Genomic DNA, 53227 nt, shown 5'->3' with positions numbered 1-53227 from the left:
TGGCCTAGGAATATGAGACTCTGCTCTCTCCAGAGGAGAGCATTGTTACTAATACCCAGGCTCTAAGACTAATCCCTGAAAGAATTGCTTCTCTAAAGAGCACAGTGAAGTATAATGAAAGACAGATGTTAAAGCTGTTTGAAATCAGTGACTTCTTCAGCAGAAGGTCCCTGTGTTAGAGGCAGGATCTATTGGAAGGGACAAAGCAAAGCCCTGTCCTTCACCTTCCAGGAGTGACAGTGTCACACCAGAAAACACATGATTTCATGTCTAGTACGTGGGCTGTGGAGTCCTGGAATTCAGCAGAAATTCTTGAGAAGCAGGTGATTTAGTTCTAGAGTTGAATCTAACTGTTCATTTATTTTCATGACCTAGAAAATATGCTCCCTCAAGCTGCAGATGACCAAGATTAACATCTCTGAAAGACAGCTCCTCCCTCTCCACAGACATCTGACAAGGCCTCCAAGGTAGAGACGCTGGATATGTAGCTGGAGACAGAGAACTAGTGCTTCACATCTGCCAGCCATAAACTCCGTGAGCCCAATTTGACCACTGTGTTTTCTGTGTCTCAATATCCCAGTGATAGAACACATGGTAAATGATTGTTGCCATGGCAATAAGGTAGGCTAAATATGATCAGGAATCTGATATTGGGACAGGACAGCTGTCCACATCAGTCATGTCTGTTACTATTTACCTACAGAAGAGTGTTCAATAGACTTAATCCCTGAGGATATATAGTCATCAGGAGCACCTGGGTCTTCTATTCCCCCTTGCATACCATGACATTCCTGTGAAGCCTCTAAGACCATCAGAACAGTTGGCTACAGGCATGGACACCTGTGTAGATGTGCTCTTCATGCCAAGACTCAGAAGGACATGCCCATATGACCTAGCCTAACTGTGGCTCTCATGGAACACTGGCTGGATCCATGAGCTAGAAGACTCAGACAACTGGTAAATCATTCTTCTCTGTTAGCTCTAACATGTCAGGTTACAAACCCTGCCCACTCTCCATCAACTTACCTGGAGTAAGGATTCTAGGACAATGATCTGGAGGCAGAACTTTCTGGTATTTAGTCTTCCCTCTAGTTAGATTTCATAGTTCCATCAGCCAGACCCTCCCTGAGTACCAGTTTTCTTGGGGCTACATTTATGGTGAGACACATACAATCTGGGCTTGTTTTGATCCTTTGGCTGCATTGCTTCACCACAATCCTGCTCTTGGCACGGTAAATTCAGATAAAAGATCCTAACATAGCCTATAATTTGTGATCCTAGATAAGCTAAATACGAAGGTGAACCCAAAGAAAAACATACAGTTATCCTCCTGGACATTGGAAGTAGGCAAGATTGCCGGGCAAAAATTGGGAACTTGGGAGTGGGGTGGGATGGGAGTAAGGGGAAATGGGGAGAGAAGAGTGAGAAGGGGAGGATGGGGGAGCTTGAGGGAATGGGATGGTTGGGATAAAGGAAGGGTGGATATGGGAGCAGGGAAGTATATATCTTAATTAAGGGAGCCATCTTAGGGTTGGCAAGAGACTTGACTCTAGAGGAGCTCCCAGGTGTCCAGGGAGATGTCCCCAGTTAGTTCCTTGGGCAGCTGAGGAAAGGGAACCTGAAATGGCCCTATCCTATAGCCATACTGATGAATATCTTGCATATCACCATAGAACTTCATCTAGCGATGGATGGAGATTGAGACAGAGACCCACATTGGAGCACCGGACTGATCTCCCAAGGTCCAAATGAGGAGCAGAAGGAGGGAGAACATGAGCAAGGAAGTCAGGACCATGAGGGGTGCACCCACCCACTGAGACAGTGGGGCTGATCTAAATGAAAATTATTATTGTAAGTTAAAATGCAAGAGTGAAAGCTGGGGATATAGCTCATTAGCAGCATGCTCACCTAACATTCACAAAGCCCCAAGTGGATTCAATCCCCAGCACTAGATAAACCAGACATGATGGCACACACCTGTAATCTGAGCACTTAATAGGCAGAGGCAGGAGGATCAGTAGTTCAAGGTCATCCTTGGCTTAGGTGAGCTCCAGATTTAGGAGAGACCCTGTCTGAAAAAAAAAATGGTGGGTGGGTGTCCTGTAACTTTTCTATTGCTGTAAAGAGACACTATGATCAAGGCAAACTATAAAAGCCATTAAATGGGGGCTTGCTTACAGCGTCAGAGTTAGTCCGTGGTCATCATGGCAGGCAGCATGGAGGCAGGCAAGCATGCACTGGAGCAGTAGCTGAGAGCTGTCTGATCCACAGGCATGCTGTAGGAGGCCGCTTGTTTGTTTCCTGGCCACCCAGACTCCCAAAATAATCACACAGAAACTATATTATTTAAATCACTGTTTGGCCAATCACTTAAGTGTTGTGGGGAGCTGTGGGTTGCATTCCGCCACCCAGCTCCCGCCACCGGCTAGCTTTACCCAAAATAACAACACACAAACTGTATTCTTTTAAACACTGCTTGGCCCATTAACTCTAGCCCTTACAGGCTAATTCTCATATCCCGATCAACCCATCTCTAATAATCTGTAGCATCAATCTTACTGGGAAAGATTCAGCATGCTTCATGGCGTCTTCCCCGGAGAGGGGAGCATGGCCTCTGAGCTCACTTACTCTTCCTCCCAGCATTCTGTTCTGTTTACTCCTCCCACCTATGTTTTAACCTATGAGGGCCAAGCAGTTTCTTTATTTTTTAACCAATGACCTTCCTCCATCACTTAAGCATATTGCTATCTAGCTCTTGCATCTAGAATTAATCCATTTTCATTAATTTATATTTTCTCATAAGGCTTGTGGCCTACTGGCAAGGTTCTAGCTGTCAGCTTGCGTCTTTCTCCTCTGGCAGCTCCATGGCATCTCTCTGACTCCGCCTTCTTTCTCCCAGCATTCAGTTCAGCTTTCCCCACCTACTTCTGTTCTGCACTATATAGGTCCAAAGAAGTTTCTTTATTCATTAACCAATAAAAGCAACACTTAGACAGAAGGACTTCCCACACCACAGAAACACAGAAGAGAGAGCTGGACAGGGCCTGGTGTGGACTTTTGGAAGCTCCTCCAACAAGGTCATACCTCTTAATCCTTCTCAAACTGCAGAACCAAACATTCAAATATATGAGCCTATGGGGACCATGCTCTTTCAAACCAATGCAGTGGAGGATGGAGAGATGGCTCAGTGGTTAATAGCACCTGCTGCTCTTGCAGAGGACGAGTGTTCCACTTGAAACACCCACAAGTGACTCACAACTACCTGTAACTCCAGTTCCACAAATTCTATGTCCTCTTCTGGCCTCCAAGGGCACCTGCATACACACATAGACATAAAACAAAATACATTATTTTTTTCAAAAACAGGGCAGGTGTCTACAGAGGAAAGACACCCACATGATTACAAACAAAGTTGACACCTCTACTGGGATAATTCACACATAATCAAGTAAACAGCTCATTCTGTAGGTCTGAAGTTTGAAAGCACTGAGGATGATTAATGAACATTAATGCTGATGGCCCAGCACCTCATTGGATCACCCACCCAAAGCCACAGGATCCTAGGTGGGAAATGAACATTGTCAGTAAGCACAATTAAAATCCAGAGAAAATATATCCTGATTGCTCGACACTTGGGAATAGGGGAGGTAGGGGAGATGATTCAACATTCCTCCAAGGTCACAACCTCTTTAACGTCCCCTCTGCCTGTTACTTTATCTCCTGCTTCAGACTTTGACCTTGGCCTACTGGGATTGCTGGTCCTGTGTTCCTCCTGGTGCTAGCTCACAACTTCCACTTACAGCTTCTCCTATAGCCTTACCTCACCTTTCACCAGGTGCCCCAGTCCAGTGTTGCCATGACTCCCTGCCTCTTTCATATCCCTCTTGTTGCCATGGCAAACTGCTTTAAGGTGTCTGGGACACATTTTGCAGAGACATTAAATCTCCTAGACTGCAACAAAACCTCAACCCTCAACACCAGCTCAGTCCCAGTGCCCTGTCATCCATAACACCTCAGTTCTTTGTGGTAGTCAAGTCTACTATCGCCTACCTGCTAATTGGTCAAGAGTTTGTGTGTTCGTATTTCTCTTCCCAAGTTGGGAATGATACATAGAGAAGAGCCCCTACTAATTCTGGCCGTGCACTCAGTAGCTGCCCAACATAATAAAAGGTGGTTCAAATCTGGCCCCTTCTGGCTGTTGCAAGAATAACTGCAGGTGTTGCCACTGGGACAGTTGAAGAAACCACAAGGAAAAAAGAAACCCACCCCAAGCCTGCTCAGGAGGCAGTTTTCTCCAAGCAAGTAGAACTGTCTCAGCACGTCTAGACTTCTTGTTCTCAGGATACCTGAAGAAAAACAAACGAGTCCAACTGAGATGTCTGGTCAATTCACATCCAGGAGGAAGAAGAGACTCTATCCCTGGACATCTGGTTGACCTGCTGCATCCATGAGAAAGAGAGGCTCACCTCCCGGGGTAGTACTGGTATACCCCATATGTTCCTACTTCCTGGTCCTGCCTCTGAGATAGTGATAAGAACTCTGTCGCCCCCCTGTGGTTGGAGTTGAACAGACTCACTTTCAAAGCTCTGCCTCTCTGTTCTTTCTTGCTTGGTTTTTGTTTTGTTTTTATTATTTATTTGATTTTTAATTATGTGTATATGGGGGAGTTGTGTACACATGTCGGGGAAGGTGGCTGCAGAGTCCAGAAGAGGCTTTGGAGCCCCTGCAACTGGAGTTACAAGTGGCTTTAGGCTCTCAATGTAGTTGCTGGGAATCAAACTCAGGTCCTCTGTGAGAGCAACGCATGCTCTTAGTCCAGCATTTCTCAGCCTGAGGGTCACTATCCCTTTGGGAGGGTCAAACAACCCTCTCACAGGGGTCACTTAAAGCCATCCACATATCAGATATTTACATTATAATTCATAGCAGTACCAAAATTACAGTTATGAAGTAGCAATAAAATGATTTTATAGTTGGGGGTCACCCTAGCATGAGGAGCTGTATTAAAACCGATGTCACAGCATTAGGGAGGTTGAGAACCTCTGTCTTAGCCACTGAACCATCTCTCCAGCCTCAGGATAAGCACATTTATTGGCAGTGTTTTTCCCCTGTACCAATAACACTGGGGCTTCATCCCTAAAGAATCAGGACTTAGACCTACCTGTCTCGTGTGGGTCCACGCAGATAGGCTGGAAGCCAGCCAGGCTGACCCACCTGCCACTACAAGGAACGAAGATGTGGTGAGAGGTGAGAAAGATGGAAGAGCGAGTGGGGTGTGTGCTATGGAGAAAGGTGGGACTGGAGATGTGAAGACAGTGGTGACAGGTGTGAGAGAGCTGAGGTCAATGGTGGAACATGTCTGTGCCCAGTGGGGTTAACAGGGTCGTGTGCATAAGCCTGGAGCTTATGAGGATGCAGACTCAGCCCCCAAACAGACCTCCAGGCCATGGGAGTGCCCTGGATCTGGGCAATGATGGAGGCCCAAGATAAGGAATGGTTCACTTTCCAGGGTTGGACCTCCTCAAAGGATCACTGTGGTTCATGATGCCACTGAGGCCCATGTGTGATTAGTGGTCCTGATGCAGCCAGGGACTGAATTAATGGGCTTGGCCCATGTTACCAGCTAACATCATTCAGATGTAGATGATCTATGCCTCAGCTTGGAGCCATGTTGATATCCAGGGGCTATGTTGATGTGAGTGTCTTATGCTGTCACCTGAGGCCATGTCTGAATCTGTGCTGCCACCAAGGGCCATGTCTATGTCCAAGGTCCTGCTGCATCTGGGGTCTGTGTTGATGTCTAGGACCATGTTAACCACCAAAGGTCATACAGATGTCCGTGGTCTATGTTGCAGGCTGAAGCCATGTGATGGCCACCACATGAGTGACCTGCACTGCCACTTGAGGCCATGACTGTGGTCCAGGCTTTCTCTGGGTCTGTGGCCCCATTATAGCTGAGAACCTTGTTTGTAGTCTGTGCTGTCCCCATAAACCATGTGGAAGCTTGTGATCCACGCTCCCATCTACTGTAAAGAGCAAGGAAGCTGCCTTTGCAGTGATATTGATGGCTGCAACGTTGAGAAAGAGGGACATGGAGGGATTCAGCGACAACCCTTACTCTCTCCCCAACCCCCACCCAAAAAAATAAGTTACAGCCTAAAAAGGAAGCCATCAAAAGAGAACTCTCAAGAAGTGTATTAAGGATGCTAAAGTGTAGCTCTCCACAATTGATGACTTCCAGTGGGGGAGCAGGAGGGGAAAGACTCCATTCTATTTAAGGGGGTGCCACTGATAATTTGACCACACTCTGGTGAATTTATAGATAACACAAATTGGACTCTCTTCATTTTATTCGGAGAAGGTGACAAGGGTAGGGGGAGCAGATATTAAAGAACTGGGCAATGAGTGTAATCAAGATATATGATATGAAATTCCCAAAGAATCAATAAAAATATTATATTAAAAAGAAACATGCATTGAACTAACCACCAATGAGTGCAGAAGGTGGTATCAGGATTAACGAGGTTTTTTTTTTTTTGGTTTTTTCGAGACAGGGTTTCTCTGTGGCTTTGGAGCTTGTCCTGGAACTAGCTGTGTAGACCAGGCTGGTCTCGAACTTACAGAGATCCGCCTGCCTCTGCCTCCCGAGTGCTGGGATTGATTAACGAGGTTTTAATGGGAGTTTAAGGTGACTGTTTCAATGTGTGACCAAATATAAGCTGCAGTTTGCAGATGACGAGCCAAATAAACAGCCACTCTAGCTGCAGCAAAGCCCACGTGCTTCCTTACTTACAGCCTCCCATTATCCAACCCAAAGCATTAGCCATCCACGCTGTATACACACCCACCACCTAGTCACTTGCTAGGATCTCAGTCATCAGATGATTGTGGCCAGAGAATCACCGAGCCCTGCTTTTCTTAATTTCTCTGTGTTTAAAACAGGGAGGTCAGGCAGAACCAATGAACACTTCCTGATCCCTAGAAATGACCAGGGACAGCACAGGTGAGACTGGCTTCACACTGGTCACCCTGTCCACCCCCTCTCATAATGACACTGCAAGTGCCAAAAGTCCAATCTGTCCTCTACCATACACATGGCTCAGCTGCCAGAATGAACTTGCCTCCGAGTGGACACTCTGGGCTATGGCTTTTATTTATGCAAATAAAAGATAAGGGCAATAGCCTGACCAGGCTGTGGACTTGAGCACCTTAAAATGGTACATCAGGCGGCACCCAAATTAAGATGGGAAGGGAGGGATATTTTAGTAATAAACAATGTCCCCAGTACTTATGTGAAGTTGATTTAGGCGCTGGAGAGATGGCTCAATGGTAAAGAGAACCTATTACTCTTACAGAGAACCCTAGTTAAGCTCCCAATATTTACATGGTAGCCCATAAACATCCATAGCCCCAGCAAAGGATCTGATGTCCTCTTCTGTTGTCTTCCAGCAGGGCAGATATGTAGTTCACAGACACACACGCAAGCAAAACAGTCATACACATAAAACCAAAATAAATCTTCAAAAAGGAAAAGAGTAGAATTAAAATTCCATCATCACTTAGCTAGGCATCAGCTTTAAGAATGAGCAAGATCACATCCGGTTCTGCCACCGCCCCCGCGGCGGGTCGCAGCAGTCCGTGCGGCGGCGGCTCCGTGACAGGTTCGGCCTCTCACGCGCCTCCCATCCAGCGCCGCCAAGATGCCCAAGAGGAAGGTTAGCGCTAATGGAGCGGCGAAGACGGAGCCCAAGCCAAGCCCGCCCCTGCCAAGGTGGACGCGAAGCCGCAAAAGGCCACGGGAAAGGATAAGTCATCGGATAAAAAAGTGCAAGCAAAAGGGAAGCGGGGAGCAAAGGGCAAACAAGCTGAAGTGGCCGACCAGCAAACCACGGATCTGCCCGCAGAGAAAGGAGAGACCGAGAACCAGAGTCCAGCCTCTGAAGGAGAAGAGAAAGAAGCCAAGTCCGACTAACCATCCATCATGTCTGTCAGTGTCCCCGCCTCCCTTCTTGTACAATCCAGAGGAATATTTTTATCAACTATTTTGTAAATGCGAGTTTTTTAGTAGCTCTAGAAACATTTTTAAAAGGTGGGGAGAAATCCTGCCTCATCCCATTTTTTAAGTGTAAATGATTTTTTTAAGAGGTTAAATCACTTGCTGGTTGTTTATTTTTTGGTACAACCAGAAAATAGCAGGATACTGAATCAGGAGAGGCTGTGACTGTCTCGGCGGTCACCATAACATTCCGTAGAGGGGGCTAGTTTTATATCCTACAACACAAAGCATATACTAAGTGGTAATTTGGAGTGTCGGTCGTGCGTTTGTGTCTGGAATATTTTCCGTTATATCCGGTGTCGTGTTTCGTAGAACTGTTGGCTAAAAACCCACTCCTTGGTCCTTACCCTGTCAGGACTGTCTGTCTATGGCAGTCCATTTTCCTAACAAGTGTAACAATGTGCTGTGAAACATTGAACTTGAGATTGTGTCCTGTGCGTGGCATACAATGGTGAGTCAGTGGAGTTGAGGATTGTGAGCAGCTTATTATTATGTGAGGTCTTGGGGAAGACTTGGGGTGGAACATCACTTGGAATAAGTTCAAAGAGAAACAACACATGGCTCTTTTGGGTACGTGAACACAATGTATGAATCCTCAGAGTTTGGGTACATGTTTTAAGAATTGAAATGTCTGTGTACTTTACTCCTCAACCAATAAAATCTCCGTTGTGAAAGAAAAAAAAAAGAATGAGCAAGATCAGAGCTGGGGACGTGGCTCAGTTGATAACGCACTCACCCAGCATACAAGAGGCCCTGGATTGCATCAGTGAAGAATAAAAACTTGGCACAGTGATACATGCCTGTAATCTCAGCACTTTGGTAGGTGAAGGCAGGAGGATTGGGGATTCAACATCCTTCTTATGTGTACAGTGAGTTAGAGGCCAGTCAGAGCTACTTGAGACCCTCTGTCAAAAATAATAGTGATTCTGAGTGAACTAACACAGAACCATAAAGACACATGCTGTCTCTCATATGTGGGTGTTAGCTTTGAATCTTCAGATATGTGTGTTTAAATTGGGGTACCCAGAGAGGTCAGGAAAATAGTTAAGAGGTGGGCAGAGATAGATAATCTTCAGACACTTCAAAGAACTGTATAATATGGCATTTAAATAACTTAGGATTCTGTTAATTTAAGACACAATTACTTCTGGCAGCACTGATCTATTCCAGAGAAAATTTTGGACACCAAAGACACTCCACTTGGAGCTTGTTTTCTTCTTGGCAAAACTGTCCTTTGGGCAAAGAACTTCCCCTGCCTTAATCACTAACAAAATGCACAGTGTCCAGACTGAACAAGCAGGATACAAGCAAAAAGGCTGTCAAACCTTGCCAAGACGGTGTAAGATGGTTTTTCAAGTTTTCCTGCCTCTGAAAATAGTCTGTCTGTCAGATACTCTATCTAGGCCTTAGCCAAAGTTGGTTGCCCCAACATTGCAAATGAGATTTTGGGTGATTGGTTAGATAGCCAGTTGTCACTGTCATCTCTTGCACCTTTTGGAAGTTGCTTGGTTACACTTTACTCAAGTTTACTCAAGTAATATTATTTCCCTTTTCAGATATTTGTTGTTCAGGTATTTGGGGTTGAAGACTAGATAGTCATATTTACTTTCCTCTCATGACTTAGCCAAGCCATTTTTAATATAAGACTTTTATTTTTTAGGATAAGATAATTACTGAAACATTTAGCATATGTTTCTTGTTTGATATTGTTCAAGCTGGTTGTCATTCTAATTTTTATGTATGTTTTTCCTCTTCTTTTCCCTGGACAATACTTGATATTTATTCTTATTGTATATAGTTTTGTATTAGGCTTAGAACTCTCTTATTTAGACAAAGGAGGGGTGCTTTGGAAACTCCTTCAGGGAATAGCCTTTAAGATACCAGCCCACTTTGTGTATGGTCTCATATACTATAAATGCAGATGAAAAGCATGCATGGGTCTCTTGAGTGCTGAATTCGGTTCCGGTCCCAGAGGACTGTGAATTGCTACCCTTTCTGTGAGTTTATCCCTAAATAAACAAACCTTTGTTGTACTTCATTCTGGACTATTGTAGAATCCTTTTGCATGCCAAAAGATGAGGTTTGCTTTTTTTAAGACACAAATTTGGAAGAGATAAGGAAGTACAGATGCATCTGTGAGAGAGTAGGGAGAAATGTAGGGGTAAACACCATCAAAATATACTGTATAGCTGGGCGGTGGTGGTGTGTGTCTTTAATTCCAGCACTCAGGAGACAAAGGCAGGCAGACTTCCGAGTTTGAGGGCAGCCTGGTCTACAGAGTGAGTTCTAGAACAATCAGGACTACATAGAGGAAATGTGTCTCAAAGAACCAAATATATGTGTGTATTACATATACTTAAATATGTATATATATGTAAATACATTATAAAATTCTCAAAAATATTTTTAAAGGTTTAGAACAAATGAGGGCTGGAGAGGTGGCTCAGTGGTTGAGAGCACTGACTGCTCTTCCAGAGGACCTGGGTTCAATTCCCAGCACCCACAATAGTTGATGCATGGCTGTCTGTAACTCCAGCTCCAAGGGCTCCAATGGTCTCTTCTAGACTCCTGTAAACTCAAGTGTGTATCACACACATATACACATAATTTTAAAATGAGGGTTTTTTTTTTTTTTGATGTGTAGAAGACAGAGTTTATTGCAGAGTAAAGTGAGACATTGTCAAGGGTGGGATTGGAAGACATCCGAAGGTGCCACTGTCTGGGTCTCCAGCTCAAGTGGGTCATGTGACTTTTCTGTGGTGTATTTTTCTGTCCAGCTAACTGACATGCCCATCTAAATCAGTTCCTAGGAAGGGAACAATGTACATTCCTGTTCTTTACCAGAACAACTACAGTAGCTAGTTACTAATCACATGATAGTCTGGCAAGTTCAGAAGGTCACGTCTCCACCCAGAGCCTGAGATAAAGATGCAGACCCCAGGTTTCTGACCAGCCAACCGAGTCCTGCTGTTTCAGTTCCTGGTTTCACAAACTTCTGATTGTGAGGGAGGGGTTCCATCCAGATGAACTCCATGCCTGATAATATTTAATTAGCCATCTCATGCAAGGAGGAAGTAAAATGAGTTTTTTTAATGAACAAAATTTCATCATACATTATGAATTTCTACTGTAATCCTAGCACTTAGAAAGCAAGACAGAAGATTCAGGAATTCAAAGCCAGCATGGACTACCTGAGACCTTTCTCACAAAAATCTAAATGAAGCTAAGGATGTAGTCCAGCTGATAGCATGCTTGCCTAGCGTCCACAAAACCCTGGGTTTGACCTTCCCATTCTGGCGTAAAATCTGAAATGGTTGTATCAGACTGTGACCCCAGCGCTTGGGAGGTGGAGACAGGAGGAAGAAGAACTCGGGGTCATCCTCAGCTGCATAGCAAGTTTGAGGCCAGCCTGGACTATATGAAGCTCTTCTTTGTTTTTTGTTCTTTGAGGATTTCATACAATGTATTCTCCTATCTGGTGAGGGCATGTTCTCAATGGAGGTTCCCTCTTCCCAGATGACACTAGCTTGTATCAGGTTGACAAAAGCCACAGTGGGTTAGACACAAACACTGCATCATAACTTTCTGATCTTGGGCATCAGTGGATTTTGGCCTTCAGGGCTTGTTGAAGTGAATCCCCTGCAGTTTCACCTGTGACAAACATCTCCTGGACTCACCTGTGAGTCTGCGTCTATGTGGGACCACCCTGGCTACAGCACTCTGGCCTGATGTGAACTTTCTGATGCCAATGGTGAGAAAACAAAAGAAAAGAAAGTTCCAGAATGTAAGAAGCTGGCGACTGAGAGCAGGAAACCACGAACATCAAAGGGCGTTTGAATAAACAAACATCATCCACAGTTCTCTTAGGGTGAACAGCAGCTGGACAGTGGAGCAAAATGTGTGGTTAACGTGTTTTATTAGTTATCTCTCTGATGCTTTCATGTGTGTGTAGGACGCATTCTGGTCATCCTCTCCCTCACCCCCATCTTCCCATCCTTCTCCAGCCCCTACATTTTCTCAGATTCACAACTTTGAGTTTTGTTGTGTGGCCCATTTCATGTAACCAGGACCACCTGTGTGACCACTGGGTTGAGATCATCCACTAGTGCCTGGTGGGACCACCAATAGTATATCACCGCCCTCCTCTGTCTGTCCTATACCTCTTTATTCATTCGCGTGGCATCTGAAGCTGTGGTGTGTCACACAATATACCTTTTTGTCCAATCAGCCCCACTCATAAAATATTCATTGCTGTGAGTCGTTGGTCTGGTTCATGGCCTCTGGCACCCCATCATCACACAGAAACTGTATTAATCAAATCACTGCTTGTCCCATCAGCTCTAGCATCTTATCGGCTACCTCTTACATATTAATTTAACCCATTTCTATTAATCTGTGTATCGCCACAAGGCTGTGGCTTACCAGGAAAAATTCTGGTGTCTATCTCTGGTGGGGCTACATGGCTTTTCCTTGACTCTGCCTCCTTTCTCCCAGCATTCCATTTAGTTTTCCCAGCCTAGCTCTCTGAGCTATAGGCCCAAAGCAGTTCCTTTATTAACCAATGATATTCAATTCCCCACATCAGTGTGGGGAATTTCTTAGAAGGACATCTCCATCTGAAGGAGTCCCACGGGGGCAAGGGCCTGCCTTGCCTCTCCTGGTCGGGTCAGACACCTCCTGGCACAGGCCCATGACTTCAACAGACAGCCTAACAAACGAATGAGGCCCTAGGCCCTAATGGCAGTGACTTGGGAATGGGGACTCACCCAGACAAAGTCAATCTTAGAGCAGGTATTAATTGGAGAGCAGGTGCAGGCTAGAAGGGTGGTTTCCAACACATAGCCCTGGGCCAGTAGGAAAAAGCAGCCCTCTCGGTAGAACCTCCAGATGAAAAGTTTTTATGGTGGGGCTGGAGAGATGGCTCAGTGGTTAAAAGCATTGCCTGCTCTTCTAAAGGTCCTGAGTTCAGTTCCCAGCAACCACATGGTGGCTCACAACCATCTGTAATGGGGTCTGGTGCCCTCTTCTGGCCTGCAGGCATACAGACAGAACATTGTATACATAATAAATATTTTTAAAAAACAAAAGAAAAAGAAAAGTTTTTATGGCCCAAAAAACCTCTCTGCATATGCAGTAATCCAAATCAGACCAAATCAACCCAAATTAGAAAAAGCCCAGGTTTAATGGATGCCAGCGCTCCCAGGTGGCCTTCCTGCCCTCCCCCCCCCCCCCCCCCGAATGAAAATGGGAAGGAAGACCAGGAAAACCATGAAGAGGGAAAAGGAAGACTGGGAAGATCATGTGTTCGTTCTCTGGGGGGCAGTTTAAATGCCCTGTGGGGGTGGCCTTGAGTCTCTCTGGGGAGGGGTTACCATTTGGTAGGCTTTCTCAGAGGTGGAGTCTGGACTGAGGCAACTCCCAGAGGAGAGAGCCTGGAAAGGAGCCCTCCGCCCAAACATTTCAAACTCCCAGACACATGAATGCCTGACACTGGGGTGACGCCCCAACCCAAACATTTCAGACTCTTTGACAGAAAGATGTCTGCAGCTGGGGTGAAGCTTCCAACCAAACAGTTAGGATGGGCCAACCCAAGGCCCAGGATGTGGGTCTGGGTGATGGGTAACTGAGCTGATCACTCTAGGTCTAGGTCCAGGTCACTGGGACCACCCTCCTCAAGCAAGGGGCTGAGCCAGCTCTCATAGGCCCATGCTAAAGGGCATTTTCTTAAATAGTGATTGATGGGGGAGGGCCCATTGTGAATAGAGCCATCCCTAGGCTGGTGGTCCGAGACTCTATAAGAAGCTCCTGCCTCCAGGTTCCTTCCCTGCTTGAGTTCCTGTCCTGATTTCCCTCAGTGACGGATTGTTACCTAGACGTGTAAGCCAAATAAACTGTTTCCTCCCCAACTTGCTTTGGTCATGGTGTTTCATCACAGCAATAATAATCCTAACTAGGATAAGCGTTTACTAGGAAAGAAGGCTCACAAAATCAATTTTTTTGTTTTTTTTTTTTTTGTTTGTTTGTTTGTTTTGTTTTGAGACAGGGTTTTGCTGTAGTTCTAGAGCATGTCCTGGAACAGAAAAAAAAAAAAAGCACCCAGCAATTGGATGGCAGTGATGTGAACTGTTGGCTTCTGGTTACCTTGGGGAGAGTGTCCTTCTGTTGGACTCTAGCGTCCAAACACCGAGAAGGAGTCGCCCCCAGACACCATCTCACACACCACAGCCGATGCAAAAGCATGAGGATTTTATTAATTCTGTCATGACAGGGTCTCCCAGCATTCGGGAAGCCGAGGGACCTCGAATAGCGGGTACAGTCTACTTTTAAAGGGGCCACAGAAGCAAGGGGGGTTGTTCTTTGACTATTCTGATTGGCTTATTTGAAAGGGCTATTACCAACAATTGACTGGAGAGCTGTTGTCAGATCAGATGAGGTAAGAGGTCATTTTGACCCCGTTTCCCAGGGGACCGAACCAAAGCATACGTATATGGGTAATTGTTCAGGAACTGAGTACGTGCATGTGTAGCTGTTAGGTCCTTGGTTCCCAGGGGAGGAGGGGAAGAACTATGGCACAGAGGCTGAGAGGATTCAGAATTGTCAAAATGGCTTCAGGATTGTCTTAAAGTCTTACACTTCTTCACAAGAATTGCATATGGGAACTGTTGTTTCTGGTTACCTTGGGGAGGGTGTCCTTCTTCATAAGAATTGCATTTGGAATTATTCAGGGACTAGTGAACTGTTTCAACCATGGTAGGGGCAAAGGGATCAGAAAAATAGTAAAGAAGATGAAGACATGAGTGAAAATAATAAAACAGAAAACATAGGAGAGTAACAGGAGGGAGTTCCAGTGAATATTGACGCCCACGTTTAATTTCCGATTGCTTAAAATACCCGACCCCAAAAGGTAGGAGTAAGATAAAAAAAAAAAAAGCTGCATTAACACGACACGAGGAAATGAACAGCTCAGTTGAAGGTCATGGGGCTACACCTGTAGTTAAATATTCTGTAGCTAGAACAAAACAAGTCACATTCACACCCTAGACCAAAACACTGTGAGCAAACCACTCCCAGGGCAGAATCCAAAGTTATCTCCATAAAGGGAACTGGAACTTAGTTGGATCCTTAGACTTGTTTGTTTGTTTGTGTTTGTTTGTTTATTTTTGTTATTCCAAGACAGGGTTTCTCTGTGGCTTTGGAGCTTGTCCTGGAACTAGCTCTTGTAGACCAGGCTGGCCTTGAACTCACAGAGATCCACCTGCCTCTGCCTCCCAAGTGCTGGGATTAAAGGCGTGCGCCACCACCTCCCAGTAGATCCTTAGATCTTTTGTTTGGGGTGGAAACAGAACTACTCTAGGCCTGAAATACAAGGCCAGGATATAAGCCGCACTTGTTGACAATAACCTTGAGAGAATAGAAGTAAGTTTCAACTCTGAAATAGCCTCATATTTCTGGGCCTCCATAGTCATAACACTCAGTGTCAAGAATCTTTATCAGCTGAGACATCTCCCCGAGTCCCCCGCAAAAAAAAAAAATCTTTTTATAATGTTTTTATTTTATGTGCATTGGTGTTTTACCTATGTAAACTCTGCGTGGGGATGTCAGGTGTCCTAAAACTGGAGTTACAGATGGTTGTGGGCTGCCATATGGAAGCTGGGAATTGGACCCAGGTCCTCTGGAAGAGCAGCCAGTGTTCTTAACCGCTAAACCATCTCTCCAGCCTCCCCCTCCAAAAAATGTTTTTTTTTCGAAAAAATCTTAAAATGTAAAATAAATTCTCTAAAAATGTGAAGTATGTATATAAATATTTAAAACCGAACAGAACAGGGCACAGGCATTGGCAGTCATACCAACTCTCACCACCAGAGGGCACACCAGGCTTAGTTTAGGGCTCCATTGCGACTGAGTTTGGCTCCACCAGTTCCTGGACATCCTTTCAAAGTATTGAGGACTCCTAAACTGGGTCGTGAAAAGGAGCTGAGCGTGGGGGCACACTCCCAGCCCTTGAGGGTCAACGGCAAGAGAACCAGGAGTTTGCCGGGTGGTGGTGGCGCATGCCTTTAATCCCAGCACTCGGGAGGCAGAGGCAGGCGGATCTCTGTGAGTTCGAGACCAGCCTGGTCTACAGAGCTAGTTCCAGGACAGGCTCCAAAGCCACAGAGAAACCCTGTCTCGAAGAAAAAAAAAAGAGAACCAGGAGTTCGAGGTCATTTTCTACAACTGCAGTTCCCGACCTGTGAGGAAAAAAAAAAAAAAAGTCGCAACCACTTTGTTGAATGACCCTTTCACAGGGATCACAACAGTGACAAAATTACAGTTATGGAGTAGCAACCATAATTTTATGGTTGGGGTCACCACAACACGAGGAATTGTGTTTAAAGGGTCACAATAGGATTGTTGAGAACTAGTGCGCTACAGCTTAATTCACGGCCAGCCTGGGCAAAAGTGACAACAAACACACCCACCGCCAAAAAGAAGTTAGGACAGAGATGCCCCAAATGGTGGACCATGCTGCTCCAAGAAGTCATGGTTTTTAAATAAAAACCCCAGGACCAGGTCCGGGATACCTCCATAGGTGTACTGGAGGCTGATCTTGGAGCCTCAAAAAGCTTCCAAAATGATATAGATGTATCATTGCTCTTAGCACCCATGAGAACTAGAGTAAGAACCTGCTGCAGACGACACAAAGAAGTCAAGCTGAAAGCGATCCGAAGCTTCCTTCCTGCTGGTGCTCCAGAGGCTGTTCAGGGGAAAAGTCGCCAACGACCTCATCCAGCTGTGGGCCCTGCAGCCTACAGCCCCGGCCTGCAAGACAAGGTCTACGCACTGCGCACTGCGTTTGTAGCGGGGCCACAAATGCTCAGGGGTGACCAAGAGGCCCGATCCACACAGGGAGTTCCATGGTACTGTAAACCTGGCCACAAATCCACAGCTATGGGTGTCATAGTCTCCAGGGGGAGCCTACTGCTGATGGTTCCCTGGATAAGCATGGAGTCAAACTGCCCTCTAAACAAACATTTCTGTTTATAGCCACGCACAGCTCTCAGCCTTGGCCAGATAAGCCTCTTCTGGAAGCAGGTGACAGTTAGAACAGAGACTTATATATGGCCAAATCGCTGAGAGTACGTGAGTACTTAGTACTCAACACTAAACAAGACATCTCTATCACCTCCCCTCCAAGACCAAGGCAACATCAAAGAAAAGTGGTGAAGAAAAGGCTGTAAGGACCAGAAGACAAGGAAGAATCCCAAAATTCTGTCTTCTGTCTACATGGCTATTACATAATGAACACTCAGCAACCATGGCTACCTGCACAGGGCCTGCCCCTTTCTCCCTCTTAAAAGAAGACATGAAAGCAGGAATGGGGGCTAGCTGGGAAAGTGATGGGAGTCGGCAAGAGCAGGAATGGATAAGAAAAGTTAAAAGTGAGCCAGGCAGTGGCTGCGTACACCTTTAATCCCAGCACTCAGGAGGCAGAGACAGGGGGATCTCTGTGAGTTCGAGGCCAGCCTGGTGTACAGAGTGAGTTACCGGGTAGGCTCCAAAGCTACAGAGAAACCCTGTCTCAAAGAAACAAACAAAAAAGAATAGGTCGCTGGTTTGAGGTGGGGAGCCACGTGGATCTCTAGAGGAAAACCATTTATTTTAAACTTTATTAAACTTTATTACATTTGTGTGTGTGTCTGTGTGTGTGTGTGTGTGTGTGTGTAGGTCAAAGGACAACTTTCTGGAGTTGGTTCTCTCCTTCCACGATGTGGGTCCTGGGTGTTGAACGCTGGTCATCAGGCTTGGCAGCAAGCGCTTTTAACTACTAAATAAACCCTCTAACTGAGAGGAAAAGCACTCTAAAGTGAGCTGCAGCATGTGCAAAGGTCCTAAAATGGAGCTTGTCCAATAATTCAGACACGGTAAAGTCATTTCTGCCACTGTATGGAGTGCGCTCAAGCCTGCACACGGAAGGAACACTGCTCCTGCACCATGTCCACTAGAGCCCCACCCCCTCTCCAGCCTACACAGGAACGTCCTTCCTTACCCAGCTGTACCACCTTCCACCTGTCCGTGGTCACTGCGCACGTCTCTCTCGTTTGTTTCTCTGTTCCCTTTACAAGTGGGTGTGATGGTGCTAAAGCATATTTACTTGACAGAAGCTTAATTATTCATCCGCGGGAACCTGAACAGGGAGTTAAAAGAGGCCACGGGGTCAGGGTGGGGTGGAAAGAGGTGGACGAAGAAGGACGGGGCATGGCGGGGGGCGGGCAGAGTGGGGTCACACAGTGGAGTGACAAGGGTTATGGCAAAGCAAGGGTTTGTGGGACACGGGTGGAGATGAGTTAAGGGTAGAGAGGAGAGGTGGGGACTTGGTACATTAAGAAAAGGACAGGGGAAAATAGGATGGGGGGTGGTGGGGGAGTGGAGAGACCCGACTGTGGGTGGCAATAGAGGGAGAGACAGCGGTGGGAGGTGGGACGCGGAGAACAGAGTGAATCGAATGGGTGGTTCAGAAGTGCACGGAAGGGAGTTCAGAAACTGGAGGGAAATCACACCCGGTGGGCTCCGGACTGCCAAGGAAGTCTGCGGCCGGGGCGTGGCTGGGGGTGTTCATTACACAGGATTCCTCCACCCCCTTGGAGTTCCTAGTCTTCTCCTTTAGTGCCGCCTCCTCCTTGGGAGTAACAAGCCCACCTTCCAATCAGAGTCACGGGTTGGGCAAGGAGTAGCCAATGGCACGGCAGGGGCGGAGCTGGGGAGGGGGCTCACACGGCCAGGGGAGGGGGCGCGGGGCGTCGAGGGCTCAGGATCCGCGAAAGGCGAGCCATGGCGTTGGGGCTGCAGCGCATGAGGTACAGGACTTTGGGGATAAAATGATGGGGACTGGGGGCTCTCCTTCATGGGGGTGTGGGGGAACCCCTCATCTGTGGGGTGTGGCTCAAGTTGAGGACACTCTGGAGCGCGCAACTGGGGACACATCCACGACGCACCCTCCACCGTAGAGGATTGCAGAGGTTCTGGGATTTACCCCCAGAGCTCCAGCTGTCCCGCCCCCCTCCCCAGGAGCAGCTTTGGGGTTGTGAGCTGCGATTTCCTGATACACCGGGTTCAATCCTCCTTTTGGGCTGGGAGTGAAACTCTAAATTCCTATGGATTGGAGGTGGTTGTGTTTGATCAGTGGCCTCTCTTCCGAAAGAGACTTTCCTCGAAGCTACTGAATTGAGTCTTTCTTGGCTGTCAGACGCCACTTGTGACTTCCAGAAGAGAGATTACCTTTATCCTGCCCATTATAACAATCTCCCAAATTTCAAGTTGCCCAAGAAATGACCGGAAAGAATGACTCGTTAGGGGCTGTGTGGGACCCAGCACTTGGGAAATCAAAGTCAGCCTGGCCTACATGGCGAGTTCCAGACCAGCGCTTTGGTCTACACAGAGAATTTGTCTCAACAAAACGGCAACTTAGGGGGAAAAAAAGTAGGGTCACGCCTTTTCAATGCCAAAGGAACAAGCCTGACCCACTTCCCAAAGCCTGGTTCTGTGTCTCATTCATCTGCCCCCACCCAATCTGTAATTGAGGGAGAAGGGTCCCACCCAAACCCTATTTAAGGGACATCCTTCGGGAGAGATGCCAGGTCTGATCAAGCGAGGGAAGTAGCGCCCTCCTGTGACTGGGAACAGCTGGGGTCATCCTGGGAAGAAGTGGATTCTGTGTTCATCTGTGTTCACCTTGCAACAGGTGCAAAGGCGTAGGGACCATAACCAGGTTGCCACAGGGGACCCCAGAAAACTACCCTAGACCCTTGACAGTCCCTGTCTAAACTGAGGCACCCCTCAACTCTCGCCACAGTTCCTTCTCTCTGGCTTCTTAGGTCTGATTGGTTTTCTCTACACCCTGATTTTACCCCCACCTCAACCCACCCAGACTCTCTTTTTCCCGTTCTCCTGTTTCAGTTTCTGGCTGTGAACCCACCAGGGAACTCCATCCCCATCCCTTCTTGGCTAGTCCTTGCCTTGCCCATGATAGTGCCCGCTATGGTTGTGTGAGGAGGCCCCTCTGAACAGAAGTAGATGCCCCCCCCCCCCCGTACCTAAGGCCAGCCCTTTCCTGTGGTGTCGTCTCGTGCTGCCGCACACCCAGTAGTAACTCGCACCCGCCTCCCGGTCGAGGTCCGGGCCCCTCCTGCGCCCCTAGGATGGCACTTGGCATTGGAGGGGACTTAGGTGATGGTAAGTGGTTCCCTCTGGACCATGCACCTTCTTCCTTCTAGCTTTCGGCTTCCAGCCATCTCACCCTTTTTGGGGGGGGGGGTGTTCTTGGAAAATTCACAATGAGCACATTGCCCTGAGTACCCACCTAAAAGCAGGGTTCCCCATAAAAACAGGACTGGTGACTGGCATCCCACCAAATAACCAAATGACCATACTGTTGAGAACAAGTTAGATCAAGGTGAGAGAGGCTCCTCTCTGACCCCTACCCCAAGTCCTTTCTCCCACCCGAACTTTGGCCCCTGGCCTGCCAGCTCACCTCCAAGCAATATCAGAAGGGTTCTCTCCCCAGATATAAAGCTAAGTCTCCACCACACCTCAAATCCTCTACAGTTTTTGCCAGCCCGTGAATACCGAGCTGAGAGTCAGAAGAGAAGCCCAGAATGTGAGAAAGGGGCTCCCTTAATTTCCTAAGCTTTTCGGGTGGGGAAAGAAATGGGGACTTTTCTCCCTTGGCGAAGGGGCCACTGGGCCCCAAGTCCCCCTTCCCAGGCCTCACCCTGGGCCTCTTGGCCACACCCTCTGTTCTCAGCTAGAACACGGAGTAAGGGTGGCAAAGTTCCAGGCGCACGTCCCAGGCTGGGCACACTGCCAAGGGGTTGGACCAGTGCTGGGCCAGCTAGGAAAATCTGCAGCAATGCTGGGACAGGGAAAAGACTTAGACCACCGGGCAGAAAGGAGCAGGCAGGGGTCCCTTGGCTGGTGGGCAGACCCTCCTGAAGAATTAGCGTTTTAGAACGTGGGCCATAAGTCAGGGTTCAAATCCCACTTCTGTGCTGTGTGATCTTGGCCCAGAGATTTCCTTTCCTGAGCGCCCACTTCAAAGGTCTTGGATAATGGGGGTCAAATCTCTCCCAGCGAGAAAACATGTGCCTCTACACACACACACACACACACACACACACACACACACACACACTCACACATCCAGTGAGGTGCCAGAAGTCAACAGACCTGATTCCCTAGGGATTATTGTGTGGCCTCAGGCAGGGCAATTTCTATCACCTCTCTGAGATGTAGGCAGAAGGTGACAATGGGTGCAGGGTAGAGGTGGGACTTCACTGAAGCTGCTGAGCAGGGAAGACAGGAAGGAATGGGGAGGACAGTCTAGGAATTACCACCTGAGTGACACAGGATGGGTGTCCTTGCTCTGAACCTCTGTATCTGAGGCAGGCTGACCTCGAGCTCACTACATCCAGGGGTGACCATGAACTCCTGACCCTCCTGTCCCCACCTCAGTGCCAGAGTGGCAAGCCGGTGCCACCCTGGAGGCAAACGCTCCACCCGCTCACTGAGCTACATACATCTCAGGCCCCATTTCTACCTTTTAAAAAAACATCACACTCGTTTATTTCTGTGTATGGGCATGCGTGCTTGCCTTTGGGGGTGTGTGAAAGTCCGGGACACCTGGCAGGAGTCCGTTCTCTCCTTCCACCAGGTGGGTTCAGGGTCCGAACTCTAGTGATCAATCAGACCTGGCACTGTTTCTACATTTTTAAAGGGAGATCGTCACTTCTGCTGCCTGTCATAGTTGTAAGACTGGACTGGGGGGAGGGTGTCTCCACTCTGCTTCTGAGTGTGCAACACACTGTCACTGTCATTTCATCACGATGAGGCGTCCGTGTAAGAACCGGGTGTGTGATTACACACTCACAGGCATACACATACTTGCATGCATGCACATTCAGAGGCCCATAGGTTACTCCAGGGTACAAGAGACTCATAAACTACACTAGCCAATCGCCACGCCTCACTTCCTAAACCTCTGACATATATTAACTCATTCAATCTTCAGACCGCTGTAGGAACCTGTCATGGTGATGCAGTCCTATGACCGTAGCACTCAGGGAAGAGGTTGAGACAGGGGGATCATAAATTTCAGGCCTGTCTGAACTACACAATGAGACTTTGTCTCCCAGACCCACCTCACATGCCCCCAAACCCAAACAAACAAAAACCACCCCTTGGGGAGGAGTGGGGGCTATTACTGTGCCCAGGGAGGTTAAGCAACCTGCCCAAAGTCACACAGCAAGGGCAATAATGGTGTCTGAACTGGAACCCTGACCCAGAAGAGGCAGCCCCTCCACTCTGTTTCACAGCAAGGCCAGAAAGTCAGCGAGAGGCCCTTACTTCCCCTCAGAACATCCGGAGAACAGACTGAGAGGGGAAGGAGGGTCCCTCTACAGCCACCAGCTGGCTCCTTCTATGGAGGAAGAAACCCTGCCACCCTGGCCCTGGAGAGTAGGGTTACAGAGCTCAGCTGCCTGGGAGGCGGGACGCCGGCCCCACCCCCACCCCATTCCCCCCTCTCTCTCCCAGTTCCCTCTGTCCAAGGGCCCCCAGCTCAGTGAGGCCCGCCCACCCCCACCCTCTGGGCAGGAAGACAAACAGGGCTGGAACAGTACAGTACAGGACGGAATGTCCTCTGGGCAGACAGGACTGAGGCCCCTGCCCCCACGAGCCAAGAGGGAGTTCATGGGAGCGCCCCCTTGGCTCCTCCAGTACTAGGACAGCCTGCCCCCTTGAGGGCCTTACACAGCCTTGCACTAATGGGCTTCCCCACCCCACTCCCGCCCCCATAAGTAGCCTCTGCTCCCCGAATTGATGATGATTAAGAAAAGGCAGTCTCCTGTCCCAGAGTCGGCTTCCCGGAGTAGGAGGCCAGCATCACACGGAGTTGACTGGGCTTAGTCAGGTACAGGTTGTGTGATCTCTTGGGCAAAGGACTTCAACTTTCAGAGCCTCAGTTTCCCCCTCTGCAAGGTGGGTTTTAAATTCTCCCTCTCCCCTGTCAAAACCAGGCATAGTGACAGGACTATAGATGTATAATCCCAGAACTCAAGAGGTGGAGTCATAATCAAAAGCCTAGGGTCATCGGGGGCTTAGGCTACATGAGACCCTGTCTTGAATATTAACTGGGTGCAGAAGGTACACAGTTTTAATCCCAGCTCTTGGGAGGAAGAGACAGGCAGATCTCTGTGAGTTTGAAGCCAGCCTGGTCTACAGAGAGAGTCTAGAACATCCAGAGATGCACAGAGAAACCCTGTCTCGAAAAACCAAATAAAATAAATACATAAAAATAAATAATAAGCCGGGCAGTGGTGGCGCACACCTTTAATCCCAGCACTCGGGAGGCAGAGGCAGGCGGATCTCTGGGAGTTCGAGGCCAGCCTGGTCTACAAGAGCTAGTTCCGGGACCGGCACCAAAACTACAGAGAAACCCTGTCTCGAAAAACCAAAAATAAATAAATAAATAAATAAAAAACTGGGAGGTGGTGGGGTTTCACTGAGTTCAAGGCCAGCCTGGTCTACAAAGTGAGTTTCAGAACAGCCAGACGGTTACACAGAAAAACCCTGGGTGGATAGATAGATAGGTAGGTAGATAGATAGATAGATAGATAGATAGACAAATAAATAATAAAGTTCCCTTGGGCTCCCATGAGGGTCAGCTGAGTACATGTGACAAACACATAGACTGATCAACTGCTAGTTTGTGGGTTAGAAATCTTGTAAGCATCAATAATACTGAATGTAAGACTAGATACAATATACCTTTTGTAAAAGAAGAAAAAAAAGAGACATATGAGTCAGGTGTGAAGCACGAACCTATAATCCCTGCACTTGGGTGGTAGAGGCACAGGATCAGGTGTTCAAGGCCAGCCTGAGCAACGTAGGGAGCTCCTATCAAATAGACTATAGTGTCAGATAAAGTTTGGGATTCTGTTTGGTTGGTTGCTTGTTTGTTATTGAGACAGGCTCTCACTATGTAGCTCTGACTGGCCTGGACATGCAGACTAGGCAGGCCTCGAATTCAAAGATCTACCTTCCAAGTGCTGGGATTAAAGGCATGCACCACTACTCCCAGGTTTTCTGGGGGGTTTTTTTGTTTGTTTGTTTGTTTGTTTGTTTGTTTTAAACAAGTGTTGGTTTGGTTTGGTTTTTCGAGACAGGGTTTCGCTGTAGCTTTGGACCTTCCCCTGGAACTAGCTCTTGTAGACCAGGCTGGCCTCGAACTCACAGAGATCCTCCTGCGTCTGCCTCCCGAGTGCTGGTATTAAAGGAGTGTGCTACCACTGCCCGGTTTACACCCGGAGTTTTAAGTGGGTTTGGCACTTGACAGGGAAAATGATCTAATAGTGAAAATGAGTAATTGATAGATATTAATATTACTCATGAAAGATGGAGATCTGTTTCTCTCTCTCTCTCTCTCTCTCTCTCTCTCACACACACACACACACACACACACACACACACACACACACGGAAGTCAGGCATTTGAAGTGTATTAAAGGGTAGAGGTGCTGGGCAGAATACAGGGGTTGGTTTGCTGTGTCACCCTTGGTGGGGCCCTGCCCCTCTTAAGGCCCCTTTGGTGTGTCGTTAGACTTTGAGATATCTCTGTGAGATTCAGCTTGTCAGAGGAGAGGAAACCGGGAGGGAAGGAAGCCTGGAAGGCTGCGGGCTCTTCGTGCTCCAACTCTCCTTTGGACTCAGGCCAGCTCTACCACCCCCTCCCACCGGGAGGCCTCCCTGTCCCCCAGGCGGCGCGTCTCTAGCTCAGGGAAACGAGCTGCAGATAAATCCTAGAGAGGACAGAACGCCTTAGGCACACATCTCTGGGGGAGAAGCCTGGAGGAAGGCCCTGCAGGGAGGGCCACATGGGCTGGGACCAAGACAGGTAAAATTTGGGATAAGGAGAGGGGCTTCAAGGGGAGAAGCCGCCGGGGTCCAGCGATGTTGCCGGAACCCCAAGTGGGGGCGTCCCATATATGACCTATCGCGTACAATTTCCTTTCCACAGGTCTAGCACGGAGCTGCGGAAGGAGAAGTCGCGGGATGCTGCGCGCAGCCGGCGCAGCCAGGAGACGGAGGTGCTGTACCAGCTGGCGCACACGCTGCCCTTCGCGCGCGGCGTCAGCGCGCATCTGGACAAGGCCTCCATCATGCGCCTCACCATCAGCTACCTGCGCATGCACCGCCTCTGCGCTGCAGGTGAGCCCGGAACGCCCCGCGCCCCGCCTCTGCCCATTGCGGAGGCCCCGCCCCCGGGAAGCCTTTCCCGCCTCCTTGGCCCTAGAATCGGCTCTCTGAGCAAAGAACCGCCCTTCTAGTGCTGGACCAATCGGAATCCTGGGTTCAGATAGACCCTTGGGAGGCCCCACCCCTTAGGATCTAAGGAGGGCCCTTGAGGTCTTAGGCTTGGTCTTTGGGGGAGACTAAAGTTCCTGCCCACTTAATTTTGTGTTTATTTTCTTTTTCTTTCTTGATTTTTTGGTTTTGATTTTTTGTTTCTTTTTCTTGAGACGGGATCTCACTGTGTAGCTCTGACTGGCCTGGAACTTGCTATGCAAACCAAGCTAGCCTTGAACTCACAGAGTTCTGCCTGCTCTACCTACCTACTCCTACCCACCCATTCACCCGCCTTCAAGTGCTGGGATTAAAGGAATGCACCACCACATCGCCAACTTATGTGTTTGGTTTCTTTTTTGCTATCCTGGATATTAAATCCAAGGGGTGTGGTATCCAAGCACTCCACCACAAAGTCTCACCCCCCTCACCCCCAGATCCCCCTCACTGGGGGATTCTAGGCAGGCATCCTACCGCAGAACCACATACCCAACCTCTTGACTATTTTATTTTGACACAGGGACTTACTAGGTTGCTCAAACGGGCCTTGAACAAGACATGAATTTTTGGTCCTTCTGCCTCAATTTCACATAGCCTCCATGCTTTGCCAATCCTTGCCTGCCCCAGGGAGGCTTCACAACCATATTTTCAAAACTTGAAAGCCTCTCTTCATTCTCTGTCCTCTTCTCTAGTTCTATTTCTTATTCTCTTAGCAGCCACCTGAGGAAGCACGTGTGTGTTCTCTCTCTCTCTCTCTCTCTCTCTCTCTCTCACACACACACACACACACACACACACACAGAGAGAGAGAGAGAGAGAGAGAGAGAGACGCCTAGAGATTTGAAAAGGTTGCATCATAGAGGATCTACTCATTAAATCCCCTTGCCCCATAGAAGAGGGGAAGTTTGCCCCTTGTATAATTCTGTCAGCTGTCCTCTGACCTCCACGTGCACAAGAAATAAATAAATAAAATGTAATGGAATTCTGTCTTCTGGAAGGCCCTGACATTTTAGAATTCTGCACATCTGGCAGGCTATCCATCCCCTCCCCCAAGAACTCCAGAAAACTCGCTCACAGCTCCACAATTCCAAGTGACCCCCAAGCCACATTGAGGTTCAACTCCTCAGTTCACTCTTTTTTTTTTTTTTTTTTTTTTTGGTTTTTCGAGACAGGGTTTCTCTGTGGTTTTGGAGCCTGTCCTGGAACTAGCTCTTGTAGACCAGGCTGGTCTCGAACTCACAGAGATCCGCCTGCCTCTGCCTCCCAAGTGCCCTCAGTTCACTCTTAAATCTTGAGGGATTCTCTCCCCTCTGGGAGTCCATGTTTCTGTTTCTAAAGCGTAGTGGCCTGGCCCTCTTCTTTGGGATTTCAGATCCCTAGAATTTTCTCCCACTCACCTAAGCATTTCTATGAATTCATATGGGCGAGGGAAGATGGAGGGAAGCTAGCTAGGGTGAATCCATGACTGACCACAGCTGCCCCATCATCCCCCTCCCCGCCGGCTTGGGCACCAGGGGAGTGGAACCAGGTGGGAACAGGGGGAGAGCCACTGGATGCCTGCTACCTGAAGGCCCTCGAGGGGTTCGTCATGGTGCTCACCGCCGAGGGAGACATGGTTTACCTGTCGGAAAATGTCAGCAAACACCTGGGCCTCAGTCAGGTAAGCTGCCTTCTCTGTATCTGCTCCTCCCCTACTGGTGATGCTGGGGGGATGGTTCCCCAAAACCTGAGTTCTTCCTTTATGAAGTTCACAGAGTGGCAGAGGGAAGAGAAGAATGTCACCAGACAGGATGGTCCAAGCTGTGACGGGGCAGCCTAGATGTAGGAAATGTGGAGCCGAGAGGCCTACGTAGCCTAGGAGGAGATAGACTTGGGGCTGCTTAAAAGAAAGAACATCTTAGTTGAAAGCTGATTGACTTAGCCAGTCAGGCTGTGAGCAGAGGGGTAGTGAAGACCGTGACTGTACATGCCGGCACAGGCAAAGGCCCAGAGGGGAGATGAACATGGAGCAGCTGGAGAAATGACTAAGTTCATTACGGACAGAGGGCAGTGGAAGAAGTTGGGAGGGATAAAAATGGTCAGACAGATTGACAGATAATGTGTGTTCAAGTGAGGTTTGTCTCCAAAGCTCTGGGGAGTCTTAGGAGTCAAAACAATGGGGAGGTTTGCTCAAGAGGTAAGATCATATTTAGTTTATAAAGAGAATAGAGAAAGACTAGAGGTTAGGGGATCAGCAGGGACTGGATACCCCCTCAGGAGGGAGGAGAGGAGCTGAGCAAGACATTGGGGGACTAGACCTAACTTTAATTCATCCTTAAAGTAAACCCTGTATAAGAAAGTTTGTGTTCTTTTTTCTCTTTCATGTAAATGGCTGTACAGTGGACCTCTGTTCCTTCTCCCCGATGCATAACCCCACTCCTGGTACCAATTTCTCTGTGAGTGTGAGCTCTCAGAGTCAGACGAGTGACTGCCCCAAAGTTCCAAACTAGAGAGGGATAGAACCAATTCCCAAACCCAGCTATAAGGAGTGTTGTTAGAAGAGTACTGTGTCGCCCAACACATTGGGTTGGGTCCCACTCTGGGTGCTTTTTCATCTATGTCCCCTCCTCCCAGTACTAGGCTCATTTCCTAAACTGAAACAAGTAACAGACTCTTGGACTGCCCAGGAGGGGTGACTCACCCTTTGCCTTTGTGACTCCTGTTTTTATTTTTATTTTTTTATTTTTTTTTATAATTTTTTTAAAGATTTATTTATTTATTATGTATACAACATTCCTTCCATGTTTGCTTGCATGCCAGAAAAGGGCACCAGATCTCATTATAGATGGCTGTGAGCCACCATGTGGTTGCTGGGAATTGAACTCAGGACCTCTGGAAGAGCAGTCAATGCTCTTAACCTCTGAGCCATCTCTCCAGCCCTTTTATTTGTTTTTATTACTAATAAAAGTTTATCTATTTTATGTACATGGGGGGCCTGACTGTGTGTGTGTGTGTGTGTGTGTGTGTGTGTGTGTGTGTCACCTGCATCACAGGTGGGTCCTGCATATATGTCTGTGCGTTATGTGCATTTCAGGTGCCATCAGAAGCTAGAAGGGGACATTGGATCCCCTGAACCTGGAATTACAAGCAGTTGTCAGTCACCTGATATGAGTTCTGGGAACTGAACTCAGGTCTTCTGTAAGAGCAGCAAGTGCACTTGACCTGTGAACTGTCTCTCCTCCATCCATTTCTTTCTTTCTTTCTTTCTCTCTTTCTTTCTTTTCTTTTTTTCTTCTTTCTTTCTTTTCTTCTTCCTCTTCTTCCTTTCTCCCCCTCCTCCTCTTCCTCCTCCTCTTCCTCCTTCTCTTCCTCCTCCTCCTCCTCCTCCTCCTCCTCCTCTTCTTCTTCTTCTTCTCCTTCTCCTTCTCCTTCTCCTTCTCCTTCTCCTTCTTCTTCTTCTTCTTCTTCTTCTTCTTCTTCTTCTTCTTTGAGACAGGGTCTTCCTATGTAGCCTTAGCTTGCCTGGAACTCAGTATGTAGACCAGGCTGGCCTGGAACTCACAGAAATCCACCTGTTTCAGCCTTCTGAGTGTTGGGATTAAAGGCATGGGTCACCCCACCCGGCACAACTCCCATTTTAAAAGAATTCTCTTGGGGGCTGGAGAGATGGCTCAGAGGTTAGGAGCACTGCCTGCTCTTCCAAAGGTCCTGAGTTCAATTCCCAGCAACCACATGGTGGCTCACAACCATCTGTAATGAGATCTGGTGCCCTCTTCTGGCCTGCAGGCATACACACAGACAGAATATTGCATACATAATAAATAAATAAATATTAAAAAAAAATAATTCTCTTGCTCCAGAGAGCCACAGACTCACTTCACTTACTTTATTGAGCTTTTTCCCTCCCTTTGAAACAGCATTTCATATAGCCCAGGCTAACCTCAAACCCTCTATGTGGCAGAGAATGTCCTTGAACTTCCCATCCTCCTTCCTCCACATCCTCATTTCTGAAATTGTAGGTACTTGACACAGTGCCCAGATGCTGTGTCTGATGTCAAATCCAGCCTCCAGTCTGAATTAAACAGGTGTGCTACCCACTTAGCCACATATCCAGCCCAATACATTTTCTTTTCTTTTCTTTTTTCTTTTTTTCAAATGTCATCTCCTCAAAGAAACTATTCAGGGCCACTGTCTTTTTTTGTTTGTTGGTTTGTTTTTTGTTTTTGTTTTTTGAGACAGGGTTTCTCTGTGTACCTTTGGATCCTGTCCTGAAACTAACTCTTGTAGACCAGGCTGGCCTCGAACTCACAGAGATCCACCTGCCTCTGCTTCCCGAGTGCTGAGATTAAAGAGGCGTGTGCCACTACCGCCCGGCGAGGGCCACTGTCTTTAAACTAGTATCTCATCATGTGACCTTACCCAGGTGCCTCCCCAGATGCACACATGCATGTCCACCACCCAGTAAACGTCAAAAGGCAAGGATCCATTTATGATCTGTCCAATCATTTAGGAAGGATCCTAATAAGAATTGGGTGCTGAGAACTGGTTGCTGAATGAAGGAGTGGGTGAATGAGTGACTGAGGAGGCCGATGACCTCGACCAGACTCCTGATTGGGGCAAAAGTGACAAGCAGAGGGTGGAGGAGTCAGCAGCCCAGGAGTCCTGTTCAGTGTGTCTTCTCTCCACTATAAACCCTACCCTTTCCCCAGCTGGAGCTCATCGGACACAGTATATTTGATTTCATTCATCCCTGTGACCAAGAGGAACTCCAGGATGCCCTGACCCCCAGGCCAAGTGAGTGCCCTGTAAACCCAGACCCCACTTCCCGGCCCTCCCCTCCCTATCTGTAACACCTGCATAGAGAAAAGTGGAGAGAATTACCTATGCCCTGACTGCTCCCTTCCCTGAGTGCTCCCTTCCCTGGGGACTCCATTTCCTGAGTGCTCCATTTCCTGGGCACTCCCTTCCCTGGGTGCTCCCTTCCCTGGGTGCTCCCTTCCCTGGGTACTCCCTTCCCTGGGTGCTCCCTTCCCTGGGTACTTCCTTCCCTGGGTGTTCCCTTACCTGGGAACTTCCTTCTCTGGGTGCTCCCTTCCCCGGGTACTCCCTTCCCTGAGTGTTTCTTTCCCTGGGTACTTCCTTCCCTGAGTGTTCCCTTCCCTGGATGCTCCCTTTCCTGGGTGCTCCCCTTCCTGGTTCCAGGTCCCAGCTTTGGGGATGAGGCTGGGGAGACTTTAAGATTTTATTTTTGAGTCAAACAGTGGTAGTGCACTTGGGAGGCAGAGGCAGGCGGATCTCTGAGTTCGAGGCCAGCCTGCTCTACAGAGTGAGTTCCAGAGTTTCAGAACAGGCTCCAAAGCTACAAACAAACAAACAAAAAAAAAAAAAACCCAAAGATTTATTTTTGCTAGGTGTAGCGGTGCATGCCTTCAATCCCAGCGCTCAAGAGGCATGAAAATATCTGTGAGTTCAGGGTCAGCCTGTTCTCACTGTTCAGAGTGAGTTCCAGGACAGCCAGAACTACATAGAGACCCTGTCGTCTCCCCCAACCACCCACACCCCCCCTCCAAAAAATGGAAGGAAGAAAAAAAGATTTTATTTTTATTTTAAGTAGGCGGAGCCGAGGGAAGGGTGCTAAGGGGTGTGGCGATGATTGTACAGTGCAGGTGATTTCAGAGGCCAGACGTGGGTTTTGGAGTCACAGATGGTTGTGAGCTGCCTGACATAGATTCTGGGATCCAAACTCAAGTCCTCTATAAGAGTAATACCAGCTCGTAACCGTTAAGTCATCTCTGAAGCTGAGGAGACTTTTACATTCACTTAGCAACACTTCTCCGTGCCTTCCCAGGTCTGTCCAAGAAGAAGCTGGAAGCCCCCACAGAGCGCCACTTTTCCTTGCGCATGAAAAGCACACTCACCAGCAGGGGGCGCACGCTCAACCTCAAAGCTGCCACTTGGAAGGTGGGCTGGTACTGGTCTCAGTGGAATGGGTCTGACCCCTGAAAATCTCACTCCTTATTGGATTTGGGTCTCCTGGGCTCAGAGATTTGCTGGAACTCCTTCAGACTGAGTCCGATAGGGTATTAGAGCACGTATGAAATTGTGTATCCCGGGGACAGACATTAGGATGACAAGGTTCTCAGCCTCCTGAATTAAGTCTCCCAAGTTTCCTGAGGGTTGGAATGATGATCCAAGACCATAATCAAGGATCTTTTCTCCCCGGTTCCCTATGGGACCCAGACACAGGTCTCTCAGCCCTGTGGGTAGCCTAAGGCTGAGATAGGTACTCACACTCACAACGCCCCACTTCACCCAAAGGTGCTGCACTGCTCAGGACATATGAGGGCCTACAAGCCCCCTGCGCAGACTTCCCCCACCGGGAGCCCTCGCTCCGAGCCTCCCCTGCAATGCCTGGTGCTTATCTGTGAAGCCATCCCCCACCCATCCAGTCTGGAGCCCCCTCTGGGCCGAGGGGCCTTTCTCAGCCGCCACAGCCTGGACATGAAGTTCACATACTGCGACGAGAGGTGGGCAGTGGCTTTGTGCAGAACCACACCCACCCACCATCTCCTCTCTTTGGTTTTGTCCAAATTCATTCTCTCTCCCTCCCTCCCTCCCTCCCTCCCTCCCTCTCTCTCTCTCTCTCTCTCTCTCTCTCCCTCCCTCCCCCCTTCCTCCTCCTCCCCCTCCCTCCCTCCCTCCCTCCCTCCCTCTCTCTCTCTCTCTTTCTCTCGGTGTGTGTGTGTGTGTACAGTTTCTTTGTGTGCCTGTCTGTCTCTGAATGGCCTTAAACTTCTAACCTCCCTGCCTCTACCTCCCGAGGGATGGGATTACAGGCATGCTGGGGTTGGAACCTAAGACTCTATGCATGCTAGGAAAGTCTCTGCCAACGTAGCTACATGCTCAGAAGCAGTGACTCTAGGTTTTGATGCCTTGGATTTCCAGCCTGGGTCTGTAACACTGCCCAGGTAGCTTCGCCTCTCTGCACCTCCATGTCCTCAGCTGTCCTGTAGGAGAATAGTGCCTGTTATTTGCCATTGTCCTCATCACTCCTTGCATCGCCCAGTGCAGAGCACAATAAAAGGGCCTCATTTTCAGTCTATAACGATTTTCATTCTTTCTTTTTGTTGTTTCTGCTCCAGCTTCATGCTTCTTTCACATTATTTTCTTTATCTTCTCTGCTTCTTCCTTTTCCACCCTGTCGTATACACACACCTAATTAATTTCTTTTTCATTTACTTATTTACTTATTGTTGTGGTGCTAGTGGTAGAATGCAGGGCCTTACACATGCTTGGCAGGGGCTCTACCCCTGAACCACACCCCCAGCCCCTCAATAGAAGGTTCTAGGCTCTACCACTAAGGCATGCCCTGAGCCCTTGGTTTTTTGAGACATGGCCTTGCTGTATTTCAGTTCACAGTCAAACTCACAATCCTGCTTCAGCCTCCTGAGTGCTGTTATTACAGGTGTAAGTTGTCACACTCTTTCTGTTTCTTACCTCCCCTTGTCTCTCTGTTGCTGTTGTTGTCTCTAACACCTGCCCTTTCCCTCCATCTGGGCCTTGACCAGTACCTCTCCATTTTACTACAGGATCTCAGAAGTCGCTGGCTACAGCCCTGATGACCTGATTGGCTGTTCTGCCTACGAATACATCCATGCACTGGACTCTGATGCAGTCAGCAGGAGCATCCACACTTGTAGGTGACCAACATGTCCCCAGGCCAGAGCCAGCTGCTGCATGATCCCACCTAACAGCAATCCCCAATCTCCTGAACAAAAAGCCCAGGGTGTTGTGAGACTCCTGCCCCCTGGAACCCCAAATGCTAGGGCCTGCATTTTTGTCTTCTATGACCTCTCATCCCTAATTCCAGCTTCCTGAGCTTTCTGTCCTCAGGTGTCCCTGCTAAGACACTGACCCCCATCCATCCTTTCCCCAGTGCTGAGCAAGGGCCAGGCAGTAACGGGACAGTATCGCTTTCTGGCCCGGACTGGAGGCTACCTGTGGACTCAGACTCAGGCTACAGTGGTGTCAGGGGGACGGGGCCCCCAGTCAGAAAGTATCATCTGTGTCCACTTTCTGATCAGGTGAGCAGAGGGTGTAATGTGTATAGAGGGATGCATTGGCAGACCTGTGCTTTGTGCGTGTATAAGGAAGTGTACATGTGTGTCTGTGGGGAACACATATGGCCATATGAATGCACATATGCATCTGTGTGTTCTTTTTTAGTTTTGTTTTTCAAGACAAGGTTTCTCTAAGTGACCTTGACTGTCTTAGAACTCTATGTAGACCAGGCTGGCCTCAGACTCACAGAGATATACCTGCCTCTGCTTCCCAATTGTTAGGATTAAAGGTATGCACCACCAGGGCCCCTTGCTAATTTTTTAAAAAAATTATTGGTGATAGATCAATGGGTTGAAGAGGTTGAAGAGATGAGTTAGCAGATAAGAGCACTGGCTATTCTTCCAAAGGACCTGGGTTCAATTCCCAGCACCCACATGGTGGCTCACACCCATCTGCAACTCCAGTCCCAGAGGATCAGGCATCCTCCTCTGTGGATGCTGCACATACATGGTGCACAGTCATATAGGCAAGCAAAAATCCATACACATATAAATAAATATTTATTTTGCTGGGTGGTGGTGGTGGCAGCACACACCTCTAATCCCCGCACTCAGGAGACAAAGACAGGCAGATCTCAGTGAGTTTAGGCCAGCTGATCTACAGAGTGAGTTCCAGGACAGCCAGGGCTGTTACACAGAGAAACCCTATCTCAAAAAAACAAAACAAAAAACATTTGTTGGTGTTTTGAGATAGGTTCTCATGTAGGCCAAGCTGGTATCAAACTCATAGCAATCCTCCTGCCTTGGGCTCTCGAGTGCTGACTAGGTCCTGACCAACAGTTCCTTTCTCATGGTGACTAGTGGTCTGGAGAATGAATCAGCCACTGTTTGTTTATCTATGTGCCAGCTGGGGGACTTTGGGCTGTGTCCTGTTTGGGGGGTTATACAAACAGCCGTTATAAACATTCTCAAGTGGGATCTTGTGAGAATGAACATTTTCATTTCTCCTGGGTAAGCATCTAGGAGGGGAATGCGGAGGTCATATGTTTCCATGAAAACTGAACTTTCTAAGGAACTGAAAACTCTTCTCACAGTGCTGTGCCATTCTGCCTTCCCTCCAGCAGAGTATGTGAACCCCAGTGCTCCCCATCCTTGCCACATGTCATATTGCTGCATATTTTCACTTTAGGAATTCAAATTGCTAAAGTCTGGAGTAGAGCGCCTGCTTGGAATGGCCCAGTGAGGGGCTGGGGAAATGGCAGGGATTGGGGGGTAGGAGCTGAGCTCCTGCATAGAATCTCTCAAAACAGCTGGAAATTTGGCTCAGGGGTAGAGCCCCTGCCTAGAATCCCCCAGTGAGGGGCTGGGGGTTTAGCTCAGTGGTAGAGCCCCTGCCTAGAATCCCCCAGTGAGGGGCTGGGGTGTGGCTCAGTGGTGGAGCTCCTGCCTAGAATGCCCCAGTGAGGGGCTGGGGTGTGGCTCAGTGGTAGAGCCCCTGCCTAGAATCCCCTAGTGAGGGGCTGGGGTGTGGCTCAGTGGTGGAGCTCCTGCCTAGAATCCCCCAGTGAGGGGCTGGGGTGTGGCTCAGTGGTAGAGCCCCTGCCTAGAGCACACTGGTCTAGGCAGAGACATTCAGTCACACGTTTAAAGTCACACAGCTCAGAAATGGCAGAGCTGAGATTTGAACCCAGGATGCTAGCTTCAGAGTTCTTGTTCTCAACCTCTGTGTAGTGATGCTTAACTAAGAGGTGTCTGTGGACTGAGTAAGTGGATGAGCTCCATGCGGTCTTCATGCACAAAGTGCATAGAGGTGTTTTGGGGTTTTTTGTTGTTTTTTTTTTTTTTTTTTTTTTGATTTTCGAGACAAGGTTTCTCCGTAGCTTTTTTTGGTTCCTGTCCTGGAACTAGCTCTTGTAGACCAGGCTGGCCTTGAACTCACAGAGATCCGCCTGCCTCTGCCTCCCGAGTGCTGGGATTAAAGGTGTGAGCCATCACCGCCCAGCTGCATAGAGGTTTTTGTGCATGTCCTTTTCCTCCAAATACAGGTATTCCTCTATGTCTGTGTGTACCAAGTGTGTGCCCGTGTCACTATGTACATTCTGTCTTTCAGGGGGATAAAGCTGGCCACCTTAAATTGGTACGTCCCCAGGATAGGCTTAGGAGGGTAGAATCATAACTTCTCCAGGAGCTGCTGGGAGCACCAGATGTACTTGCGTTCTGCCCTATGGGATGCTTTTGCTAATGAAATGCAAATGAATGCATGGTCCTCAACCTCAGATCCACTCCTCCAAAGCCAATTTACCCAGCCAGCCTTAGGGTTGTCTCCAGAGCCAGAGACTGTGGGATGGGAGGTGCGGGGGACGAAAAAGGATGTATTTATAAACCTGTTCCCTTGAGGATGGAGATGTCTATGAATAGAAGCTTCTCAAATAAATGCTTATTCATAGAAATATAGCTATGAATTCTTCATATTTGGAAATGTAATGAAGAATATGGGTTTGGCTTTTTTAAAGTTTTTTTGAGACGCGGTTTTCTATAGAACATACCAACATCAAATTCACTATGTAGCTAAGACTGATCTTGAACTCCTGACCCTCCTGCCTCTGTCTCCAAAGTCTTGGGATTACAGGCAGTAGCCATCAAGCCCAACAAATTCTGTTTTATTTTGTCTTGTTGAGACAGGGTCTCATGGCAGTAGCTCAAACCAGCTTCTCAAACTTCCTGCCTCTCAGCCTCCCAAGTACTGGAATACGTGTTGGCTGCACCACTCCAGGCTTTAAGTTTCTTTTCAACACCACTGCAGGAGCAGCCTGGAGGAGGGTTTGCCTAGCGTGCATAAGGTTCTGAGTTCAATCCCCAACACAACAAATAAACACATAGATAGATATAGATAGATAGATAGATAGATAGATAGATAGATAGATAGATGCCATTATAGATTGAGTCTCCCTTATCATAAATTTGGGAGTAAAAGCATTTCTGATGGGCCAAGGATGTGGCTCAGTTTGGTAGGATGCTTGCCTAGCATACACAAAGCCTACCGTTCCCCCTCGGACCCCATAACCTGAGCATGGTGGTATGTGCCTGTAAGCCCAGCACTCAGGAGGTGAAAACAGGAGAATCAGAAGTTCAAAGCCATCCATAGTTTAGGCCAGCCTGGGCTACACGAGACTCATCTCAAAACAAGCAAAATAAATCCTGGTGAGAAAGCAGCAAATTCCCTTCCCTTTAACTCCTAGATGATAATACCTCTGTAGGAAGACATGGAAGAGCAGCCACCTGAGCAGGAAGGTGGGCAAGGACACTCTCTGACTCCCACTGTTTTTTCTCCTGCTTCCCCCCTTCCCCACAGCCGGGTTGAAGAGACAGGAGTGGTGCTGTCCCTGGAACAAACAGAGCAACACACTCGCAGACCCTCTCAGCGAGGTACCTCCTCACAGAAGGGTATCCCTGGCAACAGTCTAGGTATGGATCAAGGCCATTGTTTCCTGAGGACCCCTAGAAGAAAGGTTAAATGCATTCACATGGCAGACAAGGCCCTGTGGGACCGTCTGCTGCCTCTCTTCCTGTCACTCGCCCGCCAAACCACATTGATTTCCTCTCGGCACTCAGGGCATGCCACACTCTTTCCCTTCACTGCCTTCCCCCGTGCCGTTTCTCTGCTTAGGATACCTTTCCTTCCAGTCCTCCCTACATCCAAGAGTGAGGTGATTGCATGAGCTTCTTGTCGCCTTCTCTTCCTCCCAGTGTGGTTCCCTGTCGCTCACACTTCCCTACTCCTTGGGGGCGAGGTGCATGCCTCCAGCCAGTCTTAACACACAGGAATGCAACGGCCAGACGCTGTTTGCAGCCACTAAGCCCTTCCCCAAGGACCCTCCAAGGCTCCATAGCAATCTGGTTGTGAAATGGCCTAGAATGAGGCCTTTTGGCCACTCCTCTCTAACAGCAAACACAATGGCCATCCTCAGTCATCCTCTAGGCTGAGCACAGCAGAGCAGGGGTTGGCCCTCAGCCCTCGGCAATCCCACTATGTTCTGTTCATCCTCCAGACCCACCTGCTCCCCGGATTCTGGCCTTCCTGCACCCTCCGGCCCTGAGTGAGGCCTCCCTGGCTGCTGACCCTCGCCGTTTCTGTAGCCCAGATCTGCGCCGCCTTATGGCACCCATTCTGGATGGGCATCCCATAGCCGCCACCCCCAGCACCCCACAGGCTACGCGTCGACCCCAAAGTCCTCTTCCGGTAAGCAGTGTCATGTCCCTGAGCACACAGAACTCATTCTGCTTGGGCTTCTGACTTGAGTCTTGCTGTCCTCCGTCCTCATGTCTCCATCTCAGAGATGAGACGGGTTTCTCTAAGACCTCAGTTACAAGGTAAGTACGGCGGCACACACTCAAGATCCCAGTACTTGGGAAGGAGGATTGAGTTCAAGGCCAGCCTTAGCTATGTAGTGAGTTCCAGATGAGCCTGGAATGAGATCCTGTTCTAATTTTATTTCTGTTGCTGTGATAAACTGTCCTGACAAAGGGAGGTGGAAAGACGGCTCAGTGGTTAAGAGCGCTTGCTCTTGCAGAGCACCAGAGTTTGGGTCCCAGCATCCACATTGGATGGCTCACAACCACCTGTAATTCCAGCTCCAGAGAATCCAGCAACCTCTTCTGAACTCTGGGCATCTGCATTCATGTGCAACTCAGGGGGAAAAGGGTTTATTTTGACTCGTAATTACAGGTTTTATTTTATCACTGCAGGGAAGCCACAATGACAGGAGCTTGAGACAATAGGTCATATCACATCTAGAGTCGGGAGCAAAGGGAAATGAATGGATGTATGCTCTCTTGTGCCCAGCATCATTTCCCCATGCTTATGCAGTTCAGGACCCCTAACTAGGGAATGGTGTCTGCCACCCACAGTGGGCTGGGTCTTCTCACATCAATTAAGTTTAAATTGTGTGTGTGTGTGTGTTTGTCTACATGTATATGTATGTGTACCACATGTGTGCCTGGTTCCTGTGGTAGCCAGAGAGGGCATCAGAAGCCCCAGAACTGGAATTATTGGATAGTTTTGAGCCACCATGTGGATGTTCAGAATCAAACTTGGATCCTCTGGAAAAGCAACAAATTGTCTTTCTTTTCTTTTCTTTTTCTTGTTGTGGTTTTGTCTTGTTTTGTTTTTGTTTTTTGGTTTTTTTGACAGAGTTTCTTTATATAATAGTCCTGGCTGTACTGGAACTCACTCTGTAGACCAGGCTGGCCTCGAACTCAGAGATCTGCCTGCCTCTGCCTCCTAAAGGCTTGCACCACCATCACCCTGCGCAACAAATTTTCTTATCCACCAAGCAATTTCTCCAGCCCCTACCTCAATTAACTAATTAAGACAATCACCCACAGACATCTCCACAGGCCAATTCAACGTAGACAATCCCTCTTTCTAGGTGATAGTAGGTTGTGGCAAGTTGACAAAGCTAACCATCACAGAATCTGCCTCAAAATGATAGATAGATAGATAGATAGATAGATAGATAGATAGACCAAGAATAATGAGACACGCCTGTAATCCCAGAATTTAGGATAGGAACTGGAGACAGGAAGAGCCTAAATTCTAAACCCTCCTCAGCTACATTATGACAATGTCTCAGAAAAACAAAAGCAAAAAATAAAACAACAACAAAAATAAGCAAACAAACAAAACCACCTTTGTTTGTATTGCTCTTTGATCCCCTGCAAGCTCCAGTTTAAAAACTCCTACCTCCATGCCAAGATCTTAATTGTGAACACTTCCAGACTCAATCTCTGGTGTTTCTGCTCTCTTTCCCTCCAGGCTGATCTCCCAGATCAATTGCTTGGGGGCTTAGAGAATGCATACAGACTCTCCACTGCCAGGAAAAACAAGACTGTGGAGAAAGATCTAGATAAAGCTCAGGTGAGTACTGGCTTAGAGGAGTCAGTTTATCTGACTTTACAAAAGGGTGATAGGATGGATGGGTGGGTGAATGGTGGATGGATGGATGGATGGATGGATGGACCAGTAGATAGAATGATTGATAGACAATGGAATAGATAGACCATTGTTTCATTGACCAAAGATGGGAAAAGGAAGACAGAAGGACAGGGAAGGGAAGAGAGAGGGAGACAGAAAAAAAAAATAGATAATGACAGAAACAGATAAGGTAAGAGAGAAAGACAGGCAGAGGGACAGAAAAACAGGCATCCAGATAGAGACAGAGACAACGAAAGACAGTGAGGGAGCGAAGACACTTGGAGAGACACAGAGACAAAGAAGGGGAAAGATGGAAGGAGACAGACGGGGAGAGGGACAAATGAAGGATACAAAGAGAGACAGGGGTTAAGAAGAGACAGATGAAGAAGGGGAGAGAGATAGAGTGAGAAGAGACAGAGACAAAGAAATAGATACAGAGAGATAGGAAGAGAGAGAGACAAAGAAGGGAGAAATAGAAAGGCAGGACTACTGGCAGAGCTGGAGAGACATGGTCAAAAACACAAAGACACAGAAAGAGAGACACACAGAGACAGAGAGTGACACAAATGACAGCTACCACAGCTGTCATGCCCTCCAGCTAAATAGGAAGGACACACAGCATCCTGTTCTTTTAAACCCAGGCCAACTGATTGATCTCTGTGGAAGGGGACTGTGCCCAAGGAGAATCGTTGAATCACCTTAGGAACTGACTAGCACACAGTCTTTGTACCCGTTTGAGAGAGAGGGCAGGAAAAACAGCTCTTCAGGTGGACCACTCAGAGGACCCTCCCCCTGCTCCACCCCTGGCCATAGCCCATGTTATAAACTCCCTCCTGCCCCCTTTCAGGACCCTGACACTCTGGACTTGGAGATGCTGGCTCCCTACATCTCCATGGATGATGACTTCCAGCTCAACTCCAGCGAGCAATTGCCCAGGACCCACCGCAGACCTCCTGGGGTAGCCCGCAGACCCCGTGCTCGGAGCTTCCATGGCCTGTCGCCCCCCATCCCTGAGCCCTCCTTGCTGCCCCGCTGGGGGAGCGATCCACGACTGAACTGCTCCAGCCCCTCCAGGGGGGATCCCCCTACAGCCTCCCTAATGCCTGGAACTCGGAAGAGGTGAGCCACAGTGAAAGAGGGATATAACACAGGCAAATAGAAGATCCCTGCCCACTCTCATGCATCAGCCCCATCCCTCAGCATGCTTCCTGTCTCCACCTCTCCTGCCAGGCCTTCCCCGCATATGCCAGTTTTATTGCAGCCTCTGCAGCCTTTACATGGAGCCCCCTACTGGAGCCCCCTCCTGCTCTCCCCACTTACCCAACTCCCACTGCAGCCAGGAATCAATCACTGGGACACATTTACATATGAATTACTGACACTTTTTGTTTTAATGGGAAGAAGCTGGGGCTGGGAATAGAGCTCTTCAGTAGAGAACTTGCCTAGAATTGACCAAGCACCTGCCTGAAACCCCCCAGTGAGGGCCTTGGGGTGTGACTCAGTGGTAGAGCACTTGCCTAGAACCCCCAGTGAGGGTTTGGGGAGGTGGTTCAGTGGTAGAGCCTCTACCTAGAATCCCCCAGTCTGGATACATTCAGTCACATGTTTAAGGTTACAAAGCTCAGCCTCTCACTAGAGGATTCTAGGTGCTCAATTACTGAGTGATAACCCCAGTCCCCTCACTGATGGGTTCTAGGCAGATTCTCTAGTGCTGACCTATATTGCCATTGTGGGGTGATGGATGGATGGATGGATGGATGGATGGATGGACAGACAGACGGATGGTGAGATGGATGGTGAGATGGAGAAGAATTCAGTGAATGGGTTGGTGAGTAGGTAAGTGGATAAATGAATAGATAAAATATTAACAGATGAGTGAATGGTGGCTGGAGGTGAATGGGTGATTAGATGGATGGACGAATATGTGGGTGGAGAGAAGGACAAATGGAAAGATCAGTGGCTAGATGGGTCTTGAGAGAGTTGATTAATCAGTAGATGAATGGAAGTATAGGTGGATCACCAGATGAAGAAGAAGAAGATAGAATGATAGCTGGATGAATGAGTGGACAGATAGGTGAGCGGATGGGTGGATAGGATGAGTGCGGAAAGGAATGCACGGATGGATGAATGGATAGATGGGGGTGGGGAGAAGGTGAATGAAGGTTCATGTGTGGAAACTTAGGTCACAGTGCAGATGAATAAGAGGATGGTTGGTGGGTGGATGGGTGGATTGGTAGGCATGTATGTAAAGGACTAAACATTTGTTTGGGAAGACCATTGGCTTCCAACAAGGGTACCAACACTTGCCCAGGTTTGTTGTATTTTGAGTCTTGCCTGTGTCTCTGCAGGGCCCTGGCTCAGAGCTCAGAGGACAAAGGAATGGAGCAGCTGGAAACAAAGCCCGCCAAGCGGTCCCCCAGCCTGGAACCTGGAAGCTTCCGATTGCCTCCCCTCAGCCTGGTAGGTCTAGGAAGTTGGGGGTGGAGGTTCTGCTCTGAAACTAGCAGGTTTCAAACCCGTGTTTCATAGATGGGAAAACCAGAGAGGACCAGTGACTGGCTGAAAGTCAGACAAAGTATCAGTGGTCCGGCTACAGACAGGACCTGGATCCTCTTAAGTCTGCTAATGGGCATGAAATGACTTTGCAAATACATAGCTATCACTAAGAAGAGAAACAAAGTTGGTCAAGAGGAATGAGGCAGTTCGTCGGATGAGGAGGAATTGTCTCTGCTTCCGTGGTCCCACTCCAACATGAGACAGCCTAGGATCTGGAGTACCACTGCAGAGTTTAAAGAATAAACATTGAGTGTGGTGGCCACGCCCATAACTCCAATGCTAGAAAGACTGAGGCAGGAGGATTAGCAGATTGAGGTCAGCATGAACTACATAGTAAGATCCTGTCTCAAAAAACAAAGCAAGAGAGGCTAGAGAGATGGTTCAGTGGTTAAGAGCACTGATTGTTCCTCTAGCGGACCCAGGTTCAATTCCCAACACGCACATATCAGCTTACAACTGTCTCTAATTCCAAGATCTGACACTCTCATACAGACATACATGCAGATAAAATACTAATACATATAAAATAAAAATACTTTTTAAAAAAATTAGCAACAAAAGTTTTTTTAAAAAGCAAGATAAACATTATTCTGCACAATGAGCAAAATCTGTTTTTTGTTTGTTTGGTTGGCTGGGTTGTTGTTTGTTTGTTTTTTTGTTTTTTTGGTAAAGCCACCTTGGATTGTATGACTTCCACAATGCCTCTGTCTATCACCTCCCTATCTCCCAAAGAACTCAGTTCCAGGGTCTGCAAGAAATGTTTGCATATGAAGGGTGTGAGTGATAATATCAATAGCTCTTCATTACTGTGTGCTCATCCTGGCTGCAATAAGTATCTCACAAGATTAATTTATTTATTCCTTTGAGTATGCTTTAATATTGCTTCATAATAACAAATATTGCCAGTCATGGTGGCACATGCCTTTAATCCTAGCACTCAGGAGGCAGAGGCAGGTGGATCTCTGTAAATTTGAGGCCAGCCTGTTCTACAGAATGAGTTCCAGGGCAGCCAGGGCTACACAGAGAAACCCTGTCTTGAGTAATGCTTACATAAATCAATGTCATCATTATGGTGAGACAGATTACATAGAGGAAATTAAGCAGCGTGATCAGACCGTCTCGGTGGCACACCCAAATGGGATGCTGGGAAGAAGTTAACAAGCTTGTGGATGGTGTGAGGACAGTGCAAGCGAGCCCACGGCTGCTGCAGCATTAGGGCCAGCACTAGCCCCTAGAATTAAGGCCTAACGCCTTCCGGATTGGGACATAGCCAACCATAGCAGGCAAACAGCTAGAATGCCACCTTCCTCCTCCCACCTGCTAGGGTGGTCGATCATCTGAGTACAGCAGGAAAACACAGCAAAATTGCACAGCAATGGGATCAGCCTCTTGGGTCACAGAGGAAGGGAAAGGTGGGAGGACCACCCAGAGGACATCTAGAACGGTGATTTTTCCCAAAGTCTCTTGGATGATTAGTACTCACCAGACTCCAGTTAACTGCTGCACCATACTGTCTTGTCAGACAGGTGATGGTGGTGGTTATGATGATGATGATGATGATGATGATGATGATGATGATGATGATGGAGCTGTTGCTGAAAACAGTGATGGTAGTGACGATGCTAATGAGAGTGATGGTGATGATGCTGATGGTGCTGATGGTGCTGATGGTGCTGATGGTGCTGATGCTGATGAGAGTGATGGTGCTGATGGTGCTGATGCTGATGAGAGTGATGGTGCTGATGGTGCTGATGCTGATGAGAGTGATGGTGCTGATGGTGCTGATGCTGATGAGAGTGATGGTGCTGATGGTGCTGATGCTGATGAGAGTGATGGTGCTGATGGTGCTGATGCTGATGAGAGTGATGGTGCTGATGGTGATGATGCTGATGAGAGTGATGGTGCTGATGGTGATGATGCTGATGAGGGTGATGGTGCTGATGGTGCTGATGGTGCTGATGCTGATGAGAGTGATAATACTGATGGTGCTGATGCTGATGAGAGTGATAATACTGATGGTGATGATGCTGATGAGAGTGATGGTGCTGATGGTGATGATGAGAGTGATGGTGCTGATGCTGATGAGAGTGATAATACTGATGGTGCTGATGCTGATGAGAGTGATGGTGCTGATGGTGCTGATGCTGATGAGAGTGATGGTGCTGATGGTGCTGATGCTGATGAGAGTGATAATACTGATGGTGATGATGCTGATGAGAGTGATGGTGCTGATGGTGCTGATGCTGATGAGAGTGATGGTGCTGATGGTGCTGATGCTGATGAGAGTGATGGTGCTGATGGTGCTGATGCTGATGAGAGTGATGGTGCTGATGGTGCTGATGCTGATGAGAGTGATGGTGCTGATGGTGCTGATGCTGATGAGAGTGATGGTGCTGATGGTGCTGATGCTGATGAGAGTGATGGTGCTGATGGTGCTGATGCTGATGAGAGTGATGGTGCTGATGGTGATGATGCTGATGAGAGTGATGGTGCTGATGGTGCTGATGCTGATGAGAGTGATGGTGCTGATGGTGCTGATGCTGATGAGAGTGATGGTGCTGATGGTGCTGATGCTGATGAGAGTGATGGTGCTGATGGTGCTGATGCTGATTCGAGAGTGATGGTGCTGATGGTGCTGATGCTGATGAGAGTGATAATACTGATGGTGATGATGCTGATGAGAGTGATGGTGCTGATGGTGCTGATGCTGATGAGAGTGATGGTGCTGATGGTGCTGATGCTGATGAGAGTGATGGTGCTGATGGTGCTGATGCTGATGAGAGTGATGGTGCTGATGGTGCTGATGCTGATGAGAGTGATGGTGCTGATGGTGATGATGCTGATGAGAGTGATGGTGCTGATGGTGCTGATGCTGATGAGAGTGATGGTGCTGATGGTGCTGATGCTGATGAGAGTGATAATACTGATGGTGCTGATGCTAATGAGAGTGATGGTGATGATGCTGATGAGAGTGATGGTGCTGATGGTGATGATGATGATGAGAGTGATGGTGCTGATGGTGCTGATGCTGATGAGAGTGATGGTGCTGATGGTGATGATGCTGATGAGAGTGATGGTGCTGATGGTGATGATGCTGATGAGAGTGATAATACTGATGGTGCTGATGCTGATGAGAGTGATAATACTGATGGTGCTGATGCTGATGAGAGTGATGGTGCTGATGGTGCTGATGCTGATGAGAGTGATGGTGCTGATGGTGCTGATGCTGATGAGAGTGATGGTGGTGATGGTGCTGATGCTGATGAGAGTGATGGTGCTGATGGTGCTGATGCTGATGAGAGTGATGGTGCTGATGGTGCTGATGCTGATGAGAGTGATGGTGCTGATGGTGATGATGCTGATGAGAGTGATAATACTGATGATGATGATGATAATGACGATGATGATGATGATGATGATGAGAGTGATTATGCTAATGACGGTGATAGTACTGCTGATACTAGTGACAGAAGTGATATAGATGGGGCTGATGATGCTAAAGATCCTGTGCTGTGGTTGATGCTAATCATGAGAGTAGTGAAGCTGCTACTGATGCTGGTGATGATGTCATGGTACTGATAATGACATTGATGGTGATGCTGACGCTGATGGTGACAGCTCCGTCTCCCTAACTTCCCAGAGTTTTCTTCTGCAAGGTCGACAATTCCCAGGGAACCAGCAGGATCCCAGAACCCCACTCCTGGATTCCCATGAGGCCTTGGGTGAGTCACAACAGCTTGGGTATACAGAAACTTCAAGTCACTTCTACTCTGGATGGTTCCACAAATGATTAACAGAAGAATGGAACCGCCGGGCGGTGGTGGCGCACGCCTTTAATCCCAGCACTTGGGAGGCAGAGACAGGTGGATCTCTGTGAGTTCGAGGCCAGCCTGGTCTACAGAGCTAGTTCCAAGACAGGCTCCAGAGCTACAGAGAAACCCTGTCTTGAAAAACCAAAAAAAAAAAAAAAAAAAAGAATGGAACCATCTCAGGGGTAGGTGAGGGAGGGTAACTTAGAGTTATTTTTGCTGTGATGAAACACCATGACCAAAAGCAACCTGGAGAGGAAAGGATTTATTTTACTTCCACACTATAGTTCATCATGGAGGGAAGTCAGGGCAGGAACTCAAGCAGGGCAGGAACCTGGAGGTAGGAGCTGATGCAGAAACTGTGGACGGTGCTGTGCTGCTTACTGGCTTGCTCCCGTGGCTTGCCCAGCTGCTTACTTTTTTATTTTCCGTTCCTTTTCTTTTGTTTTTTGAGGTTTGTTGTTTGTTTGAGACACGTTTTGGAGCCAATCAAGACTGGCCTTGAACTCTGCCTTCCAAGTGCTGGGATTAAAGGCTTGAGCCACCACCAGCCCAGGGATAGCCCCAACCACCATGGGCTGGGCCCTTCCCCATCAATCATTAATTAAGAAAATGTCCTATAGCCGGGTAGTGGCCCATACCTTTGATCCCAGCACTCAAGAGGCAGAGGCAGGTGGATTTGAGTTCAGGGCCAGTCGGGTCTACAGATCAAGTGCAGGATAACACAGAGAAACCCTGTCTCTAAAAACAAAACGAGAGAGAGAGAGAGAGAGAGAGAGAGAGAGAGAGAGAGAGAGAGAATGTCCTATAAGCCTTCCTAAAACCCGATCTTATGGGGGCATTTTCTCAATTGAGGTTCTTTCCCCTCAAATGACTCTAGCTTATGTCAAGTTGACACAAAACTATCAAGTACAGAGGGTGCCATCAGGTAGTCCTTCCTTCCCTCTTCTCCTGAGTCCTATGGAGAGAAAGAAAGACCCTAAGGAGGGTAAGAACGTACCACGGCTACCCCTTGGGGTGGACCCAGAGAGAGCTCCACACCGAAGCTTGACCTAATTGAAGTAACCCCACAAGGCAACTCCCAGGCACGTGGCTTTGGGACAGCTGCTATAAAGCCTCAAGTCCCTTAACTGTCAGTGAGAGTTTATGAATACAGTTCTTACTGGAGGACCTGTTTGGAGAAATGAACTTATGGAGATGCTGCATGGACAGAATCCACCCAAGAACTGTTGTGTAGTAAGTGCTCAAGGAACACCTCCCCTTGTGACTGCAGGGTGGGGCAGTGCTGGTTCTGCAGCCTTCTGCTCCTTTGTCTTTTTATGGTAATCCTACTGTGCTGCGATCAAAAGCTTTGTTTGTCTTTTTATGGTGATCTTACCTTGCAGTGATCAAAAGCTTTGGTCTCACTTGAAACTTCAAGTGAGTCCTGAGGATCAAACTCAGTATCACCCTCCATTAAGTGGCTTTTAAGGACAGAACTCAGCCAGTCAGGGTTTGCAGCAGACACCTATACCCTCTGAGCTATCTTGCCAGCAGGCCTCCCTGCTTTTAGATGCAGGTGCTTATATAGGGTGCTAATTCTCTCCTGATTGACCTTCCCTTTTTCTGCAGGACTAGCTCCCTCGCTGCTCTCTCTCTACCAGCATGAGGAAACTACCCAGCCCAGGAACCACGTCCCACCAGCGGCAGGCTTGGCCCAGGCCCACTGAGTCAGCTTTCTTCCCAGATCCCTTCTTCTACCCCAGAGAGGACTCAGCCACACTCCACACCAGCAGCTCACATCCAGGATGGGGCCTCTCTCCTCTGAGTGCCCCCCAACACCCCCGGCCAGCCTCAGTCCTACCTCAGACCCCCCAACCCTCTGCCTTCACCCATTCAGGGGCTTCTTGGATTATTTGCAGCTCAGTGACCTCTGGGAGGGGGTGCGTAACCCCCTCCACCTCCTCTCAGGACTTCTCTTGGGATTCTCCATAGTTGGTTACCTCACTATCCCTTTCTCTGACTCTGCTTTATTTGGGAGAATAAGGGGTTGGAAGAATCAAGGGATTTGCCTCTGATCCTGGCCCCATGGAGTTTGGACAACCATAATCACATTTTTTGTTTTTTGTGTTTGCTTTTGCTTTCCTTCTATCAGCTTTACTTTATCCTTTTCACAATAATTCTTTCGGGCACTCTGCATTGTACAGGGTTCACAGCAATGTAGGACTGCGATGTCCCCCTCCTCAGTGGGTGGCAAAGGTGGGTAGACTCAGGGTCAGACCTCACCCCCAGCGACTTGTGGAGTCTCAGCCTCCCAAGCTGTCACCCAATCTGCCTGCTATTTCTGCTCCTGACTTCCTACCAGCACCAACCTACCCTAAATAATGTCTTCATTTGTGATCTTCCTGTTTTAGGTATATCCAGCAACTTCCTCTACTCAGCAGACGCATAGTCTCTGACCTTTCCTGGATCTAGAATACTTGACTCCTACCTTTACTGTTTGTAGACTGTACAACCTCTAGCCTTCCCAGGTCTTAGGCTGTAGCACTTTCCATCTTCCCCGGTTCTAGACAGCCAGACCCAGGGCCTTCCTTGTATCTAGACCGTGTAGCCCCTGGTCTTTGTTGGTTCTAGATTGTACGCCCTTGGGCCTTCCCTGGTTCTAGAAGCTTGTAGACTCTCTGGTTCTAGAGTTTCTACTTCCTTCTAAAATGCACAATCCATGGACTCCATATCCCTCATCCTTTTCCGTTTCTAGACTGTGAGGCCTATGGCCTTCCTTGGATCTAAACTGTGCCACCATTGGTCTCCTCTGGATCTAGGCTTATGGCCTCTGGCCTTCCTTGTTATAGACACTGTGGCCTCTGGCCTCCATGATTCTAAACTGTGTTATTCCTGTCTTCTTCAGTTCTAGACCATGCAACCTCTAGCCTTCTCTATTCCTAGTCTGTACATTCTCTGGTCTTTAACTGATTCTCAAATGCACACCTTATGACCCCACTGTGGTTCTACACTGTGCCACTTTTCTGCCTTTTCTCTGGTTCTAGAGTATAGGCCCTCCAATCTTCTGTGGTTCTAGAGCTGTGGTTCTCAGTCTTCCTAATGCTGCAGCCCTTTAATACAGTTACTCCCATTGTGGTGACCCCCAACCATGAAATTATTTTTGTTGCTACTTCATAGCTATAATTTTGCTACTGTTATGAATCATGTAAATGTCTGCTATGCAGAATATCTGATATGCAACTCCCAAAGGGGTTGAAACCTACAGGTTGAGAACTGCTACTCTAGACTATATCTGTGAACATCTTTAATTCTAGGCTCCGCTGCCTCTAGTCTTCATTGGTTCCAAACTGTATGACTACTAGCCTTCTCTGACATTCCCTGGTTCTAGATTTTGCTATCATTGACTTCTCACTGGCTCCAGACTGCATCACTTACACCATGGTCTGCTACAGGTTCTTCAAACCCTTCTAATGCCAGATCTCATAGTCTTCAGCTCTTTCTTGGACTGGCTCTCACAGCCCCCAGTTGTGTCTGTTTTCAAACCTCACAGTGCTTTAAAGTGTGGTTTGAATTACATCATCTGTAAGGCTTTCTGGGTCTAGAGTCTATGACCACCAGAATCCTCTTACTACAAAACTTATCCTGTAATATTTTTCGCTTCTAGACTTCTTCAAAATCCCTGCAATTCCCATGTCTTCTGTTCCCTGTCACTGCAGACTTTTTTTGTTTTGTGTGTGTGTGGTATTGAGGATTAAATCCAGGACTTTGCACCTGTTATTCTGCTCACCTCTGCTTCTCAAGTGTGGGGATTAAAGGTGTGCACCACCACCACCCGGCTCCCTATTTTATTTCTTGTTTGCTTTTTGTTTTTTTTTTTGTTGTTGTTGTTTTTGTTTTTGTTTTTAGTTTTGTTTGTTTTGGTTTGGTTTGGTTTGGTTTTGGTTTTGGTTTTTTTGTTTGTTTGTTTTTCAAGACCGGGTTTCCCTGAGTAACAAACAGACCTAGCTGTCCTGGAACTAGGCTGGTCTTGAACTCACAGGGATTCACCTGCCTCTGCCTCCCAAGTGCTGGGATTAAGGGCGTGAACCACCACCGCCTCATTTCTTGTTTTGAAACAGGATCTTGTTCAAAAGCTCAGACTAACCTTGAACTCACTCTTTCAAGGTAGGCCTTGAACCCAAGTCCCTTCTGCCTAGGCCTCCCAAGTGTCTAGGAAGTTGAGCCTTTGAGACTGAGTTCAGTTGATCTTATAATTACGATCCCTTCTTGTTTCTGGAGCCCACAACTCCAAACTTCCGGTAGGTACCAGTCTTTCTCATCTGTAAAATATTTAGTTTCAAATCCAAATCTCATTTCTAGATCATTTTGGTTCCAAACTTCACGATGCCTATCTTATTTCTCTCCAAGTTTCTGCACGCAAGAATTCAAGAACTGCTTTCCCCCAGTAACGAAGGGTAAAGCAAATTTTACCTCTTGAACTTAGAGCTGGCTCTTCTGGAGCCAGACACCATGTGCCCAATCTCTTGGGTTCTAGATTTCACTACCTCCACCATCCCCAGGTTTTAGACTGTGCAAACTCTAGACTTAAAACTTCCAGAATTCCCTGATCTCAGATAACTGAGCTTCAAATATCAAGCCAGGGGTTGATGGTACACACCTTGAATCTCAGTCCTTGGGAGGTAGAGACAGGCAGACGTCTCTGAGTTGAATCCAGACTGGTATACAGAGTGAGTTCCAGGATAGTTAGGGCTACTCAGAGAAGCCCTGTCTTGAAAAACCAAAACAACACAAAGCAACAACAAAAGAAAAACCTTCTGGATTTTGTTGTTGTTTTGACAGTGTCTCAAAACTTAACATTAAATTGCCACGTGGTCAAGAATGACCTCACCCACCTCCCAAGTGCCGGGATTACACTCACGCCTGGTTGTGTGTGGTGCCAGGGATTGAACCCCGAATATCATGCATGCTAGGCAAGTACTCTACCGACTGAGCCACACTCAGCCTCTGTAGATGTCTTCTGATTCTAGACCTTATGCCGTGAGTTCCTTTGGTTCTAGATGCCACAGTTGCCCAATCCTCCTGACTTCAAATCTTATGACTCAAATTACCCTGAATCTAGAACACATCTTGAAAATATCAGCTGAAGCCAGGCGATGGTGGCACACGCCTTTAATCCCAGCACTTGGGAGGCAGAGGCAGGCGGATCTCTGTGAGTTCGAGACCAGCCTGGTCTACAGAGCTAGTTCCAGGACAGGCTCCAGAGCTACAGAGAAACCCTGTCTCAAAAAACCAAAAAAAAAAAAAAATCAGCTGATAATGCCTTGCCTTATATATTTCTCTAGTTCTAAACCTTAGATACCAATTCTTTTTCATTCTAGGTTGTAAGATCCCAAAAATCTCTGTGAATTCTAGAGTTTAGTTTTTGAGTTCTTGGGGGCAGCAGGATTTCACTTAGCTCAGGATCGCCTCCAATTCACTCCATAGGCAAGGCTGACCTTGAACTTCTGATCCTCTATCCTCCACGTCTCAAATGCTGGGCTTGCACGTGTGCACCATCACACTCACCTTATGTGGTGCCAGAGATGAAGCCCAGCTGTGTATGCATGACGAGCAAGCACTCTACCAGCTGAGACACATGCCCTCTCCCAGGCCTTTTCTAATCCTACCGTGACTCATAAATCACTGGGCTGGGCCTCTGGCTTCTGATCCTACTTCTTCGGTTTCTAGAACGCAACCTCCAAATGGGTTTGTTGTAGAATGTTTCTTGTTGTAGAATCTAGAATTCACTCTGAGGTTTTCTTGGTCCAAGACCTCATATCCCTTGACTCTTTAGGTCCAAATCTAATCATCTAGCTCTGTTCTGGGCTTTCTGGTCCTCGTTGTACGTGTCCCAGTTCTTTCCTTAACTCTCAAGTCTTCCCATTCCAGATCCTATGCTCATGAACTTCATGTTCAAGGCCCTCCTAACTCATAGCCCTAAAAATTCTCTACCCTAGCATCTCTTTCACTCCTCACCCCAAGCCTCCAGGTATGCACTTAACTTTTCTCCAGACCTCTAAAGACCTGGGCCTCCCTCCTCTCCTTAGGGGAATCCATAATCCAGCCGCACAGGCACACGCACAGCCCTTGCTGCTTATCTTGGGGTGGGGAGAGAGGGCAGGACCCCTCAGCTGTCTCCCACCAGCTATGCACCCTCCTTACCCGCAGCTCCCTTTCTACAATGGTGCTACTCTTGGTCTTCCACAGAAAAAGGCTCCCCTCTCTGTCCCATTCATGACTCTATGGAAGGCGCCACTCAATCTGTCTTATCAAGAGGTGGCCTGTCCAGGTGCTACAGGGGAAAGGGTGTGAACCTTCTCTCCTATCATGGGTCATGGGTTTTGTGGGTTCTCAGTGGAAGGAACTGTCCTGGGTAGGAGAGAGGAAGGACACGGCCCAGCCATGCTGGCTCAGAAACCCAAAAATGTCTCCAAAACCAGCATAAAGACCTCGCCTTGATAGGCACCAGAGAAACATGTGTTGACTCATCTGTGGGGTTGCTTTGAAGGGTGTGGGTGCACCATGTAGCTGGTATCCATTAGCTGTTTGTCAGAGACTATTGTAGGCCATGCTAGCCTAAAACTCACTATGTAGCCATGGATAACCTTCAAATTTGATCCATCTGCCTCCACATCTTAAGTATTGGGATAATAGGGGTGTACCACCACATTTGGCATCCATGTTACTCTCTGATGTGTGTGTGTGTGTGTGTGTGTGTGTGTGTGTGTGTGTGTGTGTGTTGGGATGTGGGTGCCATGCCATATGTGTGAACATCGATGGACAACTTGCAGGAGCTCGTTCTTACCTTCCACCGTATGGATCTTGAGCATCAAACTCTCAGTTCATTGGGCTTGGTGGCAGCATCTTTACTTGCTGATGCTCCACAGTAGCCTGTGAAGTTTGTTTAATTCAGGGTCTTATATATCCCTGACTGGCCCTTCACTCACTGTGTGGCCAAGACCTTCTGATCCTCTTGTCTTTATCCCCCTAGTGCTGGGATTACAGGCATGCTTCACCAAACCTGTTTTATTTGGTACTGGGAATTGAATCCGGAGCTTGTTGCGTGCTCATCGAGCACTCTACCAATCGATCTACATCTCCAGCCTAGCACTGTGGTTTCTTTTTTAATGTCTGTGTGGTGTTGCGATCCTGCATATGTGTGTGGGACTGTTTAGCACAGCAATTCCAGAAGAGTGTATGTGCGTGTGTGCGCGCGTGCCTGCCTGTGTGTCTGTGTCTGCGTGGGAGACTGTGAGTCTGCAGGTTCCTGCGTGGGAGGGTGTGTCTGTTCTGTTTCGTCTCTGTCCGTGTCACTCTTCTATCCCTCTCCCTTATTCCTCACAGGCAAGAAAACCTCTTTCAAGTAGTTGCACTTGCTGTGCCTCCTGCTCTG

General features: G+C 48.0%; 1 protein-coding gene and 1 pseudogene across 5 annotated transcripts; both read left to right on the top strand.

The window, feature by feature from the left end:
* Positions 1 to 7601: 7601 nt before the first annotated feature.
* LOC121449320 lies at positions 7602 to 8293 on the top strand (annotated as a pseudogene).
* A 10536-nt stretch (positions 8294 to 18829) lies between these two features.
* Positions 18830 to 49692, top strand: Hif3a (hypoxia inducible factor 3 subunit alpha). Of its 5 annotated transcripts, none has more exons than XM_041654792.1 (15): positions 18830 to 18894; positions 25110 to 25300; positions 26950 to 27095; positions 30124 to 30208; positions 31263 to 31375; positions 31733 to 31941; positions 33004 to 33110; positions 33351 to 33498; positions 36827 to 36900; positions 37524 to 37714; positions 39290 to 39391; positions 40296 to 40567; positions 41797 to 41908; positions 45645 to 45726; positions 47425 to 49692. In XM_041654792.1, exons 1-15 carry the CDS (start codon positions 18869 to 18871, stop codon positions 47520 to 47522), a joined length of 1956 nt encoding a protein of 651 aa, XP_041510726.1. In that variant the 5' UTR covers positions 18830 to 18868; the 3' UTR covers positions 47523 to 49692. The 5 variants fall into 5 exon arrangements, with proteins under 5 accessions (XP_041510726.1, XP_041510724.1, XP_041510727.1 ...); XM_041654790.1 differs by having other exon boundaries at positions 36827 to 36939; XM_041654793.1 differs by having other exon boundaries at positions 36827 to 36939; positions 45661 to 45726; positions 47425 to 47539.
* The last annotated feature ends 3535 nt before the right edge of the window (positions 49693 to 53227 follow it).

This window comes from Microtus oregoni, unplaced genomic scaffold, assembly GCF_018167655.1.
Source record: "Microtus oregoni isolate MIOR12 unplaced genomic scaffold, Mior012 000006F_ref0000085, whole genome shotgun sequence".
In the NCBI taxonomy this organism is placed as follows: domain Eukaryota; kingdom Metazoa; phylum Chordata; class Mammalia; order Rodentia; family Cricetidae; genus Microtus; species Microtus oregoni.
The sequence above is the reverse complement of the archived record's forward strand: the minus strand, read 5'-3'. Positions and strand labels throughout refer to the sequence as shown.

Bases quoted from the DNA above. Each gene is read 5' to 3' on its own strand.
- Hif3a (XM_041654790.1), top strand. From the start codon at position 18,869: ATGGCGTTGGGGCTGCAGCGCATGAG. The intron at 36,940-37,523 runs GTATGGATCAAG...TTCATCCTCCAG, and splicing joins TATCCCTGGCAACAGTCTAG to ACCCACCTGCTCCCCGGATT. The intron at 45,727-47,424 runs GTGAGTCACAAC...CTTTTTCTGCAG, and splicing joins GGATTCCCATGAGGCCTTGG to GACTAGCTCCCTCGCTGCTC.